This window comes from Trachemys scripta, chromosome 7 (assembly GCF_013100865.1).
Source record: "Trachemys scripta elegans isolate TJP31775 chromosome 7, CAS_Tse_1.0, whole genome shotgun sequence".
Taxonomy (NCBI): domain Eukaryota; kingdom Metazoa; phylum Chordata; order Testudines; family Emydidae; genus Trachemys; species Trachemys scripta.
In genome coordinates this window covers 111,503,165-111,575,253 of record NC_048304.1, presented here as the reverse complement: position 1 = coordinate 111,575,253, position 72,089 = coordinate 111,503,165, and the positions used below count along the sequence as shown (strand labels likewise).

At 39.6% G+C, this 72,089-nt stretch overlaps 1 protein-coding gene across 1 annotated transcript; it reads right to left on the bottom strand.

Moving 5' to 3' along the window:
• Positions 1-14,934: 14,934 nt before the first annotated feature.
• Positions 14,935-62,261, bottom strand: RAB11FIP2 (RAB11 family interacting protein 2). Its single transcript, XM_034776031.1, has 5 exons — positions 60,951-62,261; positions 46,805-47,247; positions 45,053-45,518; positions 28,133-28,178; positions 14,935-19,692 (listed from the first exon to the last, which is right to left on the bottom strand). Exons 1-5 carry the CDS (start codon positions 61,301-61,303, stop codon positions 19,465-19,467), a joined length of 1,536 nt encoding a protein of 511 aa, XP_034631922.1. The 5' UTR covers positions 61,304-62,261; the 3' UTR covers positions 14,935-19,464.
• Between the last annotated feature and the right edge of the window lie 9,828 nt (positions 62,262-72,089).

Sequence of the window (72,089 nt, the reverse complement as noted above, 5' to 3'; positions counted from 1 at the left end):
CAAGACCATACGGAACTTCAGCTTTACTATGAATTTGTTGAATCCGCGTAAATCCAAAATGGGTCGAAGACCCCCCTTTGACTTGGGGATCAGGAAGTAGCAGGAGTAAAAACTCCTGCCCCTTAACTCTGATGGAACCTCCTCTATAGCCCCCATGGAAAGGAGCATAAAAACCTTACGTGTAAGGAGATGCTTGTGAGAAGGGTCCCTGAAGAGGGACGGGGAGGGTGGGGTGGGGGCAAAGAAAACTGAAGAGCGTATCCCCTTTCCACCATGCAAAGAACCCAACGGTCCGAGGTTATAAGGGACCAAGCACGGTGGAAATGGGAGAGGTGATCCCGAAATAAAGGGAATGGTTCCTGGGTGGTGACTAGTACGCCGTCCTCGAGCGCACCTTCAAAAATTTTGTCTAGGCCCTGAAGATGGTCTAGGAGGGCTTTGGTTCTGACTGGGTTGGGGGCTGGTCGACCTCCTTCTACCCCCTCATCCACGCCTTCTGGGGAAGTCCTGTCTTGGACGAGGAGGAGGAGAGTAGAACCTCTGGGGCTGGGGCCTAAATGGCCTGCGCTGGGGTCCTGGGACATGCATCCCCATGGAGTGCATGATGGTTCTGGAGTCTTTTAGGCTCTGCAACCGAGAGTCCATCTTGTCCGAGAATAGCCCCTGACCATCAAATGGCAGATCCTGTAGGGTCTGTTGCAGTTCTGGCGGCAAACCAGACACCTGGAGCCAGGAAATACGTCTCATGGCTATACCGGAAACCAGTGTTCTAGCGGCAGAGTCCGTTATGTCTAGCGAGGCCTGTAAGGAGGTAATAGCTACCTTTTTACCTTCCTCTACTAGGGCCCCAAACTCCTCTCTCAAGTCCTGGGGGACCAACTCCTTAAATTTACCCATGGAGTTCCATGAGTTGTAATCGTAATGGCTCAAGAGCGCCTGTTGGTTTGCGGCTCTGAGCTGCAGACCCCCCGCTGAGTAAATCTTACGGCTGAACAAATCGAACCGCTTGGCATCCTTCGATTTGGGCACTGCCGCCTGTGACCATGGCGCTCTCTTGCGTTCACTGAGGAGACCACTAGTGAACACGGCTGAGGGTGGGTATAAAAATACTTATGGTCTGTAGAGGGGACAAAGTATTTCCACTCTGCCCCTTTGGCAGTGGGTGGGATGGAGGCAAGGGTTTGCCATATGGTGTTGGCGTTAGCTTGGATCGTGCAGATGATGGGCAACGCCACCCGGGATGGGGCATCAGCTGAGAGGATGCTCACCACCGGGTCCTCCACTTCCACTATCTCCTCTACCTGTAGATGCATGTTCCGTAAAGGCAATGAGGTCTCTCGCCATCACAAACGTCTCCGGCGTGGATGGGAGACACGTCTCAACCACGGAACGGGGCGGGGAGCCAGTCCGCACCAGACTCAACAGCCCTGCTACCGTTGCCGGAGTCAACGGTGTCGACGACGGCGCCTGTAACCTCAGACGTTCCGATGCCGGATATGACTCCGCAGTCAGTGTGGGGGGCGCCGCTGCCTGCTGTTGCTTGGCAGTCTTCTGTGTTTTATGGGGTCTCTTGTGACCCAGAGACAGGGAACGGCGCCGAGGGGCTTGAAGTGGACACGATGCTGATGGAGGATGGTGCCGTGGGGTCTTATCCGCGTCTCCTTGCGGTGCAGTACCCGAGGCCGCCGCCAGGGCGCTGCGCACCGAGGCGTTCGGTGCCGGAGCTTGGCGTGCCGAAGGAGCGTCTGGGCTAAGTGCCGCCTCCATAAGGAGCTGTTTAAGATGAAAGTCCCGCTCCTTTTTGGTCCTGGGCCGAAAAGCCTTGCAGATCCTGCACTTATCAGTCTGGTGAGACTCCCCTAGACACTTTAGACAAGAGTCATGGGAGTCTCCCATTGGCATAGGCTTAGCGCAGGTTGCACACGATTTAAAGCCAGGAGCCTTGGGCATGAGCCCAGCTGCACGCTGGGAGGAAAGGGGGAGATGAAAACCCCCTTACGCCCGCTAACTACTTATAACTACTCTGTAACCGCTATTAAACTACTAAACTAAACTATCTACAACAATAACTAACGAGGAAAGCTAGGGAGAGTGGAGGACAGCTATGCCATGCTCCACAGTTCCAACGACCATCACAGGCGGTAAGAAGGAACTGAGGGGGCGCTGGGTCAGCTGGGGTATATATATCCAGTGCCATGAAAGCGCCACTCCAGGGGGCTCCCCAGCCGACCCACCAGGTGTTTCTAGGGTAGAAAATTCTCTGACGATTGTGCACGCGGTGCACGCACACCTAATTGGAATCGATATGAGCAAGCACTCGAAGAAGAAAGCAAGTTCTTGTAAGTGCTCCCTTTTTCCTTCCAGCATCACTTTGTTCTGCATGGGTTTCTTTTCAGCCAGTTGCTCCTTATCCAGGAGCTGATTTCGGCTTGATGTGACGGAGAATCTGATCCATCACCCACTGAAACCAATGGAATACTCATTGATTTTAGTGGGCATTAGCTCCAACCCTGAAAGACCTGGTAGATAGTGCTGTTGATGTCTAACATAAAGGAGCTGTATATAAAAGCTGGGGGTCATCTGCACACAGCGGCCACTTCAGGCCATATTGTCTCACCAGCTCTCCTAATGGCTTCATGTAGATATTGAATAATTGGTAGGAGAGGATCAAGCCTTGTGGATGGTGCAAGTGAGGGCTCTGGAGAATAAGGAGCAGTTATCCATAATGACCCTGTTTGGTTGGTCTGAGAGGAAGAACTGGAGCCAGGACTCCATTCATTCTTGCAGCCTCTAGGAGGTAGAACAGGTGTATTTGGTGATCAACAGTATCAAATGCCAGCAGGATGCCCAAGACCTATTTAGTCAGGACTAGTTAAGGGTCCAGGATTGGTTCAGAAGTGAGTAAACACTGGTTCAGGAACTGAACAGCAACATTTACAAACATACTTTAATGTATAACTTCAAGATTAACATAGCATAGTTGCCTTGACAAAAGCAACTTTTAAAAATATTCTGGTGGAATGATCTTGGAATCATTTATTTGATTTATTACAGATCTTGTGTCTTATTGTTCATGTAAGTTATTCTTATTTATTATAAATGTCATAGCAAATCCCAAAATGCACAGCTGCTTATAAAAATGGATGGAACAAGATTCCTATATCAGATGCCTGAACAGCGTCCAGTATAGTGTCATTTTAAAAAAAAAACATCCTGAATAATTATTATGGATCAGTGAACCTGTCAGTTTTGAAACTCAAACAATTTCCAGGCTAAAAATGGGAGTTGCTCGAGGGAGCAAATGATTACAAACCAAGCTACTTTGTTTTGTTTTCCCCCCCTGAAGTTACAAGAATTTGTGTACAGTAACGTAATAGTTGCTAAAATGGTGAAAATCCCTTTTAATTGAATGAATTTGCGGAAAAGCTTCATCGATGTAATGGTTTTATGAGTCGTTTAGTAGAAAAGATTGAGCTCTTTAAGAGGATCCAGCTGTAACTTGCCCTGAGCATTGTATGAATTCTTCTGCAGAGCTGATGACTTTTTTTTTGTATGTGTGGTTGAAAATGATACCCAGTAGTTTCTTGTTTATCAGTGGGAGAACTTGTTTAAACACATTCAGGACGTTGCTGCTGTTTTTTATTGAACCTAATCCATCGGTTTCCCATATTTAGAATGCTTTAAGACAAATACAATCACATTTGTGAAATTGTGCTCCTAAGATGCATATTTAAATTAAGAAACAATATAACTAATGTGTGATGATGCTTTCCAAGCCACAAAGAATTGTTAGGTTACAGTATATCTGCACAGTATTTTTGGCGAAGAAGTAGGGTCTTTCATAAAAAAGTAAATGACTTTTTTCCCTTTACCCAGAAAATTGAAGTAAAATTAGTTTTTGGCAAATTAGTCATCCAATCTTACACAAAAGTCAACCAAATAAACTGAATTTGACCTCATATTGTAGCACTGTTGGAAGCCACCATCTCACACTACTGCAGATTGTCTTACTAGTTCCATTTATCTGAAGGTATAGGAGTTAGATCTTGGAAAAATACTTGAAACAGTTGTGATCCTGTTTGTTTTAGACTCCAAGAATTGAATAAGTTAAGTCTCTTATGCTTTAGTCTCTCTCTGACTGATTATCTCTAGATCCAGAGGTGTTGCCTATAGGTTTTACCCAGGCATTCTAACAAAACACTATGTTGTGCCAAGATGCTGCAAAAGCCACCTGGTAAGTCAATTACCTTCAGAGAAATTTTGCATTTACTATATTGTTTCTTGCACAACAGAATTTTCTGTTTGACAGGATGGGCATAAAAACATATTAGCATAAAACTGGTATGTGTCAGAATTACTTGTCTGAAGAAGCTGAAAAATCTTATTGTTCTGTCATTTATACCCATGCAAACCCACAGAAGCTAAGGAGGATGTAACTGAATACAGGATTTGGTCCACTGTCTAGGTTTCACAAAAATCTGACCTACCTTGAATTGCTATAATCAGGTGGATTCTAACTGTGGATTCTGATGTGGTTTTGTTTTTTGAAAAGCTACTTTGCTGAGCCCTCTCCTCCATTTCACCAAACATCTTGTACTCCTGATAGCATTTTAAATGGCAGAGATATTTGTAAAAGTGCGAGAGTTAAGATGAACCTGGCACAAACAGTGGTTAACTAATACTATATGGAATTTAAGGGTGAAGTTATTAAGATACATGCTTGGGAGGGTGCAAATATATCTGGAAAATGCATTCGGTGTGCAATTAAGGAAAACAAAGTGGATGGGCAATATATTATTTTATTTAATGTATTAATATTCTTAAGTGATTTTTTCCAGCTTACCAGAACACATGTTCCATGATAATTTGAATCCCAATCTAAATTTTAGGAGCACCAAAAAGAGCATGTGAAAAATTATTTTAGCAGCTGGAAAAAAGTTATTGTTCAGAAATATCAACTAAAACTGTGCAGATCTTCTTCCAACTTCCGCATAAATGTATTTTTAGATTGAGGACAACCTGAGAAATTTCAGCCCTAATGGTCACTTTTCAGTAGGGAAGTTGTAAGATTCTACAAATAGGAAAAGTGTAATCAAAATCAGTATTAGTGATAAGATTAGAAATATATAGAGGATGACTAAGTAGACAAAAGTTACAATTATGCCTTTTCACCTAGGATGGAAGTCACTTTGTCCCCTGGCTCCTGTCTCTCACAGTTGTGTTCTGGATCTGTTCAATGGCACCCAAAGGGAAGTTAGCACGGCGGGCAAATAGCTTGCATTTCAGAATCCTCGGCTACAGGCAAACATTTTAAAATTGATCCATGGGTTAATTACTGCTTTGTAGACATGTGGGGTCAGCTTCTATGTTGCCCTACACCTAGAATCATAGAATATAAGGGTTGGAAGAGACCTCAGGAGGTCATCTGATCCAATCCCCTGCTCAAAGCAGGATCAACACCAACTAGATCATCCCAGACACGGCTTTGTCAAGCCAGGCCTTAAAAACCTCTAAGGGTGGAAATTCCACCACCTCCCTAGGTAACCCATTCCAGTGCTTCACCACCATCCTAGTGAAATAGTGTTTCCTAATATCCAACCTAAACCTTCCCCACTGCAACTTGAGACCATTGCTTCTTGTTCTGTCATCTGCCACCACTGATAACAGCCTAGCTCAATCCTCTTTGGAACCCCCTTCAGGTAGTTGAAGGCTGCTATCAAATCCCCCCTCACTCTTCTCTTCTGCAGACTAAATAACCCCAGTTCCCTCAGCTTCTCCTCGTAAGTCATGTGCCTCAGCCCCCTAATCATTTTTGTTGCCCTCCGCTGGACTCTCTCCAATTTGTCCACATCCCTCCTGTAGTGGGACACAGTACTCCAGGTGTGGCCTCACCAGTGCCAAATAGAGGAGAATAATCATTTCCCTCGATCTGCTGGCAATGCTCCTACTAATACAGCCCACTATGCCATTGGCCTTCTTGGCAATGAGGCCACACTGCTGACTCATATCCAGCTTCTCATCCACTGTAATCCCCAGGTCCTTTTCTGCAGACTTGCTGCTTAGCCAGAGTGCCCAGTCTGTAGCGGTGCATGGGATTCTTCCTTCCTAAGTGCAGGACTCTGCACTTATCCTTGTTGAACCTCATCAGATTTCTTTTGGCCCAATCCTCCAATTTGTCTAGGTCACTCTGGACCCTATCCCTACCCTCCAGCATATCTTCATCTCCCCATTATCTCATTGATAAAGATGTTGAACAAAACTGGCCCCAGGACTGACCCCTGGGTATGCCGCTTGATACCAGCTGCTAACTAGACATCGAGCCGTTGATCACTACCCGTGGAGCCCGATAATCTAGCCAACTTTCTATCCACCTTATAGTCCATTCATTCAATCCATAATTTTTTTTTAACTTGCTTGCAAGAATACTGTGGGAGACCGAATCAAAAGTTTTGCTAAAGTCAAGATATATATCACCCACCGCTTTCACCATATCCACAAAGCCACTTATCTCATTATAGAAGGCAATCAGGTTGGTTAGGCATGACTTGCCCTTGGTGAATCCATGTTGACTGTTCTTGATCACCTTCCTCTCCTCCGCGTGCTTCAAAATGGATTCCTTGAAGACCTGCTCCATGATTTTGCCGGGGACTGAAGTAAGGCTGACCAGTCTGTAGTTCCCTGGGTTCTCCTTCTTCCCTTTTTTAAAAAATATGGGCACTATATTTGCTTTTTTCCAATCGTCTGGGACCTCCCCTGATCGCCATGAATTTTCAAAGCTAATGGCCAATGACTCTGCAATCACATCAGACAAAACCCTACACCGTATGTAGTCATTTAAATCAGTTCTAAGTGGATATAATGATTATTCTGCTTCAGCATTTTACACCCACTTTGAGCTAGTATAAATCACTACACAAGTTGCAGGGACATGAAGATCTGGCCTACGTTTGAAAGATTATACTTATGGGAGATCCACAACTTTATATTTGGTGAAGGACCAATGCCAAATAAACTACAGTATGACTTCCTGAAATTTTAAAGGAGTCTGAGTTTGCTGCTCATGAAAAGTCATCTAAGAGCAATGGCTAGAAATATACATAATGTTGGCAGCCATTGGGCAGGTTTTCTCCAAAAGGCAGTAGACAAAACTCATGGACTATGTGTAAGCATCATTTTGAGAAACACTAAGACTAGATATGTATGCTTTATGCCTGTGAAAAGCTGGGTGTTTTGTTTTCCCAATAGTTTAATTAATTAAATATCCAAAAGTTTGAGAGACATTAGCTACTAAAAACATACCGTATTTGCATTAAGTGGAATAGAAAAGCAAGATAATTTTCAGCATGATGTGCTTTTAAGATCTGAAATCTCATAATCTGCAAGACTTAAATAGAAAAGCTTTGTCAAATATTTTTGGAACAAGTAAACTTTCTAAGCACTAGTCCTGCGCCAGCAATCAAAAAGAGTGATGAAACCCTGGGATTCTTTCTGATAAAATATAATCCTATTCCTTAGCATGTTTTTATTTTCCACATAAGGCTATGTCCTTTTTAAAGATTTAAGACAAAAACTGTAGTTTGATAAATGGAGTTTTGGATACTTGAACTTGGCAGTGTTAATGTATTAATGAGAGTGGCAACTATTCTGTTCTGGTATTAACTAAGGGAAGGAAATTATGTCAACAATTGTTATGGTCACAAAATCATCATCATTTTGCGAAACAATTTCCAGCACAGAAAGGGATCCACCATTTTAATATCTCACCTGAAGAACAGCATCATTCCTGATCTGCATTGTGTTTTTTTAATTAAATATTAGGTGCCAGCATTTGTCAGATTAAATCTCACAACTTTCTTTGTCCAGAATCAAGGAGGAAATCAACTAAGACTATGGATGTCCTAATGTAGCTTATACTGGTATGTACATGCAATTTGTTCCCTGAAAGATCTCAGGGGCAAGTATTTCATCCATGTCTGTCAGTAATAAGGTCCTGGAGCTGCGCCTGCTCAGTCTCCTGACAGCCTAATGAGCACAGCTGGGCTTCATCAGCTAGCCTGCCTGAAGGAAAGTCTTGCCTGATTGGGCGAAGAAGCTAACAGGCATGCTCTTAAGCCCAGCAGCAATTCACTGCCTGCTCAAAGCGTTCACCCTCAGCTGTGATAGCCCCTGTACCTGATTGTTCCCAGCTTTGCTCCTGTCCCGCTCCTACCTTGTTCCAGCCCTACCTCTGCCTTGCCTCACTTCAGGTAGCCCCATTCTGACCCGCAACTCCTATTCCTACCTTGTCTTCAGCTGGCCTTTGACTTCAGCTCCGACCCTCAGCTCCAATCCCTACCAAATCCTGCTCCAACCGCTAGACATGTCTCCTGCTCCAACCAATATGCATGATTGCCCATTTCTTGGTCTCCGACTAAGTCTTTCATTTTTTTGTTTTAATTCGTATTATTTCTTTTTAGGCAATTACAGATCACAGTACCTTGCGTACTCTCCAAGTAGGAAATTTACTGTACCAAGTCAGATTTGTTGTTTTAGTGACTTGTATGTCTTTTCTACAAATATAGCTGTTCCAAGCTCCAGCTCTGGAAGTATCTAATCTGTGTTATTGGGAAACATCAAGCCACTTTTTTCCCTTTCCTATTCTATATGAAACATTTTGTCAGAACTAATTTTATACGCTGTCTAGTAGCACCCAAACAAAATTTCTTTTTGTAAAGTGACTATCCAAAATGTGTCCCTTCCCTTCCAAAATTAAAATTTTCTTCTTTCTCCTGACCCTCCAACTTCCTCCCTCTAAAGAATAATATTTCCAAGAGGGTTTTCTCCCATTTATGTACTACTTTTTGTACACCTTCAAATGTCTGACTAAAATGGTAATGACAGGGAGATACACCTTTGTGAGGGGAGCTACGGTTGGATTTTTGGGACTTTTCTGTAGAAATGGTCTCACTGTCAGGTAGATTCCAGAGCTGAGTTCAGCTCAACAGTATGCATCGTTTAAGTACTGTTTCTCTTCTTCATCTCCATAGAATACACACACACACTTCTCTCTCTCTACAGCAGAGCACTGCATCCTTCACTGTCAACAACAGTTACCTTTGCCCGGCTACACCATTTTTATTAGAAGTATAATAATGAGGTAACAAATAGTAGTTTAGTACTGACCAGTTACGCACAGAGAGGAAAGATGTGATCCCTACTTTTCCAAGCAAATAGGGTGAAATTAATGAATTTAAACCAGACACTACCTTAGCCTTAAGTAAGATGGAAAAAAGACTGTACATCTCTACCCTGCTATAACGCTGTCCTCGGGAGCCAAAAAAAAATCTTACCGCGTTATAGGTGAAACCGCATTATATCGAACATGCTTTGATCCACCGGAGTGCACAGCCCTGCCCCCACTGCTTTACCGCGTTATAATCGAATTAATGTTATATCGGGGTAGAGGTGTATTTGGCAAAGTCTACCCTGGCATTGGCTTATTAAAAGCTAGATAGATAATTTTTTTCAGACAAACTGATGGTACACTTCATCTTATTGGAAGATGCAATAGTTTTTAAATGCCATTTAGCTAACTCACTGTCAATTAATCAGATGTAGCAAGAACACTGATCTCTTTTTAAGCTGCAAGACAAAGGAGAGCATGGTCATGTTGACTGATATGCACTCAGCAATTCACCTGTTCAATCACTTCCTTTTCCCTGCAATGCACGCTGGTGTATTTTAAACTTTCATGATTCAACAACTCAACTCAGCTTTTAGTTGAACTATGTTTCTCATTGGTTCTGCTGCTACTGCTGCATTTGAGTTGGCCTCTCAAATCTGACCTTCTCTATGGAAAAAATTACCTTGTTCCTGTTCCACTTCCAGTTTTACCAGTCACTTTGAGTCACACTTTAATTGTTACATCAAACTTAGGCTCCCTTCCAAAAGAGATCAGGAATCGAGAAAAGAATAGCCTTTAAAAATGGCTACAACTAAATTTTTTCCTAAGCAGGTTTAGCCCACCAATATGCATGGGAATGGTGTGTGTTGGAATCAGCTTTTAAACATTGTTCAAGAAAGAGACAGGCACTACAGAGCAACTAAAACACAATTTGCAAACACAATTCTAACATGGCTCAACTCCATCAGTGCTCTTTAACTGTTTGAAATCAATTAAACTGAAACAATGATTAAATACAATATAACTTGATTTGAAGCCCACTTTCTAAGGAACCCAACAAATCTTATGCACTAGGACAGTTTTGGCTCTGTGTTTCTATACTAAAGTGATTATTCTTTACAGTTAAAATGAAAATACCAGTGAAAATACTCAGCGATATTTACCAACTGAATTCCCCTTCAGATCAAACAACATCAGTTGTTTATTTTTATTAGGACTTATTTCACTTCTTCCTCACTCTTGTTGCTGGTTTCCTTCATTTGGCCTCTCAATTTAAAGTGCACATTTCAGTGGATTTTATGTTGAGTTGTGATGAGGTCACTTGAAAAGGAGTCCCAAACCGCAACTGTCATGTGATTGGTTTAGCCAATCATAATCTATTCTTTAAAAAAAATAAGTTCATGTTTTAAAAGGCTTATATAAATCTAACAGAAGACAAGTAGTAATCCTACAACTAATTGTAAACGCACAATCCTGGAAATACATTAGCCCCTCTTATCCACACTCAATATGTCCTTCAAGAAACAAGAAGATTAAACCATGTCTCATAAAATGTGTCACCCACCTTTTTTCTTGATCCTTTAAAAGCAACATTTAGCACCTGTTGTAATCAGATTCTTTTTATTTCTCTATATTCAAAAAACAGGTCAGTGAATTTGAGGCAAGCCTATTTGATGAACTAGTCCGTGAGACTTTACACAGAAGTTTAGCTACATTAGTTTAACACAAAGATTAACAGAAACATATAGGAATAAGTTTATTTTTTTAAAAGATACTTTTTAATTTATACATGCAAAATAAAAGTTATACCAGAATTTGCCCAGATACCAATTTCTTCTTTCTAATGTTATTCTTTCTATATATAAAGCATATGTACATTGCTGCAAACACATATTTTAAAAAGCCCAAACAATTCTACAACAAAGCCAAACATTACAGTAATTATTAAAGTATTGTAAGTTGTGGTGTTTTGGACCATTACTACAGAATATTGTAGTATATTTTTATAAGGGAATGTGAAAGCTATTAAAAAGATTAAATGACATTTCTAAATCTAAAATGGAATCATGTATAAAACTATTTCAGAATGATTGTGATTACTCACGGCCTATACAAATGGAGTCATTGTGTCCATAATTCAGGTTTAAAACAAATATAAAAAAAACCCTACTTGGGCAGATCAGGTTCACGTTCATTAAAATATTTATTAAGTAAACTATGATTATAAAAAGATCAGTATATTTAAGCGATATAATTGTTCACTATTCGCAAGTTAGTTAAATGCGCAATCCTTCATAATTATAAACTTTATTATAAAGGGACAATAGAACATACTGATAACTGATCAGTCAACAGCTGTTATTAAAATAGGTTTTTATCATGTGGTTTCTGACTGTGTTCTGGAATCAGTCTATTGACATAACTGGTCCAATAAGAAGACATCTTGCTTATGCCATTATAAGAGTCCTTTACAAATGACTTAATATTCATTAATTTTAAAACTAGACACTTTGATGTAGCCTCTAAAGGTGTCCTGGGGAGTCAATTTTCAAGGAATTCTTAATGTAAGCAGCAGATATCTGAGAAGGAAGCCCTCATCACCTAAGCAGGCCCTGCATGAATCATTTACAGAAGGAGGTGACGTGACACATTTCCGCATTTTCCTTGTTAGAGAGTCATTGACACCTTGTGATAGACACCTATATAGGGCAACAATAGAGGCAATCTGGTCTACCACGTACTGAATCCAACACCAGATCTCTTGGGGCACTGTCTAACTTCCCAGAGAAACTGGTTAGTTTAATCCCTAAAGATTAAAAAAGTGTCCAAGGGACCTGGGAAATGGAGGTGACAGCTGGTTGAAGCTCTTCACTTCTGCCTGACATCTGCCTTATAGGTAACACCCTAGTAACTAATCCATCTGCTAAACTTCCCAGTGTTAGCTGCTTCTGCTGCGTTATTTCATTTCTCCCGTTTTCAGTGAGATGCTGATCCTGCTAATCAAGGATGCCACATTCAGGTCATTTAAAGAAAGAATCTGGCACGTGTCTAGCAATTGGTTCAATGGGATATTAGTGGTATTTGGATCATACATCCCAATGTATAGCCTAAACACAATTCTTCTCCCCTCATCAATTTGCTTCGTTATATTCAATACTTCATTAGCTCAAAGATGAGATGCATGGTGAAAAGAGAAGACAATCATGGGAAACAGTTCTCTCTCTCTTAACTGGTTCCATTTTAAAATGTTCGGGATAGAAGCATGAGTGTAATCAATACCTTTTAAAAATGCTTATTTTTAAACTAAAAGCACATCAGAACATAGCCACAGATTGCGCTTCTGAGTATAAGCCAATAGTTTTATAAAAGGCACTTTGAGTAGGTCTAAATGCTGTACAAAAACACTATATAAATATTGCCAATTCCAGATGCCAACCAGCCCATGCTGAATCTGCATCCTGACCTTTATATAACTATTGCAGACACAATGTCCCGAAGCCCCACACTTTTCAACCTGTATTGTATTTTGCATGGTAACACCGTAAGAGCCTGCCTTGGAGGAACAGCACCATTTTAAGCTGACCGCACTGTATGGGCACCAGGACTAGGCAGATTTCCTTCATAGTTATTCTTACTCTTACCTCTCATAAAACGATGCTCATTACAGAATAAGTCCATTTAATGTACTAGTGCAGAGCCAATGATAGGCTTTGTTTTTTGTCATTATTTATAGTTTTACTGAAGCACCCAACGTTACAGAAAAGGGCAACGTGTCCCAAATAAGCTGCAGACCAATCTAGCAACAATACTTAAATAAAAAGAGTGTGCTGTTTGGTCTGTTATTAAAATACAGAAATGAGATCTTGAGCTTTGTTCTGATGGACACCACACTCAACCAATTTTGGTTTACATAGTTGGAGAGGTACTGCACCCTTTCTGTCCCTTGTAGATTATATCTAAGGATTTTAGTAGCCCTCTCAATTTATGTTTTTTAAAAAAAATCTGTAATTCAACTTTCATCGAGGACTTGTGTGTATGGGGGAGGGGGAATAAAAAGATTACAATCAAATCTAATATAGAGAATCTGAAAACTATGGAATCTATCCAGGACTATATCTAAGAATTTATATTGCCCCTATAACCACAGTTTTTGAGCACCTAACAAACACTGCTTTTATCTTCACAACAGTCCTGGGATGTGGGGAAATATCTTCATTTTACAGGTTTAGAGAAATTAAGGTCTAGAACATCCGTGGCATAGCTGGGGATTGAACACATATCTGCAGTGCAGTGCTTTAAAAGACCATTTTTATTTTCTTCAGCTGGAAAGGACAGACCTTTTAGCCCCCTATTAAGTGAGGAGAGTTGCAAAGCTCGAGAGGAGGGCAAGTAGCTAGGGCCAAGGGAAAGTTGCCAAAAAGTGTGTGGGGGAAATCTACCGTAAATTGACTAAAATTTTCCCACGACCACCACTTGGCATGGATGCCTCAAAACACACAGCAGCATTTGTGAACTTCATTCTCAAGGCCATATTGAGAACTAAAAATCAGTAACTTTCTGGTGGCATAAGCTCCAGAAGGCAACATGTAGGAACGGACCTATTCAAGGGACAGGTCCACCCAGTGCAAGAGAGTCAAAATCCAAACAGCTGTGCGTGTATAGGAATAAATTCTCCACCTTGAGGAGTGTTGCTCTCAACTCCTTCCAACATCAGGAGAAATTACTGTTGTCCTGGGTTAAACTCCACCCTCAGGTTGCCCCAAGGAAGACGAGGGGCAGAACAGGAATTAGACTGAGGTGGATTTAGTGTGGATTCACGGGTTCAATTGCACCCCCAGAAATCAGGAAGCCCAAGCCCTGTGTCATGGTGGTTCTGCTCCCACCCACATCACTGTGAGATGTTATCAGAGTCATATGCTGCTTTGGATACCTGAAAGGTAAAATCTGCCAGAGGGAATTTGGGAGGTGGGGGTCGGGAGATGCCCCCATATGTCCAGGAAGCAGGTACACAGGGCCAGGATGCTGGGCTAAGGACAGGGCCTTTCCCCACTCTGAGCAGCTGGATTTGGATGTTGAGCAGAACTGCTTTCCGCAACACATACCGGGTGGGGTTCCTCTCACTGCCTTGTGTAACTGGGACTGGCCCTGGAGTGGCTGTGCAGAGTAAAGCAGGCCCTGTGCTGAGGCCTGGTGTACCCATTGAATCAGAAGGCTACACCTGCCACTGAATGAGATCCTTTATATTGATAAAAACAGGTGAAAACATTATCCTTGTTGATGGGACTGTGGAAAATAGGACTTCTTTGGACGGTCCTAGTTCTAATCTCTCTCTGGTTGGATTCTGTTTTGAAACTGTCAGCCATGGAAAGTGATGTGGATTATATATCTCCTATCATCTTTCATTGATGATTGTCAGCATGTTAAGTGCCACCCAAGACATCAGTATCAAAGCCCTCATTACTATATGTGATGTTTTTGCGTGTGTAGTCAGAAGAAGGGGATGAGGCTTGGTGACTGTTGCCTCTATATTAAAGGACACACACACACAATGGAACAAGATAGGTCTCTTTCAACAATTATGTTCTCCAGAGGGTATCTAAGAGGAAGTTTCCAAGCAGCTATGAAATACATTTCCAACTGTCCTTGAGAAAATACACTCCTTGTAATTCTCAAAAGCATGGCCATTATGTCCTGAAATACACACTTGATTAGAACGCTGAAATCTTGCATGTTTTGAACACATATTAGACATTAAACTACACGACATTTGCTGTAGTGCACTGTGTTTTATTAGTGTTGCACATGCAATACTGAATGAAAATAAATTCAAATATTAAGATTACATATTTTAATCAACCAAAGAGAGATCAACAACTAGTGCATATAAGAAAAATGTTTCATGCAATATCATAAGTATACAGTTGTCACGGGTGCATATAGTTGTGAATCTGTAACTTTAAAAATGTATACAAGCTTACCATTCATTGCACGAGACAAATCAACCCTTTACTTTTAAGTAATGCTCTCATCTTTTACAGTCCTCCTCTATAACTTGGATCTTCAGCATTTTATTGTACCTAACATAATACAAGCCACCTGGAAGCTTCCAAGACGAGTGAATGTATCATTTGTAATACACTTAACAGCAAATATAGTGGATTTTTCAACATACAAATTATGAAAGATAAAATAAATGCCGTCTCTGCCTCTCAACAGAAATAAGTCTCCCAACCCTTCATAAACAGATTAAAGTGCCACCTATTGCATATTAAAAACACTTCCAGTGACTGTACCTAGATTTAGAATTTATAAAATCCCTGAAAACAGGGGTTTAGAATGGAAATGCTGACAAAGCCTTAAATCTAATATCAGGAACATAGCAGTGCTATAACCCTTCACCATTTACCTCAAAAGACAGCAAGTGAATCAAGAGGCTTTAACTTTAACCATTTTAAAACACACAACTGACACCTCTACCATAACCTACCATAGTTATGGAAACACAAACAGCAACAAAGCATGAGTTTAGTTTAAAAACTTGGTGTAGGACAACTTTTTTTAAAGCTATAGGTGTAAATAAAACTCCAGTGCAACAGTAAAAATATTAAGACAGCAGTTCTGTTTCATTTAAGATGCACCTAGTTAAAGAAAGCGCATCCTTACAGCAAAATAATGTAAGCTGGTTACGAATGAGCTCAGTTCTGTTTGGGTCCCCATTTGTAGAACCCTTTCAAATACAAGGCATCATTTTCATAGTTGGAAAATTACAACTAGTCTTGATTTACAGACAACAGCAATAGATGGAGTCATGTGTAATCTATGGATAATGCTACACTCATTGGTAGGTGGCAAAACCAAGCTCAACATACATACACACAGCAGCAAAAAGTAATACATCAATATTAAACAGTCTTATTGAATGGCAAGAAGTTCATTGGTTATTTACAACTCTAAAATATGGCCTTGATATTCATTCAAGAAAGTAGTTAAATACATTGCTAGTACCAGAGCTGTTTCAAAGGAATATTTCAAAGTACAGTACATATACTGATGAAGCTTCATGTTAATTTTTCAGAGAAAAGATCAATAAAAGTGTGTGGATTGCCAGTGTTTTCATCTTTAGATTTTAGAGTACTGAAAGATGGATTGTGTGCGGTAAGGTATTACAGATTGAAAAACTGTTAGAAGATGCTTTTATAGTTTTTATCCTTAAGAGTAAAATCAACAGAAATTTCCTTGTGTCTTATACATGTATGGAATATTTTGTATGAAGTGTTTTGATTTGAAAATTTTGCATGGTCCATAAAATATTTTTACGGTGAGATGTCCTTGAAAAATAACCTGTAAAAATTCACAGAAAATGTGAATAATTTTAAAAAAACCTATTTAAAACAGAAAAGCATGTGAATTTAATCTCTTTCCAAAATTGAACCAAAAGTAACTTGTACCTTAAATTACACGAACACCGTACAAATATTTTTATAGTTGTACATGCTTCATTCTTCATATTTTAGTAACTACCTTTTTCTAAGCTAAATTTGTCTTTTTCTCCCTTTTTGTGATAAACTAGGAGAAACAAATGGCGCTTTTATTCAGTTACAGATCAGATAAAGAACTAGATAGCACATTAAAAACTTCACTGAATTTCTTCACTAATGCACTAAAATTGATCTTTTTGCTACCTTTAATCTGCTTATCATCTCTGCTACGCAAATGTCAAATGATCTACTTTTAGCCAATTATGCATTTTGATATTCCACATTAACATTCTAATAGAAGTGATTTCAAAGGTTCTAAATACAGTAATGTTTCATTTTAATAACTATAGATTGGCTTGCAGAAGTTTAAACTCATTGGGGAATATTTTCCTACTGGTTTGCTTGTGAAACTCCCATTGATATGTATAAGACAGTGATGAGAGAAGAAACCTTACAAACTTCGGATCACATAGCATCAGTGATTTTTGAAATTAATGTGGAGTTCAGCTTCAAATTCAATGGCACATTTCCCAGTATATATAAAAGTCATTAGCTTTAGCCAAACTACTCTAAAATGTTTGAGAATCTTTGTGGGAATACTGAATAATTGACATACAACCTTGTATAATTTCTAAATTAAAATCTCCTTCAAGTGCAAAAACTAACTCAGCAATAAATGAACTGTAACTTAATATGCTTTGGCACTTTGAATATATTACAATAAACTGAGTCATTTAGACTTAAGTAGACAAAAGAACATTCATATTAGTTTATGAGGTACAATACAATACCTGATGAATCCTCAGGTGGTCTTAATAGCAACTACTTAGTGAATCAGGCCTTAATCCTGAAACATGATCTGCTAACGCAGAACATTACAACCAGGAGGGGTCCCACTGTAGTCACTGTGGCTCCGCCCAAGCACAATGGTTTATGCTAATGAATCCCAACACAGGGTCAGGACTTTCATACTTTACGCTCTGGCACAATCAATAAATCAATCCTTTTCCCCATCCCAGGTCCCGCCCCATGTCATTTTGGAGAATTCAAAGTAAAACAAGAAATAAAGTCAAGAAGTGAAAAGTTATTTACACTGTACAAAGAAATAATTTTCTTCTGAGTACAATGCAATGCTGTTGTAATATAGTTACATTGTCAAGAGCTCTCTGTGATACCAATGGTTTATCTCATAGTGTCTAGAATCAGAACAATTCAAGATGGATTTATTCATTTTTGAAGTCTTAAACATGAAAAAAAAAAGTCTCATTCTTCATAACAACAAAAAAAATTAGAAGTTAATTTTAGGCTTTTTTCCTCCTCAGAAAAGCCCACCATATGAGAGTATAAGAAAACTAAGCACTTTACAAGAACAAATGGAGAAAGCAAAAAACAAAAATCCTGCCATCCTGCACACAAAATTTTCTTCCCAAACCAAGAATTTTAACTTCTTAAATCCAATGCTATTATATTCTCCTGCATAGGTTCTGATACACCTCAGAATTTCACAGTAACAGACAAATCCACTTAAGATTTACAGGGCAATTAAAATAAAATAATTTAGTGGCTATTCGTAAAGATTTTTTTCTTACACCATTGTTTCCCATTAGAAGTTGATTACTGTATTTAGCTGATGTGTGAAACAGTACACACTTTTGTACACATTATACGCAAATATAAATGATTAGATGCATGCTTATTCAAATACCTCTTCCATCAGCCTTAGTAAAAGCAGACCTTTAAAATGACTGAAAAGGAATACAGACCTCCTCTTTTTAGTTTTAAGTCTTTGTGAGAAATACTCCAGGCATGCCTAAGCAATACACCCTTTTCCTAGCAACCTTGGAAATCAAAGGAAAGATGCATCACGTGAAAAACCCAACTTGAGATTGAGTCACTTTAATTCTTCAGAATCATCTCTCTTTAAGTCAGTCTTCCTATTCCTCCTTCTGAACTTTTTTTTTTTTTACTGCTGTAGGATTTGAGTGAAAAAAGTATTAAACTCTTTATCCAACACTTTCTTCAGTCCTACTTCTGACTCTATTAGCATTTTGTTTACACTATTTTAATGTATAAAAAGGCATGCAATAACTTTACACCAAAAACCCTGTATCGTAATTAGCTTATAACTTACTGATTTCAAAGTTCAATGTTCATTGTACACAAAATCCAGAATTTAAGTGTGAAAATAACTGATTGAAATACATGCCATTGTTGAACTGACATGACATTTTAAAACATTCTTAACAAAGTGTACTGTACAGGATATGACATTTCCTCTTTGTTTCCATTGTTTCTCTCTAATAAATGCTGAGAATTAACTATATTGAAATATCACATTGCAACAATCCATATTCACATCCAGCAAAACGTACCATACAGACTTTAGCATGACACCCGTGATGACATGCTGTAATACCAAAAAGAGTGATTTTGCATAATAGAGTATCAATAAGTAGTAAAAGTAGACATATGGTATCAAACCGCAACAGGGCTAGGAGTAAATTATCACGTAAAACAACTGAATGGACATTTTCAAAGTGTATTATTTACAGTCCTGCAAGTAAAATATAGCTAAATGTAATTTCCAGAAAGGAATGTGAGAAATTCATCTACTATATCTCCTATTTGTTTTTGCAAAGTTCTTTAATAAACATAGCAGACTACTAGTTTTGACAGTCCCTGCTAGTATTTGGAGGACAAAATCCTGAATCTCTCAGAAGGGGAAAGGAGTGGACAATAGAACAAAAGTAGGAAATCAAAATGTGTAGTTCAATGTCCTTCCATTAACACATTCAACAAAAAGAACCATGAAGTGTTATTGCCTTAGCTTTTGGAAAATTTGCCAGCTCTTCGAGAAGGTTCATATGGCACTCTGAGAATACTAGGAGTTTCCTCCATTACTCGTACAAGAAGATTGTCAATGTAGTCCTCAAGTTCACGGATATGGGTGTCTTTCTTCTTAAGTTGCTCTTTATGTTTCACCAGCTCCTGCAAGACCTCTTCATATGTAAGATTACGGTACCCTGCAGTGGCATCAAAAGGATTTCCATCCTATAAATGAAAAACATTACAACATTTTAGTAGACATATGGGAGACAATCCAATATTGTGAATTAGTTGAGAGGTTATGAAACAGAAAGTCACTTATGATACTGTTCTCAAGCAGGGTACACCTCACATCCAGAAATAAGCTTCTCCCCATAGTAATATAATGCCCATAAAGTCATTGACCCACCAAGAAGGGGAAGAAGCAAGACAGCCCTTGACTACTCAAACCTTACCACCACTATTTTGAGTTCTCTTTCTTTTATTGTTCATCTTTTGAGATGACTACAGCAAAGAATGTATCTAGCTTTTTAATGACATCAGGACTCATCTGCCTCTAATGTTCCATTCTTGGCCTTCAGTGGCTCTCCAAGTCCTGGCCTCAATATCTGCTTATTGTATATTAGAACTTCTTATTTTATATTTTGGATGAAGTTAAAAAGCTGAACAAGAGGCTGTCGTAATTGCACAAGAGCACTTATATAGAAAGGAGAACTACCAGAAGTTGAAAAAAAACACTACTTAATTTAGAATTCTGTGCCGCATGTAAGAGAAACAACAACTTTCAGCAATGCTTTTTGATGATTCACTATGTGTACAAGTATTAAGAGAGATGGGTAAATTTAATTCCCATAATAAAAGCAATGTATAATCCAGGAAACTATAACCCTGAATGCCTTATTTTCTACTGGGGGGAAGAGAACATATAATTAAGAAAAGGATAATTAGCAAGAGTGGATTTATGAAAATAATAGCACTGTTAGACGTGTATAATAATTAGTTTAATCTAGTTCAGAGACTGGGACATTTAAAGATATAAAACATTTGATTAAGTAAAATAATCTAACCTCTCAAATCCTGAACCTTTCAGTTGAATATAAGGTGAAGTAATTCTTGCTTAGGAGATAATTTTTGTTTACATTTGAATCTTCTCATTAAAAATGATAAATCTGGCACAATCAGCAAGCACACTGAGTGGTAGATATATACAGAAGTAGCCTGCTTCACTCCTTTTCATTTCAACACAGCTCAATATTTATACTTTGGCATCCATCTCATCATTAAAATATGCAGGTGGCCAAAGTTTTCAAGTAAGGCTAATTAAAAGTGATGGTGTATTGCAAATCAGTTGGAATGCTACAAGTTAACCAACCTCTCTCCATCAATTGTTTTCTGTTAGTAACTCTTGGCACTATTAAACGTTTTAGGATTTCTGACTGATTCTGTAAGATTTAATTTCAGCTAAACCTCAGTATTTAGTCACTAACAGTTAATTTGCTTTCGTCAATTTATAACACTAAAAAATCATCATAGCAGATAATTTCTTCCACTTCATAAAAATACCTAAATTGGTGAAACTTACAAATCATTTAGTACCACATTTCCAATAATATGTACAGAATAGAAAGCATTTCCAATTCTTGGTCATTCATGTATCTTGCACATTTTCTTCCACCCTGAGGAAGGCAATGTTTCTGTTTACAGTACTAATACTTCATACATATCAGAAAAAAATATTACTAAAGCTTCCATGTCTAAAAATAAAGAGTTCACTCAATTTTATATTTGGAAAACACCTAGATCCAGTATGCATTGATGCTTTTAACTATTAAATATTGTTTCACAGAATGTTCTGTGTAATATGTATGTTTTAAGAAGTTTTCTTGCATTCTTTTTTCACAGGAATACCAAGCAGATATACAAGAAAATTCCAGCTAAAGAAAAATAAAGATTCAACTATATATCAGTCTGTTTTTAATACTTAAGGAAAGGACAATGCCAATAGTATGGGGATCACCCACATTTTGGTTTTAATTTTTCATTTGAATATTTAGGCAACACAGCATGTTAAAGGATTAAGGAATAATCTAATTTTTACCTTTCAAAAAGATTGCTACTAAAGATTTACTATGACATAATTATCTTATACAATTTACATTTTAGCAAAATATTTAAAGAAGGGTTGTCCTGGTAACCAAATTTATTGGGGTACAAACTGACATCCACAGCAACTGAAGGAGAGTTACAGAGATAACATAAAGGCTAGGCATTCTCTGATCATCTCCCTATTGTTCTAATGAGGAATTTTGCTCTGGGAATATCATCTCAGCTGCTTTCACATCTTTTGTCCTACATGCTTCATCTCCCTTTCAGTTCTTAATTAGGCCTTAAAGAGCTCAGGCTGCCCTTTCAACTGGCTACTGCGCCTGTTTAAACACTGCTTTCAGAGACAGGTGTTGGCACCAGAGTAGAAGATATACAAACTTAATTGCTAAACACTACATCCAAGGGAAGAAAAAAATGTAACTTGGTGGAGGCCTATTATTGCAGAATCTAATATAAATTACTTCAAATATCTTAACAATTATCAGGAACATTAAAATTTTTCAAATAGTTTCATTCAAAAACTAAGGGGTATAAAGATAGTGCCTTTTCCTTTTAATTATATCTTGCATTAAATGAACACCACCTTAGAATCCTGCAACTGACATTTAGGATATTTGGTATTCCAAAGAGACATCACAACATCAAGGATTTCTTTTATTACCTTTAAATCCTTTAAATAAAATAATTCACATTATATTTCTTAATTCTAACGATGCTTTTACCAACAATAAATTACATGATTTGGGGTAGTACATTTACAAGCACATAGAAACTGTAATTAAGGTTACTTTACAAACAATAGCTGCTAAGTTAAATCAATTTTTTGATGTTGCTTTTTGTCAGAGATTAAGTAACTGCCTGGTAGAATTTAGTTTACTATCTGATCAAAGGCAGCCTTCATACATTCTGACATCTCCCACCAGTTTCTTACATTATGAAAACTTGGGCATTTATTATGAAACATCAAAAGTTATTGCAAGTCATTTACATACTACAGTAAAATACAAACAGTATAAAGTCCTATCTGTCTATACAACTTATTTTTTTAAGAGGGAAAACAAACCCACTTTTAAAGATCTGATCTCCTTATAAAACAAATTCTAGCAAGATTATATTTTCTTTTATACAAAGAAATTGCATAGTAAATGTGTGGAATTTTTTTCTTTTTTATTTCTTAGTACACACTATATTTTTGCTGTTTCTAGGGCCAAACAACCATTCCAAAGAATAACTTCAAGTCTCTTTATTACAAGGCCTTATTGCTGCTCTTCATTTGTTATTTGTATTTCTAACCATATTTACTCATTTTCCTAAACCTGCGGATGACTTGCATTTTGATTAGCCCACTAAAAACTGTCCTTCATAAAGAATCAGAGACTTTACAGATGGGAAAGACCTGTTAGGTCATCTAGTCCCGGGGGTCTCAGACTTCATTGCATTGAGACCCACTTCTCACAACAAAAATTGCTGGGGGACTGAAGCCTGAACCCACCCAAATGGTGGCGGGGAATGGGGGGTAAGCCTAAGGGCTTCAGCCCCAGGGAGGGGGCCTGTAATCTTAGCCCCGCCATTCAGGGCTGAAGCTCTCAGGCTTCAGCTTCTGCCCTAGGCCCCAGCAAGTCTAAGCCAGCGCTGGCGACCCCATTAAAATGGGGTCGCAACCCACTTTTGGATCCCAACTCACAGTTTGAGAACCACTGATCTAGTCAATCTAGTCCATCCCCTGGCAATGCAGGATTGTTTGCCAGGCAACACATTTTAGTGCTTTGTCCAAACTTATTTTAAAATGGCTGAAGCAAAAGGTGTCTCACTACTTCCCTTGGGAAGATCTAAAAAATTTTATTAAGATGATAAAAAAAAATAGTGAACAGAGTTTGAGCATAGAAGTTTCTGGTTATCAGGGAATAACATATAGATTATCGAGGGTGCAAAGTTTGGTTTAAGATAAGGTGGCATAAGGAATACATAATCTGCAATATTCCCGATTGGGGGTAAAAGGTTGATGGGTCAAAGTATAGACTTTGAGATATGAAGGTATGAAGTTCATAAAGTGGCTATGGTCGGGTGTGGATTATAATGAGTGGATATGATGATGAGGATGGATTGACCCTCATTTGGTGAGATTTAATGTTCAGGGAGTTTATGGTTCCAGTTCATATGATCCAATGGAGGTGGTCACTTGGTCCCTTTCTCATAGTGAGAGAACGATGTCACTCTGGCTCACGCCTCCTGGTACTGTTGGTGGCCGGTGATGTGCTCGATGTAGATGTCCCTGGACCATCGGATGGCATCTGAGATCATGAGGCGCCGCATGAGATGTGCGTAGCGTCGACCGATCCCGCAGGTCCGCAGCACACGCTTGTTGCAGGGGTCCCAGGCACCCAGGGCTCCGACAATCAGGGCGTCCATCTGCACCTCATAGCCCTTCGCTCTCAGGGTGTCAGCCAGGGAGCGTACTTTTCCAGCTTACGAGCTCAGGCTTCGCGAAATGCCGGGATCCTGTTCTCAAAGGAGACCGTGACGTCGACGGGGATGATCTTTTTCTGGGCTTCATCAGTGACGACCACGTCAGGTCGTAGCTGGCTGTCGGTACCAGTGATGATGCAGTTCACAGAGATCTCCCCCAGGCATGGCGCGATGGCTTTCACCAGGCGGTTCTGGATGGCGTTGTGGCGCAGCTGCCAGGCTCTGGAGTGGGGTTTGCAGCTGCACAGGATGTGGGGCAGGGTCTCGTTGGGGTAGCCACGCTTCCTGCAACGCTTGTCTCGGTTCCCGTGGCGGATGGTTCCGTTGAGCGGGACGCAGTTGAGCCGGGCACGGTGGATGAACCGCCAGTCGGCAAAACGGGTGAAGCCGCCCCCGTCGAGGAAGTGGTTGCTGGCGTCCCACTTGTTGGTCAACTCAAAGGCTTTACCCTGGTCCGGTTTACGCTTCAGGGTTTCCACGTACAGCGAGCGGACAGCGGCCTTCAGAGTCCTCTCCAGCAAGCCCCTGGCCATTGAGGTAATGACTGTGGCACCCGGATTCCCAGCTCCTGGCGCTCCTCGCACCACTCCCAGTGGCAGCCGATGCGCTTCCCCAGGCGACGCGTGGCGTTGCGAGTGCGGGACCACAGTGAAGCGATGGCGCGCCCGTCCCGTCCGAATTCCCCATCCAGGGAGCCGCTCAGGAAGGTGGCGATGTCTTGGTTTGAGGGGGTTCTGCCGATCCGCTTTTCTGTCACATCACACAGGGCGTTCGCCGCAATGTTCCTCACCGTGGCATCGGGACATGTCAGCAGGCGGAAGGCATGGGTGATCACCGCGATGTCGCACAGGTCACCCATGCGGGGGACGTTGGCACCGCCGTGCCTGTGGGCGATGTAGACCAGCTCGTTGCTGGCTCTCTGGGGAAGGAACAGCCACTTCTTCACCAGCTTCCGGATGATCTTGACTGCCTTGTTGAGGGGCACCTTCGCCACGGTGGATCCCCTTAGGGTGAACGAGATGCGTGGGATCAGGAAGGTGTTCAGGGCGTTTATCTTCTGCCACGGTGCCAGCAGGAAGGCATCAATCTTGGCGGCGTCCTGCAAGATCTCCTGGATGGAGTCCTCGGGTGTCTGCCGGACACGGAACCCTGTTGGCGTGCCCAGGTGCTGGTATGCCTGCCCCTCTGCCAGGGGGATGACGGGCTCACCCTGGATCTGGAACCCCGTTGTCTGCACCGAGTCCCTTTTGCTGCCGTCAATGTGCAGAGTTGTGCACTTCTTCGCATTGAAGCGGAGCCCCATCCAGTCAGTAGCTCGGCTGGTGGCATCTAGCATACCTTGGAGGCTCTCTGGGTCATCCGCGGTCAGGACCAGATCGTCCGTGTAGGCCAGAATGCTGAGTTTCTTGCCAGGCAGGTCGAAGCCGGTCGGGCCGCTGGAGATGGCTCGGATGAGCGGTTCCATGACCAGGTTGAAGATGATGGGGCTAAGGGGGCATCCTTGTTTCACGTCTCGCCGTCTGTGGTGCAGATGGTGGTGGTGCAGTCCTTGTAGACATCCCGGAGGATGTGGATGAGGGTTTCTGGCATCCCGAACTCTCCCAGGGTGGCAAAGATGTGATGGTGGGTTATGGACCCAAAGGCGTTGGTCAGGTCAAGCCATGCTACTGCGCACTGCCTCTTGGACCTCCTGGCCTCCTGGAGGGCCGTCTGAAGGAGGAAGTTGTGCTCGTAGCATCCCTCGCAGGACATGAAACCCTTCTGCACTGACCTGACGGTGCCCCCGCACACTGACCAGTCTGTGATCCTTGCCGCGAGGCAGTTGGCATACAGCTTGTAGATGGTAGAGCAGAGGGAGATGGGCCTCCAGTTGCCGGGGTCGTCTCATTCGCCTTTTTTGTGGATGAGCACGGTCATAGACTTTTTCCAAGAGCAGGGAACGCGATGGAACTGCTTGCATTTGTTGAAGATGGCAGCGAGCACCAAGCAGCCGGGGTCTCGCTTCTTCAGCAGGGGGTAGCGGATGCCATCTTTTCCAGGGGTGGTGTTTTTGGTCCTTGACAGCCTTGTCTGCACCTCCTGCAGGGAAAAAATCTCGCTCCAAGTCCTCCGTGAGGTCGATCCGGGGTAGCGGGGAAAGGCACTCTGGGCGTCGCAAGTTGGTCTGGGCCTCGTGATCAAACACATCCTTGAAGTAGGAGTAGAGCCTCTCGGGCTGGATGGCACAGTAGGAGGAGGTCCCATCGAGGATCTCCCTCATGGCTTTCATCAGGTTCATCTTGTGTAGTTTCTGAATACGGGATGCAGCCACCGGATCGTAGCGGTGGCCGACATCCCCTCTCCTGCCTTCTCTGGCGGTGTTGTTACGGCTCGGTGCAGGGAATCTGCGAGTGGCCCATGCGGTTTCCTGGGGTTCCCTCCTTCTAGCCGTAATTTCTGCAGACAGTTCTGCAGTCAGTCTGTCCATCACGGTGTCGAAGTTCTCAAAGTCCTCAGCCTTTGCCAGCTCCTCCATCCAGGCGGATTGCCACGGAATGGCGACCCTCGCTCGTGGCTGTCGCTCCTCCTGCTGCGTTGTCTCTGCAGGTTCAGGTGCTGCGGGGACGGTTTGCGGCCTTGTTGTCCCTCGGACTGTGGAGCGGTGTTCAGGTGGGTCTTGAGGCGGGGGTCCTGGTGTGGTGGGGAGGGCAGCTCTCGGTGTCTCCGAGGCAGCACTGGATCTTCCGGGAGGGAGTGGGGTTCTGGAAGCACCGGTACTGGGCTTTGTTGGGGCGCAGTCGTGTTCGGAAGCGCTGGGGATGGTTCTGGTTCTTCTGCGGGCGGCATCCAGCTGGTGGGTCCTTGATGAGGCATGGGGTTTTTGGCGGTCAGAGGCTCTTTGGGTAACCTTGGAGGAGGTGTTGGGTCTCCCAGGGGCGGGGTCTGGCTGTGGGATCTGGGGGCTACGGGAGGCTCCTCCGTTGGCTGGATCTCGCTGTGCAGCCTGGGGGACGATGCTAGTTGCTCCTACGGCAGGGTGGCATGAGGTTACCTGTGGGGGAGCGCTGCAGCGTCTTGTGTCCATGTTGTTCCGGATGGTTTTTATGAGGTCGCTGAGGCATCTGGTCAGGTTGTTGACCTGAGAGGTGGTGGTGGTCCCCGTCACAGCAGGGTCCAACCTGGGGATTCTGGAGACGGGACTGGTCCTTTTGGTGGCATCGTCAGTCCTCGAGGCAGGGGTTACGCTTCCCTCAGTTGGCGGTTGGTCCCCCCTTATCTGCTGTGACTCTGGGGACGCTGCTGGGGTGCTGAAGCCAGATCATCGGTGGGGGTCAGGGTTGGAACCAGGAGGATGTCAGTGGAATTCACTTTCGCAGTCGTGGGGGGTCCTCTGCATGTGGCTTGATTAAACTTACATTTCTTTTGGGTCTCGAACGGGAGATTGCAGTGGCTACACCGGAAAGCAATCCGTTTGTTGTAGGTTTTACGAACGTGTTTGCTGAGGGCCGCAAGGGTCTGGACTCCATGGAAGGGGAGACAGAAGGGGCAGAGGAGGAGACCTGTAGGGAGCGGGTACTGGAGGTAGATGCGGTCTTCTTCCCCTGCCTCACCCGCCGTGGGGTGGATCTCTGTTGTGCCTGCAGATTTGCCAGGTGATTCCTCTGGGTCTGGTAGAGAAGCTTGGGGAGATGAAGTCGCTCTTGGGGAGGGCGCTGGACTCACTGGCCATGTTGTCTCTTTGCCCAGAAGGGCAGCGTGTGGCATCGAGATCTTGGGCTCTGAAGTGCATTCCCCTTCGAGCGGCCCTCCTCCGGACAGCCGGGTGGTAAGTAGTTTTGGGGTCTGGGGTTGAGGAGATGGTTCTACACTATAACTTCAGCGGTTATTCCAAATACTCTGCAAATTGGGTCTCTAAGTCTCTTTTCAGTTCCTTTGAATTAACCCACTCTCCGACCAGGAAAGAGACTTTCGTTAAAAATTACTGGAGAAAACAAGCAGGAAAGTTTTTAAAATTTTCATATTAGAAGTTAATAAAATCGTGTTTAGTTATTTAGTCCATTTCAGGCACCAAGTACATGGAGAACTGATAGTTCTCCATTACACTGTCACTCACCCTTTTTTTCCTGAGGTCTTCAATGCTTGCAGGATTCACAGTAAAACTAGGGGAATAACAAAAAACAAAATATTATAGGTATGTACTCATCAACAAAAAACACTATTTTGTACCTAATGTCAACATTACTAAAATAGCTTATATGAAATGTGGAAACATTCACATAAATTTCTTGACTTCAAATATGTTTAAGAAAGACACAAAATCAAAGATAATTTTCATAAAACAATATGTAAGCAATGTTTCTATAACCTGTAAATATATTAGAGTTAAAATCATGATATTATAATTATACTGACCATTAAACACAGAAATGAAGGATTTGGGAAAATGGTTCCAAATGGTAATTCAATAATTTGCCCTGCAGTAGCATACAAAATGCATTTTTTGGAACTTTATAATTTTAGATCAAGTTCAAACTCACATTTGCATTTTTTGAAATCATGTTTTCTACTCTAAACATACATGAAATTGCTATAATTTTCATTGAAAAATAGAAAAAAAGCCTTTTAAAAAGATTGTTGTTTTGTTTTTTGGTAAGTGATTCAACTGTTCAACTGATAGCCCTGGAAATTCAGGTTCGCTATGGACACAGACCAGGTAAACTTCAAATAATGAAAGTCACAGTTTGCACGTACTACACTGTCATTATGCTTCAACTCTGACCTGAGAAAGATCAGCTCTATGGTGAGATGCTAATACAATTTCAAATGTCCACTTGGTCATACATCTCTAGACTGGAATTGTCATTACAAAAGTACCAATTAGTGCCAGTTTCTCTGGTGTCTTTTTATTGGAGATTTGCTTTTCAGAAACTCAGTTGAAATCACTAGCTTATTTCATAGGTCGAAAAAACCATCTCACATTAACAATGCTTACTCTCTACCAGACCTAACATGGGGCAATTTTTTTTGTCCTTCCAGTTTTACGCTACTTGTCTAGCTTTTCTTCCTCTCTCAACACTAGTTGCTGCTAATTTTAATCTGATCCAATTCTTTTAGCTCTTCACCCCTCTTGCTCAATTTTCCAAAATCCCCATTAGTGAACTTCCCACAGAACTTCTTGCAGCCCATTGCTTTCATTTAGCACATGCGCCAAACTCCCCTACTCCCTGCAGCAGTCATAGACAAGAATTTTTGGTGATCCAACAGTGCACACACATTTAGAATGCTTTGGTTACAATGTATTAATCAAAATTAAGTAAGTATTTAACATCGGACAGCATATACTGCATTTATCGGTTTTTATATGGATCAAACTAAAGGACAAGGTACAAATATAAACAGCAACTTGCTTTAAAAGAAGCATAATAAGATCAATAAATAACCACTCAAACCTATTAAATTATTCACATATAAAAACACAGCTATTTAAAAATTTTCCCAAATTAACTGAGACAATAGACTGCTGATATGGATAATACTAAAGTTGCCATTGTCAAAGTGGCAGGCACGCATGTATATAATTTTCTAAATATATCTGCATTTTCAGAACCAATGCATCTGTGTCCTTTTATACTTGTTAAAAATGATTACTGAAATAACATTTACTCTCCGGAAAATGGGTTCCGATTCTGGATTATGGTAATAAATTATGTTTATTTGACAGCATTATTTTTAGTCCCTATATTATATACATCACAAAATCTACTATTTGGTATGACTGTAAGGGTTATATACAGCCCAAGAGCACACATGTACTGAAAGTGCTGAGGCTGAAGCTTGCAGGCAGTTTTTGAAAAAGGGCCCTTCTCAATACTTGCTTACATGTAACCTGTATCAAACCATTCTGATCAATCCAAAACCTTCTTGGCTCATGAGTAATGAATTCACCTTTAATTTTTAAAAGGAATAAGAAAAAAAAAATCTCAATAGCCTAGTACTCATGAATACATTAAACAAGCTGGTGCATGAAGAAGGAAAATTAAATTTGGTAATGAAACATTTCAATTTCAGGCTAGTGAAAGGTGATTACAAGCATCTGAAAGAACAATTTTAAAGTTATGAAAACACTGTACAGCATTTTTAGTTTTAACATAAAAAAAATTAACCTAAAATAATTAATGGCTATTTTGTTGCTCTCCATTGCTTCCTTTGCTAAACCTATAAACCTCTGATCATATATGTGGATGATATGGAAGAGTGGAATGGGTATATTTTATATATAGGCTTGGAAGGATTAGATTTGTATTGGTAAATGTTGGTAAATGTCAATTTCAGTATACACACACAGTGGAAGAAATATTTCCATCTATAACAACAGAAATTCACAGCTAGACAAAGTAAGAAAAAATGCTGCTTGAAAACTTATTAGAGTTTGATTAAGATTTACTTTGTATATTTTGACAGTTGAGGTTGACAACCTGTGTTAATAGTTATAAAGTTTCAACTTTTTGAATCTCAGTATCAACTGTCATTAAATAATTATTGTCTATTGCCCTCCCCTCATAATTTCCTGCAATGGTAAAAATTAAAATTGATACAAAATGAAAAAACTGTTTAAAAAGTGATATAATACATCCAAATTATATTTAAAAAAAAAAAACATTGAATTCTCTCAAGCCTATTTATGTAGCAAGTATTTTGCAATTATACAGCAATTACAGGCCAAATGAGCTCTAGGAAAGTTTGATCTTTGGTTTATACTGAAGCCCAGTGAACCAACTGCAATACTGAGAATATTACATAAAGATTGGATTACATGAACAGTCACAATTGTGAGGGAAAAGGTGTCTGAGAAATCAAGTTCTGGTTAATTTCTATTATACCTGTTTGTACAGTGATCTGAGGCATTCTGTCCCGTTCACTAGAGAACAGTTTTGAATGAGGGGCCTCTTTCATCAGGTATTGTCTACAAATCTAAAGGCAGGAACCCTCCCACAAGGTCTGCCTTTTAGTCTCACACTGATGTGTCAAACACATGATGAACTTACTCATTCATGGGTGCCTTTTGTGATCTGTTCTGAGGACAAAAAAATGAGTTAACTGAACTGGATCAAATTAGCTTGGTGAAAACCAAGAATGTCTTTATTTAACGAAGTGTGGCGTTAATTTGGGATACCTTTCTTTTGGGACTGTTTCCTCATGTCAGACAAGATACAGAATAATACAATGACTGCTCAACTGAGTTTCTGAAAGGTTAAGGAAGCAAGATCTTTTATAGCACTGAACCACTTAAGCGTTCCTGTGAAACAAGTTCTGAGATACCCACTCTTCTTTATCTGCTATTATGGAAGAGTAACAGTCACTGTACATGAAATCTGTATTTTGAAATTAGAAATGTAAACTATTGGGAGTACTGACTTTTTTAAAACTGAAAAATGTGCACACTTACTATGACACTGCGGGCATCTTAATTCCATCTACAAAATTAGCAAGTGTTATGTTTGGTACGCAGTTAGCTGCAATTGCACACAAATATGATTACAAATGAAACACACACTATTCAAGTTTTAAGACGTAAGTGGGAAATATTCTCCTTCCGAATGAAGCAGGAAGAAACAGGTGCTCTGAAATTTTGTAATTTTTTTTTTTTTTTATAAAATGAGAAGGTCTAACTAACTAACTTGGGAGCTCCATGGTCTCGTTGAGCCTGGTTTCCTGCCAGCTCTTCCAACCTGAGGTGAGCCTGAGCAGTTCCAGACTCTCGCAGCTGTACTCATAACTCACGGACTAAGAACACTAGAATATCTTTAAAATTGCAAATATAGGTTTTTCTGCACGTGTTGTGTATTTGAAGTTACTGGGGTCTTTTTGTTTCTTTTGTTTCATAATGCCACACCCTTAACTTTAATGTATTATCGTATTTGACTACAATTATGTAAAAACAAACAAAATGACATACTCCTTTACACTATATATATATATATATATATATATAAATAAAAATATTGTATTGATCATAAGCCTTTCCATCTCTTCAGGAAAATTCTTAACTACACAAGGCCATTCGGATTTTTTAATTGCAGTCACCAATGTAACCAATACAACAACATGTTTCTATATAATATGTATATCTGACTGATGAAAGAACAAAGTATATCAGTTTTGCTGTTCTTCTAATAGTAGCAGTACACAACAAAGCCAAAATAGTTAAGGTCCTATCCTTATTTTTCCCAGGGTTTGATAAATTGGCAGTGAAGTTTTTCTGTGGAAACATGACAAAAATATGTTCACAGCTTGGAAGCATTTTTTCTGTTTGTTTTTAAAGTGTGGTTCCACTGTCAAAAGTGACTGTAAAAATTAGCATTGTGGTATTTTATATTTATTGTTTCTCATTTACTTCAAAACTAAATTTGCTCAGTTTACAAGTCAAAAGATGTGTCTTTTCTAATTAAACAACTCTGCCAACTCATCTTGGGAACCAAAAGTCAAATTGGTTCTTTCTGGCTCACAAGTCACCATCCTCAAAACAAAACTGTGTTGTGTGTATGCACGGTTACTATTTCACAAAATGCATTTTGTACGTATTGGCTATTAAAAAGGCATTCCGCTGCTCACATGCAAAGTAAAAATCAATTTTAATACGATTTTGCAGCTCCACAAACAACCATTCCAGAAGGCAGGGTACTATTGCTCAGTCACCGCATGCATGATCCGAATGTAAATTATCTATTACGTTTAGTAGGAATAGTACGTAAAGTGTAATGTAAAATTGCCATTATAATCCAAAATGACTAAAATATTAAAATAAGCTTCATTAAGATGACACTGGGCCCAAAGACACCTAAGAAAAAGAGAGATAATTGGTAGATCAACTGACTTCTGCTGCTACTAAACAGTGCTTATTTATTCCTCTGTTGTTTTTTGGCACCTTGATCCATGTAGCTGCTTTAACTCCCATCCTGTGTGGTAAAATAACCTCCACCTCTTCTTTCAAATCCCTCTTGTGTAATACACTACTCCTATGAAATGTTTTCAATGATAATCCACCCAACAATCTGCCACAAACATGGTACCTCCACCTTAAGACCTAATCTACACTTAAGTTTTTCTGGTAGAACTATGTTAGTAAGGGATGATTTTTTTTAAATTAGCTTAGTTATGCCAGTAAAAGCTCTAGTGTAGACACAGTTATATTAGAATAAGGTGCTTTACACCAGTAATGCTTATTGTGCTTCATTAACCAGAATAAAATATAGCAGCATAAATATTTTTATACTGGTATAATGGCATCTTCACTAGGATTTTGTTGGTTTTTTTTTTGCCACTTTAAGTATGTCAGCATAGTTACAGTGGAAAAGCTTTTAACTGTAGACAAGGCTTTAGTATGTGTGTGTCAGAATGGTGTTATTCCAATTAATTTTTTATGGGATTATTTATGAGAGTAAAGTTAGGCTATGTCTACACTGCACTTTTGTTGGTAAAACTTTTGGTTGGGGTGTGGAAAAAAACAAAAAAACCCCACACCCCAACCATCAAAAGTTTTACTGATGAAAAGCGCTGGTGAGGACAGCGCTTTGTTGGCAAGAGACGCTCTCCCGCCGACAAAGCTACCGCCCCTTGTTAGGGGTGGTTTTATTTTGTTGGCAGGAGAGCTCTCTCCTGCCGACAAAGAGCGGCTATACTGCGTACCTTACAGCAGCACGGCTGTAGTGGCACAGCTGTGCCACTGTAAGGTGCGCAGTGTAGATATAACCTTAGACATATACGTAAGTGTTTGCAGGATTAGTATCTTAGAACGCAAGAACTTTGAGGCAGGGGCCACATTTTTCTCTATGAATGTATAATGCAAAGCATTCTGATGACACTCAAATGAGAAAAAATGATGAAGTGTTTTTTCCTAGGGGTGAGAGATCACAATTAATAAAAGGGGAAAAGTACAAAAGATTGTTAAAACACAATAAGGGCTTTGCTTTCATCATCAAAGCAACAAAATATTGTGATGTTTGAAATGGTTGTCACTGCCCTGAGCTGTGCAAACTTCTGATGTAGAAGGAGTTTCAGACGAGTCCTACATGCTACATGTACAGTATTTAAGCACAATGGTGAGAAACAGACACTTAATCCACAGAATATTAAGGAAGCTCTTGTTCCTATTTTGTCCATTACCCTAAAGGAATCAAGGCATTTCACACCCCTTCCATGACTCCAGATTGCCAGAACCACGTCCAACAACTGCACACACTGCCTACAGCATGCTCTCGTCCCAATTTTCCACGGCTAGCCATATTGTCAGACTCTACACCCAGGTCCCATGCTAGCTTCCTTGAATGTTCCATGCCTGGTCTCTCAATGCAAACACCCCTTTATCAGTTCTACTCTCCAGAAGAGAGGTCATGACTTAGCACAAGGGAAGTAAATCATGTCAGCAGAACAGGCCACTGAGGAGAGCAAAATCAGCTGCCATGAAATGGTGCAGGAAGAGACATATTCCAATCAAGAGACCTGTCCAACATCCAAATGCCAGAAACCCAAGCTCCCTCCTGAACACAGAAAATTCTACCTAGCATAGTAATTAGCCAATTCCCCCATGTCACTCACCTGGGAATCAGCTAGCTTCCTAAGGGTTAGATTATTTATATCTGTTATTTTTATCGGGTTAATTCAGAACCTTTATTTTACTGCAACTATTTTTTTAGAATCTAAATTTTATTAAATAGTAAAACCTGTTTGAATTTCCTGGCTTTTATTACTTTGACTTCAACTTTAACTTATTTGAAGTCACAGTTGAAACTCCCCTTAACTCCTGTCACAATGAAAAAAAGTGACTAGAAAAAAAAAAAGATATAAGTTAAGACAGACAGACTTACCATAGTTATGATTTTATTGGTTGTCTTGGTTTGCATCACGACTATAAAAATATATTATTTTATACTTAATTTATCATGTGTGTATGATTTTTCCACCAGTTAAATACATTTATTTAATCACATAAAATACCTAATTTTCCTTCCAATACAGCCACCTGGAAAGAGTTAGTAAGTTTGGTGGTTGTACATTACTTGAATAGTCCTTTCTAAGTTGCTCTGATCAGTTTTATGAGACTTATGTTCTTGAAGATTTATGATGGTAAACAAATAAAACATTAGATGTATTGGCTGTTTAAATACTTGGTTTCTAAATATCTAGAGATTAAAGCAATGTTTTTAAAAAACTGCTATACAACTAATTTCAAAATATTACAGCTGGAGCAGTTTACTTTAGCACTGTAATGAGTATGCGGCAAACACTTCTAACATACTGTATGTAAATCATATTTCCCCTAAGGAGCAAGAGCTTTTTAGATACTCATCTTTCACTATTCAGATTAATTATACAATCACTACTGTGTGTAACTTTTCAGTATAAAAGTATGTATTTACATTAGTCTACTATTCAAAGTATTAAAATCTTCTTGGTTAATGTAATATCAACACAGCTCAGTGAGTGCTTTCATCGTATGTTATACAATGCCCATTTTACAGGTAATTTGCAAGATACACCAATTCATTTTTTTATTTTACTTAACATGGGCATTTTTAAGTTAAAGTAGATCACTCTTATCCAGTATCAGAGGGGTAGCCATGTTAGTCTGAATCTGTAAAAAGCAACAGAGGGTCCTGTGGCACCTTTAAGACTAACAGAAGTATTGGGAGCATAAGCTTTCATGGGTAAGAACCTCACTTCTTCAGATGCATCTGAAGAAGTGAGGTTCTTGGGAGCATAAGCTTTCGTGGGTAAGAACCTCACTTCTTCAGATGCATCTGAAGAAGTGAGGTTCTTACCCATGAAAGCTTATGCTCCCAATACTTCTGTTAGTCTTAAAGGTGCCACAGGACCCTCTGTCACTCTTATCCAAAATCTTTGGACTGTGGAATGTTTCTTTACTCAGAAGCGACGCACCTTTCAGATTTCTTTCTTTTCTCTTTTTTTAAAATAAGTTTCATGAACTTGAAATTAACTGTAAATTTATTTTCATGAAAATATACATGAATATAATCCTACTACCAACATACGATAGGGGGGAAAAAAAGGAATAGATGCAGATAATATAGTTAATGACACTAACTTTCCTTCAAATATTACCAGCCATAGCAGGCTAGTAATGCAGACATCACTTCTTAGGGAGAATTACAGTGCAATATGGCACCCATGGAAGGATGAATTGGGCACATTATTGCGGTCTACTTCCCAATGAGTTTCTGGTGAACCATGTTTTGGGATTGACTGCTATATAAATTGTCCTGCCACAAAGCAATCATCCAGGGCCTTCTGGAGTTTGTACAAAAATAATACCAGGAATTTTTGTGGTTGCCATCCTTCTATTTTGTTAATATTTCTATGAATTTGCATGCTAAGGAGCTAAGAAAATAGTTAATAACATATCTTGGATGGAAGAAACTTTTTGTTGCATCTCATCCTCCATCTATGTGTTTTTTATATGGCCCCTGATTTTACAATAAGCTACGTATGAGCAGACTCTTGCATTCTTATGGAACTCCATTAAAGTCAGTGTGAGGCTCCCTGAGGATTCAAGGAGTCTTGTACACAGAGCTCATTGCAGAATTGGGGCCTTAGACTGTAAACCCTTCAAGGCAGGAACCTTTTCCTCATATTTGAAGAGCACTTACTATACAACTGATTTAGGGTATATCTACACAGGTGATAAGTGCTGCAGCAGCAGTGCTTTAACATGGCTGTGTAGTCATGGCTCCAGCGCTGGGAGAGCTCTGGAGCTCTCTCCCAGCACGCTGTAATAAGAGGAGGAATATTCCACGAGAGGAATAGCTACCAGTGCTGGAGCCAAGACTGTCTACACTGCCACTTTGCAGTGCTGAAACTTGCATCGCTCAGGAGTGTGTTTTTCACACCCCTGAGTGAAGAAATTTCAGCGCTTTAAGTAGCAGTGTAGTCAAGTCTTAAGTGCTATACCAATCATGTTAATAATAAAACTTTATATTTACATAGAAATTTTCATGCAGAGAACCCAAAGAACTTTGCAAAACTTAGACCACACGTCAATGAGGGGTTAGACTAATTTTAAAGATTGGTGAACTGTGGAAAAGTGGTTGTGACTTGTCCTGAGTCACATAATAAATATTCTCCACAGATTGGATAACGGAACCTAGACTCTTTGGTGTTCTAACCAATAAACCACAAATGTTCTCAGATATTGGACTTAATCTGATCCATTGTACTAAACAACTGTCAGCTGTTAAATTGAGTTTCTATCACAACTAACAGCCTGCCTATTCATGTATAAAAGAAAAAAGAGTGGCTGCTGAATAGAGGCAGAGAGAAAAACAGACTGAAGTGAAAGTGAAATATAGGCCAAGAACTTTTCTTAGTAACTTAGGTAACTCCAAGTAAACACTTTTTAGGGATTAATATTAATGCAAACTGCAATAATACTTCTTTTAAAAGAAGTACAATTTATGTGATTTGAAATTACATTTTTTCTTTTGAAAAAGTGCAACCATGAAATACAATTATTTTTAACACCTTACTGGAGGTGGCTTTGTTATATTTATAAACAAAAGGTAAAGGACATAATTCTCCACATGTGTGCAAAGAAAATAAAAAGTAGGTGTAAAATGCCAATTGAGAATGGTAGCTTTACTCCTACTTTGCACATGTGTAAATTGCTGCAGAAGTTACATGGCAGTGAAGAATCAGTTCTACAGTGGGTTGAAGGCAGATCCGAGATGCATAATGGGGCTTTCTGACAGTGCTGAAAGAAGAACAAGTGTGGTATGCCATGCACAGGGGCCCTGCTGGGATGATGGCTTAAACTCTCTCAGGCCTGGTCTACATTAAAAAGTTAGGTCAAGCCAGCTATGTCACACCTCTGAGCAGTGTAGTTAAGTCAACCTAACCTTTGGGGTATACAATGCTATTTTAAAGGAAAAATTCTTCTGCTGACCTAGTTATCACCTCTTGGGAAGGTGGATTACCTATACCAATGGGAGAACCTTTGGCATAGGTAGTTTCTATACCAGGGGTCTCAAACTCAAATGACCGCTCCAGGGTGGCAGCATCTCACTGAAGAGAGAGGCTCAGGACTAGGGCAGAAGGGCAGCCTACCCTGGCCCTAGTGAAGAGGGACACTAGGACCTGCTGGAAGCCGGCAGCCTGCAGAGCGGAGCCGATTCAAGGTGTGCTGCAGGCTCCAGGCTCCGGGGCAGTGAGGAGGCAGCAAGTGGGTGCCGGGAGACACTCCGGGGGAGGGTGGGGGGAGGGCGCGTGGGGGTGACAGGTGCCCCAAACATTGGGGAGCAGCGCACGGGGAGCTTAATGGGTGCAAAAAATAACTCAGGGGGTGGGGGTGAGGGGAGTTTGGCGGCGACAGGAAGTAATGGGGGGGGCGTGGGGAGTTCCACGGGCTGCAGGGAAGAGCTCCGTGGGCCGCGTGTTTGAGACCCCTGGTCTATCTTGAAGCACTGCAGTGGTGTAGCTGCACCGCTGTACTTTTTAAGGGTAGACAAGCCCTTAGAGGCAGTTTCAAATATAAGTACCTTGAAATAAGTTAACTTGCACTTTGAATACAACCACTAGATGTAAGCACCACTATCTCCAGATTACTACAGTATTAATCATGCAAGTGCAATCATTGAATAATTGCACAGGGATTAAAAAACTATTTGAACCTCAAATATAAAGCTGCAGTGATTCTGTACTATATGCCAGACTGACTTATTACAGTTTCTATAAGCAAAATTGGCTAATGACAATAACCTTACATAAAAAGGGAATATTTCTAAGCATTTAAATATTTTTCTTTTTATTAGGCATTTTTATACCAAGCGAAGACATCAAGTTTTGAACAGATGGTGCTCTAGCTAAATGATTAATGATGTTTCATCCTCAAGCGATGTACGATGGAGCATTCAGGTCACTCTAGTTTAGGTTGTGTAAGCACTTAAATTATAAGGCACAAATTCAGGGATCTACAACTCAGCTGGAAAAATTCACTCCAGATTGAAATTAGGTATTTAAAGTCTCAAGTTCAAGAACTATTTCTGAGGACTTAAGAACCAGCTCTATTATTAATTTATTTTTACATCAGTGAGAAAAAAAAAGAGAAGTTTATCAGTTTTAGATTCTTTGTGCATTGGTTTAAATTAAAAAAACAACTTCACTTGAATAAATGAAATTTGAGAAAATAATCTAAAGCAATTACAATTTTTTAAAGACTTGACTAGCCAATGCATTCTGCTTTGAGTGGAGCCTACTATATATGCGCAGGAACTGAATTTCAAAGGATTTTATATGCCTTAATATGCATTTACAAGACTGTAAAAGCTTGTAAAAATCTTGTAATTATTTAGTAGCATGAACTTTAAGCACCATCAGTATTTATAAAATAGGTATTCTAATCAGAGATATCTCATTCGTTTACTCAAGTCAAGACCAAATCACTGTTCCAATCCAGCATATATAGTGACCCAATCATTGAAGAGTTGCTTTGTGATGGCCTGGGGGTTGGTGGTTTCAGCCCTGTTCAGAGTTCATTCATGTTCACATCACAAAACCTCAAATCACAGCTGGTAGGTTTAGCTCAAATGTCAAGACAGAGACATGATGGAGATGTAACTACTTTCTCACCACAAGGGATGATCCTTCCAGATCAGAGATTAAGCACATTGGCAGGGTGGGAATCCTGTACTGCTCCTGCAAGGACTGCACTTGTTCTGTGCTTCAGAAAAAGGTAAGACTGGTGCCTTACATACTGAATTCACAGTTCATATTAAAATTCTATAATATAATACACTGACTCATTCTATCATTTTCATAATATTCTCAATAGGTTAGGAGATCAAACTGGTAATCTCATTTAACTAGAAATATGGCAATTTAGCTATAATCTCATGAATACCAGCAGAGGAAAGTGAAGAAAATAAATAAAAAGTCATCCAAGTTAAAGTTAATACAGTAACAATGTATGCAGCTGCTAACAGAGAAGAAATTTTAAGAATTCAGGAAAAAGAAATAAAACTTCAGAACAGTGTAGCCTACACACCTATGCTTTGTGAATGATTGAGAAAAGACAAATACGTTAAGTGAGACTTCATTACTGCAGCAGGCACAATAATGGGTTTTCTGGAAGCAGGAGCTCCTAAACAAAGTGCAGAAAGGAAAGCAGCTAAGAAGGGAGATGCATTGTAACCTTTAAAAGGAATAAGCAACATTGCACTCCTTTGCACCTTTCCTGTAATGGGCTCTGTGTGCAAGAGCAGGCGTCCACGCACATGGAGCTTATTGCAGAAAGAGAGCCCTAGTGCATCATGCTTAAAGGCGAAATTGAGAAGTAACAGTGACACATACTAAACTTTAATGAAATTTTAAAGCCTGAAAATATACTATGTGCTGCTCTTTGTCCTCAGTTCAGTATTTTCTGGTCCCTTTGATGCTCTCAAAATTCCTGTAATTTTTGTGCCATCTGATTCTCAAATGTTACGTTCTGTGAAATAGCATCTGAAAATGAAGAGATGGCAAGAGCTGTTTGGTGAGAATACAGTGATGAGAGCTCAGGAAGACAGGAGCAATGCAAAAATATATGTTATTTCAGACTTTCACAATTAATTGAAGTATTTCTAAAGAGAAAGTAATCAACATCATCATCATTACTAACAGCAGACACCCAGCAACAGCCAGGGCTGACTGTTAAGCATAATGAGCATGCACAACCATTGAGATTCACTGAAGGGACAAACACTGTCAAATCTGGGAATGGTTCTCAAAACAAGAAAGATAAACAAAACAGATGGAGATTATTAAATACAAACTTTTTTTTTTTTAAATGCACCTTTTAGGTGTGTTTGAAGTAGCAAAAGAATACTTAACACAATAAATTTTCACTATAGATGACAGGATAGAAGGAACGCAGGTTTTATTTGTATTTGTTATGATATATATTCAAATAGATTTCAATTTCTATAAGAATTTTGTAAGTATTTCTTTGAATGCAATTAATGTAATACACAAAAGAGGTGACAAAGTTAGTATGGGAATAACACCTATATTTTAAGCACTATACATTTTCTTTTGGAATCAACACAAATAGTCCGTAAATTTCCACCCCTCCATATGCTATTGTGACCTTTCCACATCAACAGTCTTTGACCAAATTGATAGTATTTTTCTTCCAAAACTGTGTGGATGGCCAACAGATTGGTATATCTAAATGCATGTACAAAGAATCCTATTGAAATCTGAATACTCCCTCCTTCTTGACTTCTATATTTCCCTTCCTCTTTCCTTGAAATACACTATAGAAGAATTTTATAAGAAACCAGAAATCAAGAAAGTAACCAAATTTTCTCTTTATTTTTTCTGAGTGGTTTGATCAGAACTCATATGTGAGTAGAGAAAGCTCTTCTTATTTTACTATATATGTATTTAACTCAATCTAAGTCTGCTCAGCTTCTGGAACGTGTAGTTCACAGGTTTATTTAGTTGTTCAGCTGACTTTTCTCTAAAATAGACAATGATTTATAGATACATGCCACTTAGTAATAATTCCTCTCATGCCTCCTTACTATGTTTCCTTTTGGGGTGCTACATCCATTTGATAGTCTGTAAAGAAATTTCAATCTCAACTAGCTCCTGAACTGGTTAAGTGTAGAATTACCATTATAAGACTACTGTGTCATGGAAATATAACCTAAAGAGTTATTTTTAAACGATTCTTAGAAAGCTCACAGACATCTATCAATTCACTTTCCTAAATCTGCCATTTGATCATACTAGTAACAACCTGTCAGCTTTAACTATTGGACTATTTGTTACCCTGTGTCCAGTACCCAGAAGCTCATTAATTACCTAAACTCTTTCTGTAGGTCTTGTTAATTACCCGTCTCCTGTCTCAGAGGACCTTGTTAATAACTTGTACAATCTCTCTAAAGAGGTCCTAACAACACATTAGAATTAAAGATGCTTTTCTTTTAGCACCTGTCAAGTGGTGTAAATTGAGAAATTTTCACATCAGTTTATTAGCCCACTGTAGTGTATTTTTTTTTAAACAAACAATTTTAGAGAAATGATGCACAAAGGTTTGGTCATTTTATGAAGGATTTTTATTTTTAAAAACAAATATCTATTTATTTAGGTGTGTTTAGTATAAAGACAACATGGCTGGTGTCCACAGATTATCCTCCTGAGAGCTCTATCAATTAATGGGAGCAATTACAATAATGAATGCAATATAATATATAGGGCAAAAGTTTCAAAGCAGTGGATTAGGAGTTATGAAGACAAATCCCATTACTGCTAAAGGGTGACAAAGAATACTAGCATATATTGTAGGCTTAGTGACTTTTCATTGGCTGCATGGTCTAAATGCCTTGGAACTAATGGATTTATAAACATTTACAAAAGGTGCGTTTTCTTTTACTGTACGGCCATAACAGATTTCAAACATCAAGAAGTTAGCACAAAAGTCTCTAATGCACATTTACATCAGACAATAAAAAAGAAAATAACCCTTACCATTTACATAATTCTTTACATCTTCAAAGCCCTTAATCAATTCTAATATCATCCTCACAAAATTTTTAAGGGGTACAGAAACATCATCCCTATTTTACAAATAAGGAAACTGAAGCAGAAAGATTAAATGACTTGCTAAAGGGTACAGAAGGAGCTCTTGCCTGAGCTGAGATTATCAGAAATTATGAGTTCCTATATCTCCATATTTCCAACATCTCTTACTCTTGCTGATTTTATTGTAATTCTCTAACAGAAGGTTAACCCTCATTAAGCTTACCAGAACAATGAAAATGAAATCCTGCTTTCCCAAGGGCTACTGCATCCATTTAACTGTTGGGAACAAATAGGTGCTGTAAGCAAACTACTAACATCTCTCCCCACTTCTGAAGTAGCAAACACAATTACTTTTTATTTTTATAATGTATTGTGTTATAATAGCAAGGTTGATCAATAAGATGGGCAATTAATGGATTGGCTAGGTAATGAACAAAAGCCTCCTTCCAGGAACTCATCTAGCCAACAATTAACTATACTACCAGGAAATGCCATTCCTCAAATTATTATTGTTTAATCAAAAAATGCCAAACTAAATTAATTAGGATTAACTTGGGGTCTGATATAAAGCTCACTGAAGTCAACAGAAAGACTCACATTAACTTCAAGAGACATGGTAGGCTCACCAAGAGTTCATATATGTGTGTGCGGAAGTTAGCCACCTAATTACCTTTGAGTATGTGTGCTCCAGGTATCTTTGATAATAAATCAGACAAAAATTTTTAAAAAATTGCCAGTCTTTTTCAGATTCACTTGATCCAGACAAAAAACCCGTATCATCCCAATCTCCAGTCAGCTATGATCAATACCAAAACCAAAGCCACCACCTCAAACCTTAAGTCCCAGATTCAAAAAGCGATACACTTCCTTCAACATTAAAAGCTTAATGGTCAGCCATCCTGATGCCTGATAAATAGACCTTGTCCTACCAACATACATTCACAATAGTTTTACATTCTTCATATGGTCTCCATTTAGACTCTATAAATGACAAAGAATTTACATTTCAGCCTTGAGGTTCTAACAGATAATCTTCAGATACATGCTGCATGAGGCCAGGTATATGGTTTCTTTGTAATTTAAGCAAGACAAGTGCATTTGTCTATCATTTACATTACCTTGCCTTTTAAACCTTTAGTTGGGAAATGTACCCAGAGATTTCTGAGTGTACTAAGATGGGGAGAACTGGAGGAAGACTTCAGACTATAAACAGTTATTATGTAGTACCAAAAATATGCTAGGTACTTTTCTGAGAGTAAGGAGACAAGGTCCCTTCCATAAAGAGGTTAAAATATGGAGAATGAGGAAAATAGAAATTAAGCAAAAAGCAGCTCAAAAATCTAAATTCTCAAAAAAGCAGCTCAAAAATCTAAATTTTATCCGAATATTGAACATGCATATATAAAAGCTCACTTTTTCAGTCTAACTTATGCGGTATCCATAAATTTATACATTTAGACATTTCCTGCCATATCACTAACACCACATGTACACTAAACATTCTATTTTACTTACCTTCCAGTTAAAATTTGTAAAAGTAAAGTTAAATTGTGAAGTTATTACATATATAAGTTCCATAAGTAAAAGTTTCTAATTCAAAGGAAAATACTATTTGCACAAAATATATGTCAACACAGGAAGAACACACAAAGATTTTGATATGACTATAATATTGGAATGTGTAAAAAGTAAAATTTTTCATTTAAATCTATTGCATGATGGATATTTTCTTATAATATTTATCATACAGTAAAGATGACTAACTTTTATACTTTTGGCTTTGTGGAAATAATGGAATGAAACTTGTATTATAAATGCAGAAACCCAAGAGGCTTTGCAGTGTCTTACTAAAAGTTTATGTACATATACAATCAAGACTATTTTTCTCAAAATGACTCCAATTTTAAAAAGATGCAGAATGAGTGGCTAAGAATCCCTATTAAATGGGCACTGTGATGTGTAATGTGACCATAAAATAGGGGAAGCAGGAGTTATTCTAGATGCAGGTTGCAATTGCCATTACAAGATTAACATTTATCAATACTTGCACTCTGCATCTGAAATATTACAATACTTATACAGAGGTGTTGTAATAATTAGCGACTTCTAAAATGTGATCACTATTTAGATTTAGTAGTAAACAAGCTCCATCTAAAGCCAAGACTTTAAAGACAAACCCATGCTGAAGCATGAATAATGTCTTCAGAAACTCAAAACCAAACAGCACTCACAGCTCGTGTTAGCAATATACAATGTAACTTCAAAAAGATCCTTAGAAGTATACCACTGGAAAGGAAATGATCAAACTATATAAGAAATTCATCCTTTTTACTTACAAATGGATGAGCAGTGGTATAAACGTATATAATAAAAGCACAAAGATTATATACTTGAACACAACACATTTTCATTTATATAACATGCTCAAGATATCAGGTCCAAATAAAGTAAAACCTACCTAGATGTCGGCAACATGCTTGTGGGCTTGAAGTTTGTTGTAAACGGATTACGTGAATCATAAGGAGTGTTTTGATTATGAATTTCACCAAATGCACTAGGTGATTTCAAGTCAGTGGAACTGTCAGATCCTCCATTGCTAAGTTTATCCAACTTCTTATCTTTTTTTCCAGTCACTCTTTCAAAAAGGCTAACTTTCTCCTTTTTCTCTTTTTTAATTTCTTTTTTTATTTCAACAGGCTTGGAAAACAGACTTATGTTTTGGTCCCATGATGCAGGGCTTTCTTCAAATGGATTTTTCTGTCTTGGCAGCGTTGCAAACTTTTGGGGCAATGAAGCACTCACATTTGTAAAGGGGTCATTTTGTGCTTCAGATGCTGATTCACTTTCATCAGCTGTGTTGTCAAGCTGGTTCATTTTAGAAGTATCAGCACTTAATGTCCTCCTATGTGGCGATTTTAGACTTCCTGCAAACAATTTTGTTGTTAGTATATAAGCAGCGAGACATTACCTCACACTTTATGACCAGAGGGAGAGCTCATGTTATTAAATTCAGGTTTAGAAGTTTTGCAATTGGTTCTAATTTCAAGAGAGTTTTTTTTTTTTTTTTTTTTTTAAAGCAAAGCGGTTATGGTCCCTAGTATGTGATTAAGGAATTTTTAAGGAATCCATATGCTCTTCAATAAGCACTTATTTTCTATCTCGGTGGTTTTCATGCTGCAGTCCACGAGGGTACTCCAGGGGGGTCCGCGAATCATGTCAGAGGCCACTGGCCCCACTAATCAGCAGCATGCAAGAGGCACTGGGAGGGAGGAGGAGGAATGGGGATGGGGGGCCTCGAGGGAGGGAAGAGGAGGGGCAAAGGCAGGGAAGAGGTGGGGCAGGGGTGGGGTCTGGGGCTGAGCTGGGGTTGAGCACCCTCGAGGAAAATTAGAAGCAGGCTTGGGGGTCTGTGAAAATTTTTAAATCAAAATGGGGATCCTCGGGTTGCTAAAGTTTGAGAACCGCTGATATGAAAATTGTACACACAAGGTGGTTGTGACTAGTTTGAAGTTGTAGAACAATACATTTTTGTCATTTTCTAAAAGAAATTTTACACAACTAAAAGCATTTTTAATTCTTCATCTACATTAGAGTTACTTTGGTGCAGGGCCGGCTCCAGCATTTCTGCTGCCCCAAGCGCAAAAAAAAAAAAGCCGCGATCGGCGGCGGCAGTTCAGCAGCAGGTCCTTCGCTCCTAGAGGGAGTGAGGGACCTGCCGCCCCCGAATTGCCGCAGGTGCCGCCCCTCTCCCTTGGCCGCCCGAAGCACCTGCTTGTTAAGCTGGTGCCTGGAGCCAGCCCTGCTTTGGTGACAGTTTCTGGACACTAAAAAACATGATCAGATTTATTTTTTTCTTAAACATTTCTGACCAGTTAGACCCTTTTTTGTATTGGATTGCTACATAAAATGTAATGTTATTACTGTATGCTTTAAACTTAGGAAAAAATGGGCAATGAAACAGTCACAGAAGCTGGTTATTCCCTGTTTCTTGGCAACAACATTTAAACAGGAAATAGGCATCACCTACTGATCTAAACAAAAAGGCAAGACTTCTATGAATTAAGCTACTATACAGAGAAAAAATTCTAAACTTCTTTGTCTGGAATTTACAGCATGCACTAAACGCACCAGATTCTTAAATATTTTCACACTGATAGCAATGAGACTACAATCACAATGGCTAAGATGAAGAAAAACATGTTTTACTTACCACTTTCATCAACAGAAGTAAAAGATTCTAACTGACTTCTGAAAAGGTGTGTATGGCCAATTGTGCTGGATTTAATTTTTTCTGAAGACACATGTGGTCCAGTTAAATCAGACATTGAATGAGCTGAAGATAATCGCTGAGGTCCCAAAAGAAAAGGTTTTTTTGGTTTTGATTTTATTTGTATTTCATTAGTGGACATGTCCATGTTCGCATCAGGTATGTGAGTACTCAGAATGATTGCAGAGGATGTATCCGAAAGCGTCCCATCATTCTTTCGACCCTTCATTTTGTCTTTCAGTTTAGCAAAGGGGGATTTTGTTTTGTCCTTCATTGACAAATCAAACATGCTTGCTGTCATATTATTCCTCATAAACTGAATATTGACCTTTATTTCTCCTCTGTCTTTAGTTCTTTTCCCTTGTTTGGACTCTAGGCTAAACCATCTTAAAAGAGAAAGGAAGAGAGAGAGAGAAAACAAGTTGAGATATGTTTCATTATGAAGACTAGTCATAAAGCTGGATGCTATTTACAAGTTAAAATAATCTTGATATTGTAAACTGAACACCAGTGCCATGAAGATTTTTATTCAGGGAATTCTTGGTTAAGATTTTCTGTGTAATAAATTGATCAAAATTTATATTTTTCCAATATAATTTTTTGAAAAGGAAGCTCTAAAAAAAAAATTACTTTGGCACTTGGAATGTGAGACTAGTGAAAAGTCAGGCTTGGGGCAAGTGTACTAAACCCCACTGAAGTCATCTGCTTAACAAGGCTGAATATGGCATCTAGCAATTAAACAGCCAAATATTTTTTTTTTTTTTGCCATTTAAAAGGACATTGTCAACTTTTCAAAAATAGCCTTTATTTGTAAATAACATACTACATAAATGTGTATTGTTTGCCAAGTGTTTCACTCAAAATTCATTTTGGTTTTGGTTTTGCTTAAGTTTATATGCCAGTAAATATTTTTTCCCTCCTCTGCTGAGGTTTACATGAGTGGCACTAACAGAGAAGCGCTCACAGACTGCTTTTGGGACCTTTGGGTAATTCAGGGCCAAACATCCCATCAGTTATGCAAGCTCATCTCTAAATGCCTTTAACGGTAGTTGCAAGAGCACAAATAGAGTAATCAGGCCCCACTTAGGTATGCCCCCACAATGAAGGGCTTGCTCCTCCTCTTTGCTGGTCACTGTAGCACTAACATCAGCATACTCTACCCCTTCCTGTTTGGTTTTGGAACCATATTGACTCCCTACTCCTATATGGAGGAGCAGAGGAGTGAGATCCCCATCATTTCCCCTTTCCCCTAAAACCAGCCCAGTGATGCTCCCTGGTCAAAGGGATTAAGGGCCCACCTGACCCCAAGCATGCTCTATTCCTACTCCGTTTTGCTCCCTAATCCCAAGGAGGCATCTGTGGAGCGAAGACTCCCTCTACTTCCTCTACCTACTCCACCTGTACACAGGACTCAGTGAGGGTCATTATCTCCTCCCACATTTCCTCCACCATTACTTCCCATGTTCTGAGCAGGATTTTGGGGGGGCCTCTGAGACACACAGAGTCCCCAATCCTGAAAGAGCGGGGATAGGCACAGGCTGAAAACATTGCTACATCTCTTCTTCCATTTCTCCTTGCCCTAAGAGGATTTGAGGTTTCCTCCAGCTCCTGCTGCTCGTACAGCCATGTGAAAGGAATCAAGGGAGTGTGGGAAATTTTCATTCTCTAGCACCAGAGAAGAGAGTGAGGATTGAATGAGGGAAATAGGCTGTCTCCATAGCTCACTGAAAGGGTCCAAGGAAGCGGACACCCAGACACCCACTCAGCTGCTCATTTACTTGGCGCTGGTAGGTGATGTTACACCTTGGTTCCTGCAAGACCAATACAATTTATATATATAAATAAATATATATACACATTAAAAAAAAAAAAAAAAGAGGGCTTGTCTACGCTGGCAATGTTCAAGCACTGCCACGACACCACTTTAACGTGGCTTGTGTAGTGGCGGCACAGCACTGGAAGAAAGCTCTCCCAGCATTCTAAAAAACCCACCTCCACGAGGGGCATGGCTCCCAGCACTGGTGCAGTCTATACTGGCACGTTACAGCGCTGAAACTTGTAGCACTCAGGGGTGTGTTTTTTGCACACTGCTGAGTGAGAAAGTTGCAGCGCTGTAAAGCGCCAGTGTAGACAAGCCCTGAGTTAGTCAGCAGCAACATCCCGCTAAACAGTGACATGTCAGCAGCTCCACAGCTCGTGAACTATCTAGAAAAAACACATGCATACGTATTCCCACAGCAGTAGATTAGCATGATGTAACGAAGTTAAAACAGGAGGGTAGGAAGTGACACTTACTATCAACACAGATAAGAAACTGATTATGCACATAGTACTATCAAATACTCTAAGTAAATAGACTGAAAAGGAAGAGAAAAATAGTTCAATCCCCTTTCAGGTTTTTTGTTTGTTTTCTTTAAACAAGTGATGGCTTAAGTAAATAAAAAGGTTTCAGATCCAGAAATATGAATTTTGAGTTGAGGTGACCTGCCAAGGAAAAAATGAAAGGGAGAAGAAGGGACTTTTTTTTTTTTTTTTTTTTTTGCTTCTTCATGATGTATAAAGAAGGTCCAAAAGTTTTATACCTTACTAATATCAAGTCGTCTTCCCTATTTTTACTAAGTATACATTTAAAGGCCCAGATAAGAGGATTGAGAATTTTTTCATCCCTTCAATAAAGGGGTAGGGGAATTACATCTCTAATAAAGATACTCTTCCTTTTAATTGTTAGGCATTTAATTTGCATATATGTTAAACAAAAAGCAAACAAGTGTTAACAGTGAAGAAAAATATTTCTCTTTTCAGTTAACCCGACTTCACCCTCTTTAGTATCAGTAATGCCACAAACCTAACTAGTTCATCCGACTCGTTAATGGAAAAAGAAGGTAGACAAAACCTAAATTCTAATGTAAACAACAGAAAATACATACACACACATATGTCTGTCCTTTGTACATCATAAAGTAGCAAAAGAAGTGAAAAAAAACCAACTCCCCGATGCCCTTTGAAAGGTCACCTTCAAAAGAAAGCTTGCTCAGACTCCGTATGTTCTACTGTAATAATAATAATAATAATAATAATAGTGGAGCTATCCCATCTCCTAGAACTGGAAGGGACCTTGAAAGGTCATCGAGTCCAGCCCCCTGCCTTCACTAGCAGGACCAAGAACTGATTTTGCCCCCCAGATCCCCAAGTGGCCCCCTCAAGGATTGAACTCACAACCCTGGGTTTAGCAGGCTAATGCTCAAACCACTGAGCTATCCCTCCCCCCCATCTATATTTAAACACAAAAACGAAAAAAATCCATACACATACACAACCCTTATGTTCTATCACTGGACTTAAATTGTACATTATTAATAAAAGCAGATCCAGTTTCTCAGACAAGCAAAAGCGGAAGCAGTGAAAGCTCCCCCTTCTACACCATTTACTGGACAGGCCAAAATTTCATGTGGGATTGTGGGTCTGGTTGTTGTCGGAGCACTCTTAAAGGGGAGAAGTAAATTCTGGCAACAAAGACCAGGAAACAAAAAATAATACAAACTTTAAGTCAGTTTTTCCAATTTTAAGAAGGCCAATCTCAGCAGTGATTAAGCATTTATCCCCCCAATAAATCTCAGACAGGAATATTGTATCTTTGACAGTATTCTTGCAAGGATATTCCTGAATTTGCATATGTTTTCATTTAGGGATCAGAACATTACTATAATTTTAAACTGACATCTGATGTTTATTAACTTGTTTTGTAACAATGTCAAAACACACATTTAAGGTTTAAAAACAGAAATGTTAGTGTATCTGTGTATGGATAGTCTTTTACTGTTTAATGTAAGCCAACTACTGAAATCATTATCACAAGTTAACTAATGTGTGTCACTATCGGTATCACCTGTTATTGGCACACATACAGCAAACTATTTTGACATTCATAAAAGCCTGAAGGAGTTTCATTACAAAACGTTTACAACTTGTATGTTGCCTTCGGAGCATACACAACTTGCATTCAAAGACTTTAAAGAACGTCACACCAAAAAAATAGTTCGGTTGCAAAAATGAAAAAACAAACAAACAAAAAAGTCCCTTGGAAAAGAACAAAAGGACATGTGGTGCTTGATCCTGCACTCACTGAAGTCAACAGCAAGGTTCCCATTGATTCACTGGTGCAGGACTAGGCCAATGGAGCCTGATCCTGAACTATTTACTCATGCCAAGTTCTCAGTGACTTCAGTGGAGTTTTGCTAACATGATAACTATAGGATCAGACCTTTCTTGTTCTTGGTATAAAAACACACATTTGATTTTTATGGCGAAAATGCAAGGTTATTTTGGTAACTTTGGAGACTGTATCTGACATTTTAGTTATAATGAAATTTCCATATGCTTCAGCTCATATGAGATTGAGAGAAATAGACTCAATTTCTGATTTTTTATTCAGAGTCAAATATAATTTTTTCTAATACTGATAAGAATAAAACAATAATAAATCTTGTGAACAGTTCATCGTGAACAATCAATTCTGAAACAGTGAATATTTCTTATTAGAATCTGTTTTTAAAATACAAGGTTGTGTGCAGCAAATAGAGAAACAATGTACATAATAGGAAAAGGATTTGGAAAATAAAGTTGTGTTTTCAGATAGCAGCATATTGGGCCTGAATTATTAAATTCCATTATACTATTGCCAATTTTTATACTGCAGTGTATTATAAAAGGTTATAAAACTTGCTATTTTGGTTTTGCTTACAGTACTTTTAACCACAATAAATGTTGCAGTTGACAGGATGCCATGAGCTTTTTCCTTAGGCCTTGGCTACACTTACCAGCTAGTTCGACGGCTGGAAATCGAAGTTCTGGGTTCGACTTATCGCGTCTAGTCTGGACGCGATAAGTCGAACCCGGAAGTGCTTGCCGTCGACTGCGGTACTCCAGCTCGGCGAGAGGAGTACCGCGGAGTCGACGGGGGAGCCTGCCTGCCGCGTGTGGACCAAGGTAAGTTCGAACTAAGGTACTTCGACTTCAGCTACGTTATTCACGTAGCTGAAGTTGCGTACCTTAGTTCGAATTGGGGGGGTAGTGTAGACCAAGCCTTAGAAAGTCTGCATACACTAGGAAAATAGCCAGTAACATGCATGAACAGGAACTTTTATTTAATAACCAAGTATTGCATCTATTCTTATTTAAACAGACCTCATACCAAGGCTCAACTTCAAGGGAAGTCCTATTGCCTTCTGCTTCAGATTCAAAATTCTTGCCCTCACCTTCAAAGGTTCTGAAGATGATGCCTATGCTTATATCCTCTTATTTTATTTCCTTACTCTTCTTCCCTTTCCAACTATGCCTCCCATGTTTCCTTTTCTCATATATTTCTGAGAATCCTGATCATGAACTTTCGCTCCTCCCCCACAAGTTTTTGGTTATCTTGATTTTGTAGGTGGTATTTATTATTTGTATTGCTCTTCTACACTCCATCAGTCTTCTCAAAACAAAGACTAGGAGACAGAAAGGTTCAAGACAACCTAGGAAAAATCTTATTACCTAGCAGCCCAAGATAACCAACAATCCAGTCTGAACAAGCATGGTTATTTACTAACCACTAAAGAAATTACTTAAGAATCCTGTAATTAATAAGGAACCAACGTCCACTATTCTGGCAATCTTCTTAATGACCCTCTTCATGCTACATAAATAAACACCACAATACCAGGGCACAGACTCCTTTACCTGGGCAGTAGTAGACTGGAAAGGTGAGGAGGAAAATACACTCTGTTTCTATTATAGTGTATAGTGTATACATAATAATTAAGGCCAAATTTTCACATATACAAAAAGTCAAGTGAGACAGCAATTCAAAACGTTCACTCAATGTAGCAAGAGCTACAAGCCCACTTCTGTTTTCCTGGATTTCTCAAGCTGTTTTTTCTCTCTCCTCATTTTCTTCTGATTCTGTTGGTTTCTCCAACTTACTTTTTTATATTTGCTACTGCTCACCTCACACACTTTACACCCTGCTTCCAGTAAATCTTTTGTGACCAATACTTAGTCTCTCTTCCAGTCATGGCGGTAGGTCGTTTTACTGTCACTATGATTCCTCTGTCCTTTCTCTCTCTCTTCCACCAACTGTTAAAGGAGAATTGCTTAAAACATTCTGCTCATTATCCGAATAATAATATGAGTGGGGGCAAAAATCTATGTATATTCTGTTACAAACCATAAAGTCTGTTACTCATATATAGTCTCATACAACTCCCTGTGAAGACAATGGGAGAGTTTCTATTCATTTCAGTGGGAGATGGATTGGGCCATAGAAACATAGAAGATTAGGGTTGGAAGAGACCTTAGGAGGTCATCTAGCCCAACCCCCTCCTCAAAGCAGGGCTAACACCAACTAAATCATCCCAGCCAGGGTTTTGTCAAGCCTGACCTTAAAAACATCTAAGAATGGAGATTCCACCACCTCCCTAGGTAACCCATTCCAGTGCTTCACCACTATTCACCACAATTCCTAGTGAAATAGTGTTTCCTAATATCCAACCTAGACTCCCCCACTGCAATTTGAGACCCTGCTGACGAGCATATTCAACCTGTGGTTCAGAATGAAAGCTGGCCTCCACCTCTGTTTCTTGCCACTGCCAAATGTGAGAAGCAATGGAGTGATTTCCCCATTGAGTCCACAACTTTCCAAAGGTTTCAGAGTAGCAGCCGTGTTAGTCTGTATCCGCAAAAAGAACAGGAGTACTTGTGGCACCCATGTTCTCTGTATGTGTATATATCTCCATGCTATATGTTCCATTTTATGCAGCCGATGAAGTGGGCTGTAGCCCACGAAAGCTTATGCTCAAATAAATTTGTTAGTCTCAAGTGTGCCACAAGTACTTCAACTTTCCAAAGTTCTTCCTCTTTTCCCTCTCTGCCAATGAAGTATCAACTGTTTTCAGTTAATTTAAAATTTAGGCAAAGATTTTAAAAATAGGAATATGAAGTCAGTTACCTAAATCAGGATTTAGATTTAGAAATTAGTTGGTTGATTTTCAAAAATACTGAGCACCCCAAGACTGTTCCCACTATTCCCAGGGTTTCAGTGCTTTGATTCCACACACAGTGGCCTAGTGATTAAAAAGAAGAAAAAGAAAAAGAAAAAAGGGCTCAGCTAGACCACTTACCAAAGAGGAAAAAGGAAAGTGCCCTACACCAGTAGTTGCCTCTAAAATTACTTATAAATACCATCAAAATCCAGAGCACATGAATGTTTAACAAATCTTTTAACCACTAGGCCACCCGCCTTTCAAGATAAATTGCTCCTGGTGGTAATCCTCACTGTCTTGTAATACTGGAGAGGTAAAAAGTGGGTTTTCTTCAGTGAACACAATGAAAGCAAACCCATGCATACACACATACACACACGTCCCAGAGCAAAACCCATTTTTGGACTTAATGTAGATACAAGTGACTAGCCCAAGTGTTTCCAGTCCATCAGTCCCTTGCTTACAAATCACAGTGTTTCCAAATCTTGTGCATGAGGATAAAGCTACACGGGCATTATCCATCAGGTATTAGCATTTTTGCTTATATCTGAAATAAATGTTTACTGTCTCAATTCTAACTTCATCTTAGACAGGTGCTAGAAGGAACATTTTAATTTATATTAAAGTGAAGGCGAAATAAAACATAACACCCAATGAGTCAGACATGCTAAAATCAAGGAAGTAAAAATAACACTCCCTATGATAATACTCCAAGAGAGAACAAGCAGAATAGAAACAATGTCTTAGATAATTACAGCTGCAACAGTATTTCATTTTAATTTACTTGAGAGAACGAGACCATAGCCTGAAAATTGGGATAACCACATTTCCTTGCAAGAAAACCAAATTTGAAATCTTCAGTGCTCATGGGGAAAATGATCATCAAGGATTTAAAGTATTCCAAGGACTGAATCAGCATTGGGAATAACTAATTTTTCCATTTAGATTAGTTCCTTCAAGATTAGGTACACTGAACATTTCTTCACACAACCTGACTAGTGTGATAATCCAGAACTATCTGATCTGTGGGTAGAAAGAGGACTTCAGTGTTCACAGGTGTAAATTCAACATTTTGCACTAGCACTAAATTTAACTAGAAAAAATGTATAAGGCTGTTTTCCTGGTAAGATGATCAGACACTGTATCAACAATATACATTGCATCAAATCAAAAGTTGATAAATGGTAAAATTAAGGAAGGAAACAGGAGTATAGATTGTACTGAATAGGAAGGGAAAGGGTGGGGGGGAATTGATTCATTATTTATTAAAATAAGATCTAAGATATCGAGAAAGATGTAAACCAGGACTGGAAAGCAAGCATTATTTTCTGGAAACTAATTTAAGATGTGATACAGAGTTTAAAAAAAATATATATATATATATATACACACACAACAGCAATATCATGTCATCACAAAATGAATGGAAGTAGGTGTACGAGGATATCTTACTATGGGCTTGTCTATACACCAACTGGAATTGAAATAACTAAATTGGCTTTAACTCACACCATTACTTATTTCAGCGAAGACTATGCACAGACACTCTTATTCTGGAACCAAAGTGACTAAAGGTATGAATTTAAATAAAGTTAGTTATTTCAGATTCAATTTGTGTGTAGACAAACCTCTAACGTGTTACTGAAATTGAAGCCTGAATGAAGTTCAATCCAGATGAGTGTGTGACAAGTGATGAATCAAAGGTTAGACAACCTATAGATATGGCCGGAATTACATCTGCTTCCCTCATTCAGAGTGCATGCTCCCATTTGTTATTGAAGTTTTCATTCAGGGGGTAATATTGTGAAATGATCACACAGCAATCTGGGAAAGCAGCTTTTCATCTTTATCTGACCAGAATATTATGACTATTTCTTTCAGAGGCGGACCTTGCTACCACCAACTATGCTTTGTAACCTAAATATTGATAAACTACGTGTTACAACTAAAATCAACTTGAACCACCGAGGCTAGCACAGAATCCTTGACTTACTACTTGTCATTGAGTCATTTTATAAAAATATAGAAAAAGCACCAATCCACAAAAAGCTCTGGGTTCCTTGCTATCATAGTATATTAAGCTGGTGACACCAGTGCACTGTGATCTGCACTGGTAGTCCGTTTCTGGATGGAATGTAAGATGTTGTTTGAAAGATACCTAATTCAAGAGATTCTTCCCTCCCATGGCATACTTCCACAGCTACAGTCAGAGGTGCTCAAGGTGCAGCCCCCTCAGTGAAAAAGAAAGGACAATGTCAGCAAGACAGTAACCACAACTAGCCATATCTTTTGGAGAATCATTGGTTTAAAATATCCTGAATCTGTCAATAAGACATTCAGGGCATGCAGCAAAATCTTTTAAACAGGCTTTTGAGGATACACCAGCACATGGGCACAATAAAGGACATGTGTTTGTGATGAGGGGATGTATTGATTGGATTGATTTAAGCTTTGGTATTTTCGGGGGGGAAAGGAGGTTGGGATGAGCAGAACATGCTGGTGACTATCTTACATTACTATTTTAATTGATGGCAAAGGTCTCTGGAGCCTAGGATAGGGTCCTTTTAGTGTATTAAATAAATAGCCAAGAGAAAAACCACATATTTTTCACTTTTGTCAACATTACCTACAAAGAATTTTTCGAGGTTAGGTCACAAAATGGAGATAAAAAAATCCTCTGCAACAAATTTCAACATGTAAGAAAAAGCGTAACGAAGAAAAGCTCAAGTTGAAACACTTCAGACGAGTGTTGCAGCTCAAAGCATAGCCGGATGTGTAATAGATCACTTCACTAGGAAAAGTAATAAAGTAAATGATAATAAATGGTTAGAAGACAACAAGAATGAAGAGGATGCAAATGAGATGAGTAACACCAGAAGTAAAAGTTAATGGAAAACCATTCTTGTATAGCACTATGAATTTACAGCACATGACAATAAGAGTTAAACACAGAAATTTAAACAACTACTATAAAAATGTTGTAGCAAATGATCTAAAAGAGTCAGTTATTGGAGATTATTGTTTTCATGCTGGTTCAGGAATTTATATTGTCTTTTATTTTATCATGTTATGCTTGTCAGGAGGCCAGAAGCCTCTGGGCAGACATGACCAATAGATAAGTAGATGTATGTACAAATATGTACACATGCTTTAACACACACACACACACAGATATTTAATACAGACTGCAGTGGCAACAGGGATGTATTTACTTTGCAGTAACAGACAAAAAAGCTGCAATTAAAAACTTGGTTTATATAATGGAAATATAGGCATAATTAGAGCCCTGCACAGATACAAAAATGTGGATCCGCATCTGCCAGGATCAACCCGTGATCTGACCCGTGATCAACTAGCCATCTTTTACCTGTATCTGCACCCGCATCCGTAAGCTGTCTCAAGGGCTAGCAACAAGGGGTGGGGGAAAGGTAGTGGGGGGAGGGGTCTTGCAGGCAAGAGGCAGCACGAGGGTGGGGACTGGGGGTAAAGGATAGCATGGGGAGGGTTCTTGAGGATAAGGGGCAGTGTGGGGTGGGGGCTGGGAGGAAGGGGCGTCACAGCATGTGCTGCTCCCAGGGGCTTGTGAGCGACGGCACACGGCAGCAGCAAAGCGTGTTGCATTCCAGTGGGGCGCCGGGTCCCGGCCGCTCCAATCCCCATGGTCGGGGGCAGGTCCTTCTGCCCAGGAGAAGGCGGGCCAGGCCCAGGAGCCTGGCCAGTGCTGCTGGGCCGGACCATAGTGGGGACACTGGTGCTCCCAAGAGACCTGAGCTGCTAGACAGGAAGCGGCGTGGAAATTGGGTGCTGGACAGCCCCAGCTCCAACCTGCTACCCAGCCCCAGCTACTTGAAAACTTTATTGCTCAGAATATTTTTTAAAATCACATTTTTTCTAAGGTATAAGTAGCAAAGAAAAAATCTAAATGAAAGAGACTATTTTTTCCTGTCATGAGTTCTTGAAGCTGCAATGAACTTGTAAATATACTTACAAACAAAACTGTATGTCATACACCCTGCAGTAGTCCTATGAATTCAAAAATCAGCTGGTTGCCTTCACTTCTCATACCTATTTCTATAAAGCACTGGGGAATTGCTGACAAGGTTCAGCATTGTGCAGAATATTAAATATCTTTTTTGTAATACTCTAGTGACTCTTGAGTCTGTCTCTTACAACACCATATGCACAGCTGTGTTGGAAAGAGGAAGCTATTAAATATATTAAAAAGGTAGAAATATTACCAGTGAAGACACAATCAAATAACTGGATCTCATTTATCCCCAAACAAAGCAAGAAATGTTAACACTACATCAACATAAAAAAATCACTCTCGATGTAATAATGCCACAAGCCTCTTCAATATACCTGAAAGCATAATCAGAGTTTAATAAACTCAATTAGTGCTTTTGAAACAATCAAAATAGCATTGAGGCATCAGAATTCTTTGCGGTCAAGAACAACAGGCCTGACCCTGAGATGCATTAAGCATCCTCAACTTTCACTGGCTCAACCAGTTAATGCTCATATCTGAGAACACTATTTATTCTAACTGCCAATTTGAGGTTAATAGAATGTTATACCCCCCAAAAAGTCTTTATTAATAATAATAATAATAATAATAATAAAAAAGCCAGAATTAAAAAGAATGCTCAAGATTATTTCACTTTGTTAGAGAGCCTGCATTGGTGTACATATACCTGAAGGTTAGTTCTCCTCTCAACACACATTCCTAGATCTCCAGTTAACAGTAATAGGAAATAATGCTGACATGTATGCATGCAGATACTTATGTAGACACAGTAAAATTTGCAAAACCACCTGAGTGCATTAGGATCCTAACTCCAATTGTCAAAAGTCTTAGGGCCAGATGGTTCAAGGTATGCAGGCACCTAAAAATGAAGAAACGTGCCTAGTAGGCACTTTTGATCATCTCAGCAGGTGTGAGTCTGCATCTTTAGCCATGTAAATATCTTTAAAAATCTGACCCTAAGTCACTTTTGAAAATAGTTTATAGTTGCTTTTGAAAATTTACCCTTAGGCCCCAATCCTGAAAAGTGTAGTTTGCAGGGCACAGCTTCAGTTTTGTGGAGCCCCACTGGCTTCAAAAGGGCTCTGCAACAGTGCACCATTCTCTCACATGTTACATTATGCAGGATATGGGCTTCTTCTCACACTTGAAAATAAGAGCTACAAAGATACAGAACATATGTAAACTTGTGTTACCCATAAATACACACACACAAAAAGTATTTCGAATGTTCATTCAGTTATCACAAGGATCTTATTACTTCAGTGCATACAATCCCGGAAATCAAGTCGATTGCATTTTCCGGGAATAATTTTGCAATACTATAGTTCAACCATTACTTTCAGTTAGATTATAAAAAAAGAGATGTGAAAGTGCTGTAATTCTATTCTGCAAAAAAATTGCATTGCCCTAAATGGAAGGAGTGATTTTTCACAATAATTCCTGATTTCTTTATATGCAACTCATTTTACCTTTTCCACTTTATGAACATGTATATCCACTTTGATTTACTTAATTCAAGTTTTTGTATTTACCGTTGTCTTGTTTTACTTTGTCTTTCATTTAATCTTTTTGTTTTCAATGGGACTAATCACATCCTTAAAGGTATGCATGTGACTAAGTGTTTGCAGCACAGGGTTTAATCATCACTTCCAATTATAGAACATTTAACAACACTTAGGAACTAATTTTGAAGAAACAGTGAAACATGTTTGAATCAAATTGAAATAGAAATTAGCACACCATTAAGGTTATAAGAGTTAGCATCTATTGCAGTGGAACAGTTGCAATTCTTTTGGCCTGCCTTTAAAAAGACAATACGTTTAAAATCTAACCTATGCCATGATCCTGCAACGGACGGTCTGAGCAGGTATCTACACACATGCAGAGTTAATTACATAACTGGGGCTTTAGATGGTTAAGGCAGAAATAGCAAGTGCAATTTTACACACCTAACTTATGGCTTGTCCACACAGTTTTTGTACTGGTACAGTTAAAATTATATGACCTCTAGCGTGGATATAGTCATACCAGTACAAAGGTACTTACATCACTACAACTTATTCCCATATATTCAGAAAAATAAGCCACACTGTACCAATATAATTGGGTCCACACTAGGGGTTGTACCAATTTAATACTTCAGTTAAAAACACACAAACAAAAACCCACCTAACACCCTAATCAAAAAAGTTAGATTGGTACAAAAATGAGGGTATTTACCAGGCCTGAGGATACTCAGTCTTTAAACATATAGTATATTTGCTGGCCAAAATATTTATAAACCTAACTTTTACATTATTTCCTTTGAGTTCTAGTTGCAGAATGTGTTGGTTAATTACAATTTTATTTGGGCGCTGCTGAAGGCTACTGCAATAGAAGAAACTTCTAGGAACTGGACTAACATGAATAGAACAACTCCAGTTTGTTGCTAAGGCCCAAACCCTACCCTACAAGCTTCTCTGCATGGGCCTGCAGTGCAGAACAGTTTGCAGGATCAATGCCTAAAACGCTAATCAGAATCAGAAACAGAAAAGTACAGTACAGCAGGCTAAACCGTAATTTAGTCAAAGTTCATTCAACACTAGATAATAAATGTGGAAAATTTAGAGTCACTTAGTTTTGCAGAATATGAAGACTGAACACTACATTAGACAGGTTGATGCTAGATATATGCTTGAGGTTAAGGACTTCCTCAGTCAGAAATATAGTCCAAACTGTGTGCCACAAGTTGAAATAATAGTTGTGCAACTGAGTAGTATGAATAAAAAATAAAAACAGAATGTAAGAAGATGTTAAATATTAATAGATAATAAAATTGTCTACAATTTTTAAATATATGGTTCCACTCTGTCCAGGTGGGCGGGCCCATGTGGTCACTTCAATGAGGATACACCAATGAACAGATCATTGTAGGACAGAGGCTTATGATACATCAGGGAACAAAATATAATCTACCTATTAATTTTACTTTAGCTATAAGGCTTCTGATTGGGAAGCACATACATCAAAGAACCCAATAACTATTAAACAAAACATGACTTACTCTGTTTTTCTTCGTTGCTTGTCCTCAAATATATCATTTAGATTTATTGCCACCTGTCCCAAAAACTTATCCAGCCCCACCAGCGACCTGTGCATGACAATCAGGTAGAGGATGTATTTCTCTGGATTCCCCTGCATCAATAATCCAGGGAGCTCAAATGAGGCCTCTTCTTTCCAGATTGGCTCCAGGGTCTTCTCAGCTACCGAGGTGGAGTATTTTTCCTTGCCCAGTTGTATAATAGTGTAGGTATCGTTGGTGCCATTTTTACCTTTTGGCTTCAGATCTTTGGCTTGAAGAACTGTAACCTGCACGTGGGTTGGGAACCACTTCTGGGCTTGCTCTGCCAACATCATCCTTGAAGGGTTCAGTAGTAGTAGTAACAAAATTAAGTCTGTGAATCTTCTAGTTACTGTATAAGTGCACTTAAAATAGGGATATCTGTGAAAGTCTCAGTGTTTTTTCTCTGAATACTTTGTTTGTTTTGTTTTTGGGAGGTTTTTTTTTTTTTTTTTTTTGAAGGAGAGAGAGAGACACACACTAACCATTGCTTAGATTTTCCCTCCAGAGAAGTAACATCTTTAGCTCTATAACTAATTTTTAAAACAAAATTCTCTATTGTGATGTTTTTCTTCCACAGCAATTAACCAACTTTTCTTTAGTCAGTTTCTCCCCTCACACCATAAAAAAAAACACCCAACAACAAAACAAACTCCCAGAGCCTTTCAGGATAATCCTGAACTTTTAACAAAATTCCCCATTCCCTGCAAGGCAGTCTACTGTGGCATGGCAGGTCCCTCCTCTGCAAAGGGAAGGGGGCAGAGGGTGAGATGGGGTTTCCAGGTCTGGAACCAACTCTAGCCTGCAGCTCTTCTCACCCACAAACTCCCCCTAGGGCTAAAGACACCCTGGTCCCCCCTTAAACCATATCCTCGCAGGAGCCCCAACGTACCCTCCCTTAGAGATCATCCCTGCGTGAGGAGTGCGGGGTCCCCTTCAGCAGCGCTCCACCACCACCATGCCCCACTTGGTACTGGGGGGGTCACACACTCAGTCCCCCTCCCCTCAGATGTGGGAAGCCCTGGGGCCCTCCCCGGGTCTGGGGAGCCCTGGGCTCCGCGCACTCCGCCCCTCCCGCCCCCGCTCTCGCCGGCCTCCCCCTGGCCCCTTACAGCCTCGGCGCCTCAGTCCCCAGCGCTGCAGCGGCGGAGGGGGAGGGGGCGGGGGCGGCTCCTGGAGCGCGGCGGTGCCAGGCTGGGCTCCCCGGCGGCTGACGAGCGAGCCCGGCGACTCGCGGCGCACTCGCGCCCCGCACTGACGCTGCCCGCCCTCCGCCCGCACAGTCTGCGGCGCGCTCGGCCTGCTGCCGCTTCCGCCTTTCCGCTGCGGCGGCTGCCTGCTCGGCGGTCAGAGGGCAGGGGGCAGGGTTCAGTCCCCTCCCTGGCGGCCCCCGGGCCCTGGCAGGCCTCTGCCAACCCCACCCTGCCTCGGGAGCCTACTGGGCTGCTGGCTTGAGGGAGCCGGTCCCACTCACGCACTGCAGTGGGGAAAGAGGGGACCCCCTAATCCTGGGGGACTCCTGGACAGTAGTAGAGAGGCTGATCCCTTATTTATGGGTAGGGGGATTCACCCTAGGGTGACCAGATGTCCCAATTTTATAGGGACAGTCCCGATTTTTGGGTCTTTTTCTTATATGGGCTCCTATTATCCCGCCCCCCCTCCCCCGTCCCAATTTTTCACACTTGCTGTCTGGTCACCCTAATTCACCCTAACAGCGGGGGAGAGGGAGAATAGAGGGGACCCTCTACTGGGGGAGGGGGGAACCTTTGCAACATTAGGAGGAGAGAAGACAGCCCCCTAATATTGGGGTAGGGGAAGGAAGAGGGGACCTAATATTTTTAAAGGCAGAAGGGGCCAAGGCTGGGTTGGGGAAAGGAAGAGGGGACCTCTAGCATCTAGATAGGACAGAGGGAGGCCTTGAATTCCTCCTTTTTTAAAGCAGGGCAGGAAGAGATCTCTGCTAATATCTTTGGGTGGAGGTGCGAATGTACAGTTTTGTGGAGGAGACACACCCACCCACACACTGTGATTAATTTTAAAGCAGTGTTTGAGAAAAGAAAATGGGAGACCTGATAAAGTCTTCTGATATATGAAGGGCTTTTATTAAAGAGGACAATGATCAATTGTTCTCCAGGCCTGCTGAAACCAGGACAAGAAGTAATGGGTTTCATCTGCAACTAGGGAAATTTAAGTTAGATACCAGGAAAAAAAACTTTTTGGCCAATAGTGTAGTTAAGCTCTGGAAGAGGCTTCCAACAGAGGTTGTAGAATTCTCATCATTGGAGGTTTTTAAGAACAGATTGGACAAACACCTTTCAGGGATGGTGTAGGTTTAGTTGGGCCTGTCTTGGTGCAGGGAGCTAGACTTGATGGCTTCTCAAGGTCCCTTCTAGTCCTACCTGTCCTTTCTAGGATCCTATGAAAAAACTCTTGCAACTGAAAGGAGATATTGCTGCACATTTAAATAAGACATTTAAAATATCACTTTCTTGACATATAGATCATTCAGATTGTTGCAACTTTTTGAAACTACCAAATATTTCACCACTTCTGCATTAAAGATTAGTGTCCACACTTAGGGAACAAATCTAGATGTACAACTAGTCCAACCCTGTCACTCATATCTGCTATTTTAAAGGAAGTTTTCAAAATTCCCAGTCTTGAGATTCAAGATTTTGCAAAGTCTGTTTCAAGAAACTCTGAAATCTCTTTTTTTTTCAAGTCACCCCACTTTGACCACACTGTTTAGTTTAAATTAAAGAGCAAAAGTAATTGTAAAGTGTTTGGGGATACAGTAGAACCTAAGAGTTACGAACACCAGAGTTACGAACTGACCAGTCAACCACACATCTCATTTGGAACCAGAAGTACACAATCAGGCAGCAGCAGAAACAGAAAAAAGAAATAAATACAGTACAGTACTGGGCTAAATGTAATCTAAAAAATAAAGGGAATGTTTATAAAATAAAGATTTGACAAGGTCAGGAAACTGTTTCTGTGCTTGTTTTGTTCAAATTAAGATGGTTAAAAACATTTTTCTTCCGCATAGTAAAGTTTCAAAGCTGTATTAAGTCAATGTTCAGTTATAAACTTTTGACAGAACAACCATAACGTTTTGTTCAGAGTTACAAACATTTCAGAGTTATGAATAACCTCCATTCCTGAGGTGTTCTTAACTCCAAAGTTCTACTGTATATAGTTTGAATGGTGTTGCCCCCTAGAAGACTTTTATGTGTGTGTGTGTGTGTACCTGTGCGTAGTCATAGCTACAGATATTAGCTATATTTCTACATACACACTTTATGGTTGCTAGACTATATATCCCACCAACACAAACCATAAAAAGTAAAGAAATAAACAATTATGTCATTCAACACCTCATGTACACTAGTCATCAGTTCCCCTTCTCAACCACATCTGCTTCTGGTACACCACCCACAGCCCACATGTCTCCATACTCATACTGTACAACTACTGGTACTCTTGAACTCTGATGTGGACTGGCTATTTGTTAGTGTATGTGTATTGATGATTAAATAGGGTTGGTGTGTCCTTCATAAATTACCGTGTACGTAGTTTTCTTTTGGTGTAAGACTGCGAGATAATTTTTTTTGTAATGGTGAGAAAAAGGTAAATGGATAATCCATGTTAATGTGATTTGGTATTAATTTTTGTGTGGGAATTACAAATATTAAATCTGCATATCTATTTGCTAAAGTGTATTATATCTGTGGTCAGAATTAAGGCTGCACATTGGCTGTTCAAGATGAACATCTCTTCCACACACCCTCCTTCTTTTGTCTCTCCTATATCCCCTTCAGTATCCCCAATGACCATCCTTTAGATATATCAAACACTGGAGTGGGGGGGGGGCGGCTATCAGGAACATGAAGGGATGAATGGTCAAGGGGAGTCAGCAAGGATGTTGATGATGGTAAGTAATGTGTAGGGGAGATGATAGGTTAAGGTGGGAGGACTATGGCAATGTTGTTTTGCAGTAAGTTGGCTGATTGGTGGGGGCGGGGGGAGAAGAGAGATTCTTTGGGATCTTGTTGAACACCTTGATTATATCTTCCACAAGTATTCACAATGGAAACAGAATTTGCAATTTGAGTATTTGCAGTAGATAGTAAGAGAGCTGGTCATCCAATCAGGAACAAAATTATACCATGTGACCTATGTGTCCCCTCAGAACTAACCAGGACCACCCAATTATCCAAAGTTTAAAACAAATAGGTACCAGTGATCTGCTGAGCAAAAATTATTCACCAAAATTATCTAGCAAATAATTCCAAATAATGCAAAAATAGCAAACTATTTTCAATTTGCAAACAGAAAGCATAGAGAAATTCATTCATCAAATAAATTATTTGCTGCAATTTATTTGTTTACCTCTGCAAGTACAGACAAATGTGTTGATCCTCTTTGGTAAGTACTGTTCTGTATTAGTATGCAATCGGAAATGAAACAGAAGAGTGGAATGGTCTCAAAGCAGCCAAGTGTAAAAGGAGAGTGTTTTCTTTTACAGGGGCAGACAAAGTGTCAACTCTGATGTGGAATTAAATGTACTGTTGGCTCACTGGGTGAGAGCAGAGAGGGTATTTAAAATGACTGAAAATGACAGAATTCTGCCACAACTCTTGGAATTCCACAGGTTTATTTAAATACTGATCTCTTGGGCCAAGCACATGTAGAAGAGTGAATTAATAGAGAAAGGTGGTGCACATGAGAATTAAGATTCTGTATACGAAGTATAACTGTCACAGTTACAGGGCAAGACTCCCTTGTCTTGGTCATTATTTTGTTTCCCAGTGATTTCCTCCTTACAGCCTCCTTTTAGTTAACTCTATACAGCCAGGGAGGATCTTACCACACAGGTAAACCGAGGACCATACAATATTTATAAGCAATAGACATTCTCATTCTCCACAGCGCAGCTATCCATTGTTATTCTGTGATAATTATTCATTTTTAAAGTCACACTGATTGTTATATGTTATTCTTTATCCAAATTCATTTACTCTAAAAACATAAACCAAAACTTTCATTTCAGCCTTTCTGATGTTATTGGTTTTGGAGTGTTCAGAGCTCAAAAGATACGTTATATTTATATTAAATATAGGGGTGCAAATTCAGTAAACATAAGGTCAACTGAATCCAGCTTGAAGAGTTACACCAGGGATGAATTTGGGTTACAATACATAAATGTCATTTATTTGCAGTTTTTCATAAATATCTGCATTCCCTTTTATGTTAAAAAAGTTTCTAATGTTTATGACCTTCAAACAGATTTACTGGGTTGGAGTGGATAGTACAGAGATTTTGTAAGGATGACCAAAATATTATCCATCTCTACATATGACATACTTTTGTGTTTGGTCAAACCTGAAAATTGTTTTTAAAAAGGAATAAAATTATTGGAAGAATATGGTCCTCTATCTGGTTACCCAGTGAACTATGGAAAAATCAGAGACTTCTATTATTGTCTGAGTGTGAGGTTTCTCTGGAGCCATTTTTCCTGGGGTTTACATCTCATTCTTTTATAAGCTAGTAATAAGTTTCCAGAGATCTCAGAGACCATTATGTCACAAATTATCCTGAAATTATCAACTCCATTAAGGACAGTCTCAGAAAATACCACTGTTTCTCTCCAGTGAAATCATTTTTTAAAATGAAATGATTCTCCAAAACAAAATTATTCTCCTTGTTAGAAATAATCCCATATACTGTATTATGTCCTGCAAGGTTCTTGGTAATACTACTTTGAACTTGTGTAGCACCTTTCTTTCAATGTTCTCAAAGTGCTTCACAAGAATTAAATATTCAGCTTCACAACACTCAGTGCCCTAGGTGTTGTTGTCCCCATTTTACAGATGGGTAAACTGAGGAAGAGAGAGAATTGTTGCATGTTCAGGGTCACAGAGTTGATGTTAGTCAGGAATAGACCCTAGGAATCCTGAATCTCAGCTCCCCGCTCTATTAGAGGACAGTCTTTTATAAGTTTTGTATTGCACACTGCTATATCTGATGTGCAAATAAAGATCAGAGGGCATTAGCATTTGCAAATATCTGAAACTACTGTACCTCCATTGTCTTGGTATGTGTTAGATTGGTAGCTCACTGTAAACTACTCATCTTTAACTAAAAGAGTCAAAAAGTCACTATTATTGAGGTTTGGGTTTCTTAACCAAGAGAGCAATTAAAAAAAATAATATACATAAATCTTGGTCTCTTCCTAGGTCTGTTTCCCAGGCTTTAGCATAAGAACATAAGAATGGCCATACTGGGTCAGACCAAAGGTCCATCCAGCCCAGTATCCTGTCTGCCGACAGTGGCCAGTGCCAGGTGCCCCAGAGGGAGTGAACCTAACAGGTAATGATCAAGTGATCTCTCTCCTGCCATCCATCTCCACCCTCCGACAAACAGAGGCTAGGGACACCATTCCTTACCCATCGTGGCTAATAGCCATTAAAGGACTTAACCCCCAAGAATTTAAACCCTGTTATAGTCCTAGCTTTCACAACCTCCTCAGGCAAGGAGTTCCACAGGTTGACTGTGCGCTGTGTGAAGAACTTCCTTTTATTTGTTTTAAACCTGCTGCCCATTAATTTCATTTGGTGGCCCCTAGTTCTTATATTATGGGAACAAGTAAATAACTTTTCCTTATTCACTTTCTCCACACCACTCATGATTTTATATACCTCTATCATATCTATGCCCCCTTAGTCTCCTCTTTTCCAAGCTGAAAAGTCCTAGCCTCTTTAATCTCTCCTCATATGGGACCCATTCCAAACCCTTAATCATTTTAGTTGCTCTTCTCTGAACCTTTTCTAATGCCAGTATAATTTTTTTGAGATAAGGAGACCACATCTGTACGCAATATTCAAGATGTGGGCGTACCATGGATTTATATAAGGGCAATAAAATATTTTCCGTCTTATTCTCTATCCCCTTTTTAATGATTCAGCAGTTTCTAGGATTCTTTCCATTAGCCCTTGCCTGACTCTGTCTCCCACTTCCCTCCTCTTCAGAGAGCAGCATAATGAGGCACATCTGTTGTGATGTTTTGTGGTTCAATCCAGACCAGTGAGAGACTGTGTCACCACCTGCCCTGAAACCTGGGGTCTTTAATGCTCTGCCGCTGCTGAATCTCACAGCCTGAATACCAACAATTGGCAGACAAACATGTAGTTCCGTGAGGATCTGTGTGCTAAGCAGCTCTGGTTCAACACTCTGACCCAAGCAGCCTGCCTACAACACAATAGTCCCACCCTTGACTCCACCAGCCTTGGTTACTACTTGCAGAGTGACCCCAACACACTACCAGTCCCAAACTTCCCCAAAACTGTTTACCCTGAAGTGTCCAGCCGCCTCCTGGAACACTCAAAGAAGTAATAAGGACATTTGACATAAGTACAAGGTGTGGTTTCTTTCGTCTTCCTATGCAGGTTTTTCATCTGTATTCAGTTCCCAGAGAATTCAATCCCCTTTGTTTAAGGACCTATCTTTCCCAGCTTGCAAGAGCTCTGGCACCTTGTGACTGTCCAGTGATGGATGCCACGATGTCTCTCTCTTTATATCGTCTCAAACTCACTGTTTTGTCACCAGACACAGGGTGATCTCATGCTGGTCTTCCCTGCCTGTGGACTTCCCATCCCCCTGATGATTTGTATGTAACTAGGGTTTCCATTGTTTTGGTCACACCTTGCTTAACTGCATTGGAGACAGGTTTATAGCTGCCTTCCATCCTGTCTGGAAGAAAACTTGGCCAGACTTTAAAGCATATCAGTGAGTATTCATTATTCGTCATAGTGTTAATACATATATTTTACAATTATATTAATCACCAGTATGTCGTTAGCTTTCATAAAAGACCTTATCTGATACACTTTTATAATACAATAATATTGCTTATTCTTTGGGGTTCAGATCCCCTGTCTTTATAGACCAGTAAACCTTTGAAACGTATTCTTAGATAAAGTTCTTTTTCTCCTGTTGCAAAGAGATGCCATGCAGTCTTGTGAAGACTTCATGCTGGTTCCTCCCTTGCTGGTGATAGTTGAGTTGAGTTGTTGCCCTGGTGAGCTTGATAGCTTTGTTTACCTTTTATGTAAATATATTCATTGTCTCTGCCTGACGACCAGGCTAGTCAGACAAGCAAACTGTGCTTGTACATTGCTTGCTAAACACATTTTAAGAACATAATTGTAGCACATATCCATAACTTTTTGCACATATTCCACACATACATCATGCAAGAATATTTTTGATCAGCGAGTGACTCATTTTCCAGTGATATATTACATGGCACCTCTTGGGTTTATATTATGACTACAGTGTGTTAGGTGTAGTGAGTGAGCATCAGGACCGACAAGAATTGCTGTCACAGAGTAGTGAATCACCAGTGGGTCACTGTGTTACATATCCTCTAATTACTCAGTAGTAATTCACCTGAATCGACTGCAGGGACCCAACACCTAGTAACAGGCAGGACAAAAGAGAATCCTACCCCTCCGGTTATACACCTCTACCCCGATATAGCGCTGTCCTTGGGAGCCAAAAAATCTTACCATTTTATAGGTGAAACCGCGTTATATTGAACTTGCTTTGATCCACTGGAGTGCGCAGTCCCCCCTCACTCCCTCCCAGGGAGTGTTGCTTTACCATGTTATATCCAAATTTGTGTTATATCGCGTCACGTTATATCGGGGTAGAGGTGTACCAACAAAAATATCGTGTTATATGGAAGATGGCATTATGTCCCTCCTCTTTCTACCTGCTCTAGATGGTAAGTAATATTCCAACTATTCATCATATGTTGTAGATCTGTTATAAAGCCTGGGAAGGGGGGGAAATAAAATTAAATTGGTATTTTGAAAGAAGATTTCATTAATTGAGTGAAAGGATCAGTGCAGATTTTAAATCTAAGCCAGGGGTTCTCAACCTTTTTCTTTCTAAGGCCCCCCCACCAGGCTATAAAAACTTCATAGCTCAGAATGGTTTTTCTGCATATAAAAGCCAGGGCTGGCATTGGGGGTAGCAAGGAGGGCAATTGCCCAGAGCCCATGCCACAGGAGGCACCGCAAAGCTAAGTTGCTCACACTTTGGCTTCAGCCTTTCTGCCCTGGGCCCCAGCGAGTCTAATGCAAGCCATGCTTGGCAAACTCTCTGAAACCTACTTGCAGCCCCCCAGGCAGCCCCAGGCCCCTGGTTGAGAACCACTGCTCTAAGCACATTTAAATTTGGCTACAGCAAGTTCTTAATATAAATATGTGATAATAGAAGGATGTGTAACCCAAAATGTTGTGGCTAATATGTATGCAGGTTGAGCTTGTGCACTCCAAGCTACGATTCTCCAACATTACTAGAACCCTCTTCCCTTTGGAGCACTGCTCATTCTTAAAAACCTCAAGCTGCTAAAGAACCTAAAATTCTTCTCTCAATAGAGACAATTTGGTTAAGAACAAGTTATTGAGAGAAGAATGGCTACAGAACTTGTGCATGCAAATAGGGAATGCCAGCTGACTGTAAATTCTATCCCTTTATGAGCACAGATAAGAATTATCTAATACCAAGTCATACAACAGATACATGTCACTCATTCCAAACAATCTGCTGTGTATCTTCTTCCCTGCACCAAATATTGGAAGAATTGTGAGGGCCGTGGGAATTCTGTAAATTTGTTTTGGCACTGACTAGAGTTACAGGCATCCTGTAAGTCAGTACTGGATATAGTCTCATAGTCTGGATATAAATTAGCTTTAGGTGTATTACTGGAATTATCTGGGGATTATATTATGAAATTATATTTAGGGCCTTAGATAAATCAGTTACTATACTGGGGCCAAATTCTGCTGTCATTTACATCATCATAACTCTATGATACCTCCACTGAAATCAGATTTACCCCTCTTGTAACTGAGAGCAGAATTAGGTCTTTGATTATTATTTACAGCATTAAAGACCATTCTTCTACACTGGAAATTCACCGATTGTATTCTATCAAATTGGCATAGTGTGGCATTAGAACTGTGTTTGGCAGAATTACCTGCTTATGGAAACAAAACGATGTGCTCTGCTTTAAGCAACTTATTCTTTGGGGAACTCTTATAATAAATAAAAGTCAAAAACAGTTAGTTGTAGATTATTTTTATTGATCTCTCATTTGGGATAACATTTTTATCTGTATTAATTTGCTCCTAATGTTGCTCCCTCCTCTCCTAGCCGCTGTCAATGTTAGGGAAATTTTCTAAAAGTTTCCCATCATTCCTAATACTGCTTGTGAAGTGCTGGTGCACACAGGCCATCTTCTGAACTGCTGTTTTAACCACTCTTATTATTAAATCTGGGATCTATGACTAGGTGGTTAAAAGAGTAGTGGCAGGTGTCAACTCATCTACACTAAGACTGGTGGAGCTACGTTAGTGTTGCAACAGTGGTAAATGTTCCTACTGTAGTCAGGATCTTTGAATTTTCAATGTATATTTGTATTATTTACTGTTTATTTGACGCACTACCGTGCCCATGATTACCATTTACATATACAAAGATATATGTCTATCTAATTGTGAAAATGCAATGAACAAATGTAAATAAAAGTTGTCTACATCAGGATATGTTTTGAAACCCAAGCTTGCCAGAAAAAGTTCAAAACAAATATGCTGAAGAGTACCAGTGATGCAAGATAAATGGAGGAAACTCTAATCCTTAAGAAAATTTTCCTCAAGAAATAGCCTCACTGAAGAAGGAGCAAAAATAACTGCCCATGTAAGAACATAGATGGCTCATCATGCAGCAACATTCCTGACTTTATGGAATGCCAATGAATGGATATAACTTCCTAGCTGTAATTCAAAACTGGTATGCGAAGCACACTGGGATACTAGCCATATCTTTTTCAATGCAGTTTATTGTTCTAATGTGAAGAAGTTGTCTGAATGTATCTTTTGTGAGTCATAATGAATTTAAAAAAAATATATTACCCAGATCTCTGAAGTGATTTTAAGTTACCATCAATATTTTGTCTTCTTTCAGTTTCTCCTTCATTTCCTTGAGGCAGCTCAATCTCTTTTTCTCTCTCTT

Excerpts from the sequence above, each read along its gene's own strand:
- RAB11FIP2 (XM_034776031.1), bottom strand. The coding sequence starts at position 61,303 with ATGATGTTGGCAGAGCAAGCCCAGAAGTGGTTCCCAACCCACGTGCAG. Across the intron at positions 47,248-60,950 it reads AAGCAACGAAGAAAAACAGA|ATGGTTTAGCCTAGAGTCCA; the intron begins GTAAGTCATGTT and ends TTCTCTTTTAAG. Across the intron at positions 45,519-46,804 it reads TACTTCTGTTGATGAAAGTG|GAAGTCTAAAATCGCCACAT; the intron begins GTAAGTAAAACA and ends AATTGTTTGCAG.